Source organism: Lontra canadensis, unplaced genomic scaffold (assembly GCF_010015895.1).
Source record: "Lontra canadensis isolate GAN:19392208 unplaced genomic scaffold, GSC_riverotter_1.0 scaffold30, whole genome shotgun sequence".
Lineage (NCBI taxonomy): Eukaryota > Metazoa > Chordata > Mammalia > Carnivora > Mustelidae > Lontra > Lontra canadensis.
In genome coordinates, this window is record NW_022631024.1 from 18,767,011 (window position 1) to 18,836,759 (window position 69,749).

The following is a 69,749-nucleotide window of genomic DNA, read 5'->3' on the forward strand; positions in this document are numbered from 1 at the left end:
ATCCGGTCTCCGAGTCCCCCCAACCGTCTGGCCTCCTGTGCCCCACCTGTTCCACAGGGCGGACTGGCCTACGCGCGGGCTTGTTGCCAGCCCCGAGTGCGTGTGTTCATGTGGAAAACCGAGGCACAGGCGACTGGGCTGGAGGGGGATGGTGGCCAGCCGTCAGCGCCGGGCCAGAAATAAGCGTGCCCTCATTCGGCACACAAGTTTCCAGGGACGTTCTGATAAAAATAAACACGTGTGGAATGGGTTTATATAATGTTTAAAATTGTGGTGGGATGCAGATCACACCAAGTCTACCATTCTGGCGGTTTTTAAGCGAGCTTCCGTGGCATTGGGCTCATTCGCCCGGTTGTGTGAGCCCCTGTCGGGCTCCAGGACTCCCCATCCTCCCAGACTGAACCCCATCCCCGATCCACTCGGCCCTCGCCTCCCCCGGCCCCCAGCTGGCCGCCCCCGCCCTCCTGCGCCGTGGCTCCCACTCCACCGGCTAACTCCTGTCAACGGGACCCTACGGAGCTGGCGCTCTGGGGACCAGCTTACTTCGCCGAGCACGTGTCCTCCGGGCTTGTCCATGTTTTATCAGGATTTCCTTCCTTTTAGAGGTGCCGTCATATTCTGTTGTACGGACCTATCAAGTGTGTGTATCCCTCGTCCCTGGGTGGGCGTGTGGACTCCTCAAGGTCTCGTTGAAAGAACCGGGCAGGGGAGGGTGGGCCTTTGGTGCCTTCTCACCCTTCCTGGCCAAGCTCTTCCCCACCTGCCCTGTCCACGCCCTGGACTTCTCTCGTGCTGTCTGGCCCCATCGTCGCACACCTCTGGACACTCACCTGATGTCAAGCCCTTGGTTCTGGGCCCCTCTGGATGGGAGGCAGGGGCTTCCGGGGTGCTGTCGTGGATGCGCTAAGCCCTGCCCGGTCTTCCCAGGACCCGGCTGCAGCAGAGACCGGGAGAAGCAAGGAGCAGAGAGGTACCCTGGATGGGTGCCTTACACATGCTGCTGGGGGCCCCCATGTGGGTGTGGGAGATCCCGCCTCCAAGGATCTCTCATGGGTGGGGCATCTCTCCTTGACATGGGGAAGCCTGCCAGCTGGCCGCCTACCATTGTCCCTTCTCCTGAGGTCACCTGACCACTTCAAGTGGTCCTCGTGGGAAGGGTCTCTTTCAAGATGACCCAAGCCCTGATCCCCTCCTGGGGAAACCCACTCGAGTCTTTGCCCCCAAACAGGGCCCTGCAACCCTGCTGCACGCAACGTGACTCCTTAATCCCCGTCACAGGGTTTCCAGCCACAGCCCCCAGCCTCGGGCAGCTCAGGCATGGGTGTCTAGGCCTGGGGTCCCCTGGCTTGACTCACGGTGACAGGAGGCGTACCCACGTCCTTGCCCATTCTGGGGGGTCCAGGACACAACACATGGCAACGTTTTCTTTAGGGAAATGCCAGTCCTGCTCTCCCAACCCATGGCAGACTCCCAATGTCCTCTTACAGGGTCGGAGGTGCAGGAGGGCAGGTTGGAACCCGTCTGGAGGGCGTGGGGACCACTTGGGAGACTGTCATACTGGGTCCCAGATAAACACTCATCTGACAGTTCTCAGCTCCAGGCGCACATCGGAAGAGATGACATCCCGCCAGGAAAGGGGTCATGGCACTAGCCTGCCTCACAGGGGGCCTCACCTAAGAGTGGACAGGATGCCCGGGGGCCACGGCAGAGACTGTGTTCGGGACAAGGCAAGGGCCAGACAGCAGTCACCATGCAGGGAGAGCAAACGGGGGAGTATGTCAGGAGAGCCAAGCCTCCGAGAGGCTACACACGGCTCCACGGTCAGCAGATCAAACGGGGACGCCGGCCACTTGGACATGTGCCTTGGCTCTGCCTTTGGCGCCATTTACCTGCATGGGACTGGTTGTTGTGGAGTAGCAGGTATTGGGAAGCGGGGGACAGTGGGGGACAGCCTGTGTGCTCGGCCGTGGCGAGGCTGGAGCTGAACTTGGCAGGCTCCCCAGCCAGCCCCGGGGCGGGGAAGCAGGCGGACACGCTGTGCTGTGCTCAGGAGCGGGGTGACGAATGGAGCTGCAGGAAGGAAGTTAGGGGTCTTCAGGGAGCCCAGCAGATTTTTTTTGCAGGGAAAGAGCCATAAATCGGGGCTGTATTTAGAGCTATTAGTGCCTCACTCGTGCCCCAGTCAGCATGCGTGTGCGTGCTGGGGCTGTGGGGGGTGGGGGGAGGAAGGAAGGGCTGCTGCTGTGAACCGTAACATTCTGTGCGGCAGTCGGGCTGCCCGCCCTCCCGCCCTATGCAGAACTGAAGGCCAACATCAGCATCACTGTCCAAGGGTGACGGTGGCCAGGACAAGGGGGGCAGGGATCCCAGACCCAGATATGTGCACAGAGCCACACAGAAAAGCCCTGGGGACCCCTGCCCCGCCCTGCGGGGTCCTCCGCAGACCCACAGAGCCCGCAACCAGGTGCTGACATCCAGGAAAGCGAGGACAGGGCGCTGGCAGCCTGCAGCCCCAGGGCCGGGGGTCCTCCTGGCTCACTGGGGCCTGATAAGTGGAGGCCCTGGCCTGGCCAAGCTGCTTCAGTCAATTACTTGCGCCACCACGTCTTTGTTCTCTTCCCGTTCAGAGGTGGCCTCAGCGTCCGGCCGCCTGGAATCTGGGTCGGTCCTCCCGACCTGCTTGGCCCCCAGAAGGCAGAGGAGGCCAGGTTGTGGGACCTGAGGGATGCGGTCCTCAGAAGCCTTGGGCTCCCCGCTGCTCTCGTGGCCGGAGCCCCTGCTCTGTGGCGGAGACCCCACGGCCAGGCCCCGAGTCTCACGGCGAGAGGGGCCCCACAGGTAGCCACCCCACGGCTCACCCAGGGGAGGCCTGGCAAGGCAGGAGTGAGGGCTGATGCTCGAGGAGCAGAACTGGGCGCTGCATCCGCTCATCCTCCCTGTGGGAAGAGAAGCAGCCCAAGGGTAGAACATAAACATAAAGGGACTCTCGGACGGGGCAGTTGGCCTGGCCAGTTGGCCTGTGGCCTGAGGAAAAGACTGCGGGACTGGTGCGAGGTATCAGTCTCGCGGGCCGGGCAGTACCTAGGTACCTGGTTGAACACCTCGCCGGGTGTGTCTGTGAGGGTCTCCGGATGGGACGGACGTTTGAGTCCACGGACTGAGTGAAGCAGTTGACCCTCTCCAGTGAAGGTGGGCCTCGTTCAATCAGTTGAGGGCCTGACCAGAACAACAGTTCGGGTGAGGGAAAACCGGCTTTCTGTTTGAGCTGGGACGTGGGTCCCCTCCAGCGCTCAGACTGCAGCTGACACCACTGGCTTGTGGGACTTCTCGGCCTCCCTAGCCAGATGGGCCCATCCTTATCTATCAATCTCTCAATCATCTGTCTGTCTGTGTCTGTCATTGATCTAGCAGCTTGTCCTATGGTTCTGTTTCTCAGGAGAAGCCTGCCTAGTACGGCCCAGAGCAAGGAAGTCTTGGGGACAGCTGTGTGGGGAGAGAGGGCCGTGGCTCCAGGTGTCCCAAGTTAAAACCAACAAAGGGGCCTCAGATCCGGGAAGACGACGTGACTCAGAAGGGGGCTGTCACCCAGCACCAGCAGGGAGACCGCAAGGACCAGTGGCCGCCGTGGTGGAGAGGGAGCCCCCCACGGGCCCAGGAAAGAGTCAGCTGCGGCTGCTGCCACCCAGCGTCCAACCAGCGGGCAACCAAGGCGGGGGAGGAGCCCTGGAGAGGCCCCTGCTCCCTGGGAGGCTGGCCAGCCCCTGGCTTGGGTTGACTGTCAGGAGAGCTGCGGGGTTGCTCCAGGCCCCAGGCTTTGTGCTGAAGCCCTAGGGCCCGGCTCTCAGGGGGTGGGACCCGCAGCCAAGGAATCTGCTGGTTCTACCCTGCCGCAAGATGCTTCCCCAGAAGGAACTCCTCCCCAGAGGGAACTCCTGACCGAGGGGGACCGTCTTGGGCCTCCCACCAGGACTAAGTGGAATTATCAAAAGTCTAAATCTCAGTACCTTGGCGCACCCTCTGTGTGTCCCGCCGCGTGAAAGCATTTTCTATTCATTGTTTTCTCTGTCCCCCACTCTTCCTGCCCAAGCTTGAGGCCCCAGGGGCCCCAGAGAGGGGAACACGGACGGTGAGGGTGGCGAGAGCCCTTGGAAGCACCAGATGACAGCGCTTCACCTGGGAAGCAGGAGGCCGCCCCTCCCCCAGGAGCGGGGGCGGGGGGAGCCCCGGGGAGCCAGCAGGATCCCCCACTCCAGGCTCCAGGGAGCCGCTCCCGGCCTGAGTCGGGGGAAGGGGCTCCCAATTAGTGTTGAGACTGGGGGGTTTCGTCAGACAAGACTGAACAATTTTTTTAAAAAGTACTTTGGACGGGGTTTAGATTCATAGAAAAGTTGCAAAGATGGTTCAGAGACTTCCTGCCCTAAGGGTCGCAGCGCGCTGGGTCACAGCCAGGACACGCACCCTGAGTCTTACTGGCGGCCTTTCCTAGGGCGCGGGGCCGCTTAGCTGCTGAGACTCAGGCCATAGTAACGGGGCGTAGCGCTGCCCAGGAGGGTCGGCCTCCGGGAGAGAAGGCGGGACTCTGACCTCACGGGGGCGGGGCTCCGACCTGGAGGGAGGGGGGGCTCTGACCTCATGGGGGCGGGGCTCTGACCTGGGTGGGCGGGGCTACGCCGAGGTGTCCTGTGCACCGCACAGTGGGGAGCCGCCCAGACCACAGCCGTCTGGGGATTCACTGGCACAGTCTGTCCTTCCCCACCGTCCCCAGAATGTGCCTCTTGGTGGCCAGCGCCTGGCACACAGTAGGTGCTCCGTGCGTTTTTGTTAAACGATGAAGGTAGGCAGGGTGGGTGTGGGAGACATTGGGAGGGCTGGCAGCCCTGGGGAGGTGGAGCGACAGAAGGCCCCCCCCCAACCACGGGACACCTGCGCCAGCTGCCCTGAGGGAGGCAGAGGGCGGGGCTGGGGGGGTTCATTCTGTTACCAGAACAAACAAAACCTCTTCCCTCCCAGGCCCCAGCAACACACCCCCAGCTCTGCTTGCCCCGCACTTCAGGGTTGACGGGGTCCTTTTCCTGAGAATGGCTTTGCACACCCCCATTTTAGGGGCCCTGAGACTCCGCTCCCCTGGGGCACACAGCCCACAGCACCTAGAGATGCACTTAGTTCCAAGTGTCCTTGACCTTGACCTTCCCCTCCCCCACTGTCTACCTTCCACACCCTAGAAACTTCTGATCTAGGCGCCTCCCGCATCTTTCCCCGAGCTGGGGGACTGACGTGCCGCCAGCCGGGCCTGGCTGCGGGTGGATTTCGCTGACCCACCCAACGCCCACGCCTGCCTGACCCAGAGCCCCCTCGACCCGCAGCGGTCCTGCTCTGATGGACGTATGCGCGTCCGTGTGCGGAGAATGGGGGGAGCCAGGCAGCGGGCGATCTGCTGTCCTGGTGTGGGCCACAGAGAGCTCAGGGCAGGCGCCACGCCGGCAGGAGGGAGCGTGTGCTCGGCCCGAGACGCTCCCGGCCTCAGTGGTGACTCGCGTGGTTGAGTCGGGCCCTCGGACTCGGCCCCCGAACTTCCCTGCTGGGGGCAATGTCCGACTTTGGCACTGCCCAATGCGTATTTCAGTAACGACCCGGGTTACGAGCCTTCAGAGTCTTACAATTGCATTATTAGAAAGAACTCTCAGAGGCGTCTAGAATGCATCAAAGTACTCAATATTCCGCATCTGATCATAATTAAAAGTAAAATATAAGGCCCAGAAGGGGGCTGCTTGTGACAGATTTGCTGTATGGGGCTAATGGGAGCATTATTAACACGAGGAAATTGCTGGAGACAGGCTTGGCAGGACGCCCGGTTTCAGTGCGTGTGGAGGGTGAGGGGCCCGGTGGCCATGAGTGCTTCTGACCCCCCAGGCCAGGCCGAGCAGCGGCTCTGACCCCCGAGCTCTGCCTGGTCCCTATTCTGGGGACCCAGAGCCTCTATGCTGACTGGGAATGGAAGTCACCATGATGATGTGCTGGGCAGCTCCGTGGAGGGTACCCGGATGAAGATGGGGAGGCAAGTGGTGGCAGGTGCTGGGCCATGCTGCCCGGGACCCTGGAGTGGAGCCCTGCACCCCCCTGCTGCAGCAGGGGCTGGCAGTCAACAACGGCCCTTGGGGGACCCTCTGCAGCCTGGCCCTTGGCTGAAGAGAGCAGTCCGTCCCCCTTCCCTGGCTTCTTCTGAGGGTGGCCAGCATCCGGACTGGTGGAGGTGGTGTGGACTGATGCAGGTGGGGTGTGGATGGTCTGGGCCCTGAGCCTGGGCCTGGGGCAGTTTTGATCACCTGCAGGATGGGCGGCGGCCTGGGGTCAAGACAGTGTCAGAGCTGAGTTCTCTGGGGATCCCGCCTCCTCCCTCCACCCAGGGGCTCCTCCTGGGGCCACCAACCTTGAACCTCCTGCACACCCATCTCTGACTCAGGGACAGAGTCCCGACAGCGGACCTGTGGTGGGGAGACGGAGCCATGCTGGGCTGCAGTGGGGTTGGCATCTGGTTGGTGTCTCGGGGGTGGCTGGAGGGAACAGGGGTCAGTAGACACTCGCCTTACCTGATCTCAGCCGACAACAGGACAGGGGGGCATGGTGGCTCATTTCCATACGTCCCTTCTCAGGCACCCTGCACTCAGAAGAGAGAGCTTGCCCCTCTCTTCATAAGCCCAGCGCAGCTGCCTGTTTTCCGCTTCCCCATCCCAGCTCCTACGTGCAGAGCAGACAGCGCAGATGCCGGGACAGGTGGCCTTGTTACCCTCTGCGCCCCACACCCTGTGGACAAGGGCCTGGCACGCACACAGATTCTAAAGCCAGAGTCCCGGTGCAGGTCCCACCGCAGCCACGTGCCAGGTGTGTGCTCCTGGCCCAGTTGTGTTGCTCCTGCCTCAGTTTCCCAGTCTGGGGTGTGTTTTACAGTATGAGATGGTGAGGATCAGGAGGGCCATATAGGGAAGGGGGCAGGCACACGGTAAGTGCAAGGTCCTGGTGTCAGCTGCCATGAACTCACACGCAAGTCCTGCTCCTCATGAGGTGGCCCGGGCTCCAGGCAGCTGTCACCGGCCTCCCAGCGCCTGGGGGTCTTGTTAACACTCAGATTCTGATTCGTTGGGTGTATGGGTTTCCCGTGGCTGCCATCAGCTCAGCACAACAGGGATCTGAGATTTATTCTCCCTGTTCTGAGGCCACGGGTCCAGACTCAAGGACTGCGCTCTGCTGGAGGCTCAGGGGGACAAGGCTCCTTCCTTGTCCCCTGCAGCTGCTGGGCTCCAGGCATCCCTCCGCTTAGGGCCACATCCGTCCGGCCTCTGCCTGTGGCTTCTCCTCTCTGGTGTCACATCTCCCTCTGCCTCTGCCCTTAAGACACTGGTGGCGGCTGTCAGGAGTGACAGTCACAGGGGGATGGGACTGTGGCGTGGGGGATGGGGGCACTGGGAAAGAAATGCAAAGATACAGTGGAACCGCATCCTCCGAAAATTGCGGAAGATGACGGATGACTGTGGCTTTCCTGCTGGCTTGTGTCTTCGCGGAGGCTCCTGGAGGTGGATGAGCAGGAAGAGGTTTAATTATGTGCCAGGAGCTGAGGAGTGATTAGCACACGGGCCCCGTGATGCACCGTGTTACGCGCAATAACCACAGATTGCATGTGAATTACTGTCGGGCCCGGCTCGTGATTTTTTTTTTTTTGGAAGAATAATTTTATTTACTCAACATGGGCTGAAAGAATTATTGAAATGAGAGAAATGGGGATGTAGGGGTCCGACTGCTGCCAGGGAAGGGGTTCTGCGGTCAGATGAGGAGAGGGCGCGTTCTCCTTGCTCACCGCCCCCCTCCCCCGGCAGAGATGCAGTGGTCCCAGCGTGGACGCCTGCCTGGCTCGCTGGCGATGCTGCCCAACAGGGTGGGTTTCATCAGGAGCTGCCCCGTTCAGGTCCCCCCCACCCCGGTACTGCCCCCTCTGGCCACGAGCGGGTACCTGTCTGGAGGCCGGCACCTGCAGGATGCCGGGAGACCAGGGTGGGAAAGCCGTGCTCCTGCTCACGGGGCATCTGGAGTTGCTAGCCGGAGAGACACGAAGGAATATTCCACACGGCAGTGGAAGGTGTGGAGAGGTAGAGACCGAGCCGGGTCTTGGGAGAGGACGGGGTGGGGGACGCTCAGGGCCTGGGTCTGGAGGACACAGGGCGTCCGCAGCCCCGGCCTCCCCCGTGGGAGGCACAAGAGGGTCTGTGTCTGCTACTTGGGATGGGGCTGTGGTGGGGACCGTCTACAGGCTGAGGGTTTCCCAGCAACGGGGAGGAGCCCAGAGCCAGACCCCCCCACCCTCCAGGCTCGGTTACACCTGCTGCCAGAGTCAAACAGAGCACCACCGTCACCCTGAGGCAGGACATCCCCAGGAGAGCCTAAGTGAGTGTCCAGGCCACGGCACTGGGGCAGGATGGCAGGGGAGGGGCAACCCTGTGCCCAGAGGAGTCCAGATGTGCACGCGTCCCTCCCTGGGTTGTGGTGTGAGCCAGAGCTGGAAGCACCTGCCAGAGCCCATCTGGCCTCCCAGACCCTGCTCCCCCAGCCCTGCCCCCCCAGCCCTGCCCCCCCAGCCCTGCTCCCCCAGCCCTGCCCCCCCAGCCCTGCTCCCCCAGCCCTGCTCCCCCAGCCCTGCTGTCTGGAGCAGCTCCGGCAGGGTGGCTGGGAGGCCTCAGCAGGTAGACGTTCACCCCTCTTTGCTCTCTTCATTCTTCTTCCCTGCTACCCCTCCCTTTCCTCCTCCCCTCCCCCCTCTACCGCCCCAACTTTCTTCCCCTCTCCTTCTTTCCTTTCCCCTCCCTCCCCCTCGATGCCACCATTTCTCTCTCTCTCTCTCCCTCACTCCCTCCCTGTTCCCCCTCCACCTCCTCCCTCTTTCCTCTCCCCTGTCCCTTCCTCTCTCTTCCACTTCTTCTTTCCTTTTCCCTTCCTCCCCCTTCCTTCCTCCCTCCTCCTCCCCCTCCTTCCCTACCTCCCTTTCTCCCTCTCTCCCTCCCTTTCTCTCTCCCTCCTCCTCCCTCCTCCCAGGATCCAGTGTACTAGAGACTGACAGGACTAAGCATCTCTCTTACATGCCCCACTGGGGCTCCCCATCATAGCCCCGGTCTCACTTTCGCCTACCCATCCTGGCCCCGGGGACCACCACTGCCCTCTGCCCTGGCAGGCCCTGGGCCCTGGAGCCCTGAGGTAGGTGTGTGCCCAGTGTGTCTCAGGTGGGCGTGCTCCGAGCCACAGCACCAACCCAGACCAGCTGGGTAGGCAACCCGGAGTGCGGCTGCCGTACCCCCAGACTCGCCTGGTGGCACTGGGCTGGGGCCCCGGGGAAGGGGAGAGGCCACCCCTCTTCGGTTGTGGTCCTGGTGCCTCCCGCCGTGGCAGTGGCAGGAGGGGGACCCCACAGCTGGGACGCCCCTCCAGTCTCACCTACACTCACCCAGAGTGTCAGAGGGAGTGCACCTTGGGGTGTCTCCTGCCCAAGCCGAGAAAAACAAATTGTGCAATTTCTGTGATTTTACACGGGAGTTAGATGCTCTGATGCACAATCAGGTAAGAGATAAGAAAGAATGGTAGAACTCATGCTAATACTTTACATTTAGGATTTTTCTTGAAATGACCGTAAGTAGTGAATCAAACACATCAAGTGGAAGAAAGGAGAAAACTCTGAACTTCAGGCCCATTACAGTCCACTCTCCCACTTTGTTCAGCCAGAACCCTGCATTTCCACTTTGCTCTGGGCCCCCCAATGTAGCTCTGACCCACCTCCCTGCCCACCTGAGGGCTCACTTTTCCCAGGGCCCACCCATGTCTCCATCCCTGTCCTCCATCCCTCCTGCCCCTCTGCCCTCTTCCGCCTCATAGGCTCCTGCTCCTTAACCTTCCATGACTCCCACTCTCCAACCTCGCTGTGTGGCCTCAAGGACATCTTCCAGGGACGCCACGCTCCTCTCCCGCACCCTCTGTCTTGACCCCAGGAAACCACAATTTACAAAGGAGAAGGTCCCCTTTGTCTTGTCCTCCCAGTCTCCCAGATGGGGTGGTATTTGGCCGAGAAGAGAAGGGAGTCCAGTTCCTGCCTGGAGGTTCTGATTCCTGGCCTGCGTCCCCTTTCTCTGCACACATTACGAAGGTGCCCCTGGGGTAGCGGGGCTTGGTGGTCTCTATGTGTCTTCACCGTCTGACAGGGGGAGCCACCCCCTTGGACATGTGGTCTGCTCTGAGTGTTGCCCTCCCAGGACCACTCTGGGACCTCTCGGAGCCCCCATGAGAGGCCACACATGGGGCCCCTGGCTGCCCTTTGCAGACCTCCACTGCCGGCAGGGAAAGAAAGACTCATAATTAGTGCCCCCCACGTGTGTGGAGATGCCGATGGCGGCCCAGGACATGCTCCGGTGTCTGAAAGTTCCCCCAGATCTTGTCTGGTTGCTAATTTGCACCATCTGTGGGGAAAGCAAATGTGAACTCTGTTTGCCCAGACAGGCGGATGGCAAACCCCTAATGCGTGGTGTTTCTGTGTTCTCGCTGCTTGCCAATGACTCCCCAAAAGCACTTCCAAAGGGCACGTGGGCCCGGGAGGGCCCTCTCCGGAGGGGCTTTGGTCCTTGGGATGAGGGTGCCTTTGCCTTGGGGAGGGGCTTCCAAGGGAACAGAACTTGAAGCAGGGACTCAGCTGGGGTTGCGCAGGATCCTGAGTTTGGGCACACGTGCCTCGGGGGCAGTGACCCGGGGGCACCCACGCAGCTGTGGGGGGAGACGGAGGCGGCTGGTGCAGGTTGCTCCCCCCGCCCTGGGGCAGCTGGTTTGGGAGATGAGTAGCTCACTGCAGCCTCCACAGCTCAGCTGGACTGGAGATGCCCCGTCTCCACGCAGGGCACTTCTCGCTCTCCATGTAAAAGGATGCTTTTGGCAAACCTCAGGATGTTGTTAAAATTTCATGGGCTCCCCTTAAGCGGAGGACCATTGGCTGTAACCTCGATCGAGCCCAATCTGTGCCTGGCCCAGGTGTGTCTCCCGCTGGCGTGCCCGTCTCCTCGATGTCACAGAAACGAGACATCATCCTGGAGCTGGCAGGACAGGTTGGCCGGGCCCTGACTTGCTGGCTGGGACGCTGTCAGAATGAATTCATTTCCAAATAAAGCATTGTTAACACCACTATTAAATGCCGGATGACTCTTTTTTTCTTCTCCAAACTGTTTCAGGGCCAGGCTTGGCCGGCAGTGATGAATATTTCATTGTAAAGCGAGCCCTCGCGGCTCCTGTGGCGCTGTGCACGTCATGGGGCGTGGGGAGGCCAAGCCAGCAAGTCCCATGGACACATGGGGCCCCCCAGCCCGCAGATGGCACATCCGGGCTCCAGAGGCCAAAAGGCCCCTCCCTCCCAGCGAGTCCCCAGCAGGGGAAGGGCCGCGGAGGGCTCGCTGTCCTTGGTGCTGAACTGTACTCGTGTGGCGGCCCCTTTCCATCCGACGGAGGGCGGGGCCGGCCTCCCCGCTCCGCTCCGGAGCTGGACTCCCAGAGCCGGGAGGAGCGTCCCGGCAAGCCCCAAGCCCCCGTGAATGCCCCAAGGCTGTGGTTGCGTTGATTCATAAATAAGTGTGTAGGCTCATTATGAAGGTGCTTGGCGCAGAGCAGACGTTCATTAAACACTTAAAAAATGCGCCCATGGCCGGTGAGTGAGTGCAGAGATATGAATTAGTTAATTAAAAGGCACAGACGAGCCACTGGATGTCTGTTAGTCCTCTGTAGGTAGTAGCCACCAAGAAATGAGGGTTACGGGCTGGGATGCACGCCAGCCGATCAGGCCTGGGGCCCTCGCTCCTGCCAGGACGCCCCTGCTCCAGCTGGTGGGCGAGCTCCTGGACGCACTCTGCTGGGGACCAGTGTCCCCTCTGGGGGGCTGTTTGCAGACCTGACCTCCTCTGGATGGCTCATTTGGGCGAGGAGCTCCTTCCTGGCATGTGGTAGGCCCCCCTCACCCCCCACTGTACCGTGGACAGCTTTTCTGAAATATTTCCCTGGTAATGAGAATCTGAGAAACCTCATTAACCCTGACAGCCGTAATTAGGGTTCACAGACATTGTGTCTGGGGCTGGCTCAAGCCAGTATTTGCTTTCTCCTCAGATACAAAAGGGCTGACGGACGGAGCGAGTCTATGAGTCAGTGCCCACGAGGAGGAAGGGCGTGCCGTCAGCACTCCGGTGAACGAGCGGACGCCGGCCTGGGCGCTGACTCAGGGAGGTGAGTGACGTCCTTGGAAAACTGCGTGGTGGCTCTGCAGCCCCCAGCCCTCCCACGGCCCTCATGGGAGGCCACGTGACTGAAGACATCCCAGGCCATGCTGGGTGGCACCGGTCCTGTGCAGACGGCCGGTCACCCACCTGCGGCTGGAACTGCCACCCCCTGGCTTCTTGCCTTTGGCTTCTCTCTTAGAATTTAATTGAATAGATTTCTTGCTAAGCACTCTTGGGTTCGCAGCAACATGAAGACACATTTGCAGAAGATCGTATTAGACGGTAGTACCGTGACACGCACCCACCACGCCACCATCGCACAGATGGGGTCCCTGTCCTGAATGCTCTCCGTGCTCCATCCACCACCCTTGGCAACCCCTGAGCCTCTCACCGTCTCCAAAACTTTGGCTTTTCTAGAAACCCGTAGAGCCCCGAACACACAGCGCTCGGCCTTCCCGTGCTGGGGCCCCCCCGACACGGATGTGAGGTTCTTCCATTTGTGGCCTGACCCCTCGCTTCCTTTTAGCGCTTATCACCATTCCTCTGTCAGGACGGACCACACTTGATTCATGCATGTTCCTTCTGAGGGACATCTGGGCTACTCCCGAATTTGGGCAATTCTAAGCAAGACTGCCATAAACATCCACGGATGGGGTTTTAGTGGATGTAGATTTTCCACAATTTGGGGTGAAGGCTGAGGGGTGCGGTTACTGGATGATATGGAAAGAACGGGTCCAGTTTCGTAAGAAATGGCTAACCTGTGTTGCCGAGCACCGGCCCTGTTCCACGGTCGCCCGGCACTGACTGCGCGCCCGATGCGGCCCGTGTTCTGGACGCCGGCCGGTCCCAGAGGCACATGCGGGGTCTCGCTGTCATTTTGATCGGCATTTCCCTGTGGTCAGGGCACATGGAGCATCTTTCCGCCACCCATACGTCGTCTTCAGTGAGCTGTCCAGATATTTTGCCCATTTTTAAAATTGGGCTTTTTGTTTTTCCTCATTGTTGAGCTTTAGGAGCCCTTTATCAGATGCTTTGCGGATATTTTCTCCCCAGTCTGTGCCGTGGTTTCTCACTGCGCTAACATTGTCTTTTGAAGAGCAGAAGGTTTTCATTTTAACGAGGTCCCGCTTATGGGCCGTTTCATCCAGGGACGGCACCCCATCCCTGTGGCCGAGACGTCACCGACACGCCCAGGCTCTCCTGGGCTTTTTCTCTCTGATCTGGAGGCTTCAGATCTTACGTTCATTTTGCACTCCATTTTGAGTTAACTTTTATGAAAAAATTAACTTTTATGAAAGAGGCGTGGGCCAGGGGCCTTCCCTGGGGGGCACACCTGCACCCTGGTACCTGGTCTCTGCCCCTCAAGATGAGAGAAAGCCTGGTCAGTGACCCCCAGCTCAGTGCTTGCGCCCACAAAGAGGTTAGGGGTGGGGAACACGCGGAAGTCAGTGCCTTCACGCAGCGATTTCTCCGGTCTTGTTCCCTTCAGAGCAGGTGCCTGTGGGCTGTGCAGACCCTTATGCTGATGGTGCTGGCTGGTGGACTGCCCGCCAGAGGGGCTCAAGGGTGTGGGGTGCACACACAGTCGGCGAAGCCTGTCTGGAGGGTCAGGAAGGCTTCCTGGAGGAGGGGCTGTCCAAGGGAGATTTGTGGGCCAGATGAGAATTAAGTCTAAGTATCAGTGAGAGGAGAGGGAGATGTGGGGATGTTTCTGTGCCTGCCTGGGAGAGGGTCCTGCAGGAGCACGTGGGAAGTCGTGCATGATATGCGAATGTTGTGTCCAATGCCAACGGCCACCAGGGGCTCGCTGGGCTTGAACAAGTCGGGCTGATTGCTGGGGACAGCTCTGGAGAATGCACTCTCTGGGACGCGGGGTGTCTCCACACAGGATGTTAGATTCGGCCGACTGCGGGTCTCAGCCTTGTGTTGGGTGATTTGCGGGGTTTCAAAGGAAGTGGGGTTTGTCCTGGATTGGGTGCTATCAGGAAGCAGGTGGGGATTTTCAGTCACAAGGCAGAAGGGGAAGGAAAGGCCAGAGGGCCCGCAGGGTCCCTGGGGCCTGGGACGCCAAGCTAAGGAGCCTGTGGGCAGGGGGAGTGCCGAAGGGCTCAGGGTCACTAGAGCTGAACACGGGCAGGAGGCATCAGAAGCCCCGTTGCTCTGGGGTACAGACGCAGGTGTTTGTGTTCTGGGGGCCGGAAAGAGGAGAATGAGGTCCCAAGGACTGTTTACAAGCAGCTGCCCGGGCCCCTGCTCTCCCGGACCGCTTGCACACTGTGCTCTGGGTACCTGAACGGGGTCGGGTGCTGGGGACCCTGGGGAGCCGGATGGGGCCCCAGCCCCCCTGAGCCCCAGGCTGAGGCTCTGCATGGATCCTTCAGACTTAAGTTCCAACATCCTTTTGTTTTTATTTTAATGCATTTTTCAAGGTTGAAAACACAGTCTAATGTAGCCCACTGTTAATCGGTCCAGCAGTACCTAGTGTGGTCATTAGCCCCCGGGACCTCCTGCTCTGGAAGCAAGTGGGCAGAGGCGGGCAGGTCAGGCAGCTGGGGCCCCGGGGGGCCTCCTCACCATCCCAGCCATCAGTTGCTGTAGGTTCCCCAATTCTAACTGCCCCTCCCCCCACCCTCATGTTCCTGGGACCCAGGACCGGATGGTCCCAGACTCACGTCCCTCCCTCTCCCTTTCCTTTCTTGTAAAAGCCAACAGTGACTGGGGCAGAATGGAACCACACTGGGCACTCTGGGTGACATTCTTGCTGTTCCCATGAGGGCAGGTGATGTCTTCCCCATCTTACAGATGAGAACATTGAGGCTCGGGGTAAAGGCTTGGTGCTTGAGGCTGTCCTTCCACTCTGTGCTGCGTCTTGGCATAGCTGGAGTTTTGACCGAGTCTGACATAGGACCAGTAGGGCGCCTCATTCACCCCAGAACCCCCAGTGCCCCATTTTGTCCACTTGGGGGGTCTTGAGGGGAGTTGTCTCGCCGCCTCCAAAGTTCTGCTGGGGATGCTCAGGGCTGTGGGGTGGGGCCGGGTGGAAAGCACCCTGACCCCGCGTGTCGTCGGGGAGCAGTTCCAATCAGCAGGCAGAGCCCACAGCAGTCCCTTAGCGACTAGAAGGTCTTTATCACGTCCCTTTTTTAAATTACATTCGGGTAAGGGCTGTTGCAGCAACAGCCAGGGAGGGCTTCTCTGCCCCCAGGGACGCGCAGCCAGGCGGGGGAGAGAGAGATCGGCTATGGCTGAAACCCACATGGTGCTCCACCATCTCTCTGCGTGGCCTACGGGTGCAGCTGGGCACTTCGAGGCCACTTGAGCCACGAACCTCGGGGCAGTGGCTGTGGGCCTCCTGGCTGGGCTGTGGCCTTACCTTTCCATCTAGGCCCTGTTTGCAAACCGAGGCCCCGACGTGAGCTGCAGGAAGCCACCGAGGGGACATGCTTGCTGGAGCAAGCCACGGTGTCTGTGCAGCCCCGGGGAGCCCCTTTCAGAACCCAGCACGTGTCTGGTGCTTCCGTACATGGACACTCGTCTTGCCAAGGACTCTGGACACCTGGCCTCCTTGTTCAGGGTCACTCAAGGTCGCCCAGCTAGTGACTGCTGGGGATCAGCATCTGGTCCACGTTTGTGTGGCCCCTGGGCCCATGTTCTACCCTCGACCCCACCGTGCCAGGGCTAGGGCCTGGGGAGTCCTGTTTGTTCCCCGGCTTTGAGACCCCAGACAAGGAAGCCCCTTCCCGAGTACTGTGGCTGTCTATCCCTCATGGGATCCTGGCCAGGATCCAATCTTGGGGGCTTCAGGGAGCAAACAGTGCCCTGCAGCTGCCGGGGTGCTCTCAGACTTGACCTTGGGTCCCCCAAAGACCTCAGGAGCTGGTGTACGGACCCAAAGACTGGCCCCCATGGGATCCCCAGGGACACACCGAGGAGAGGCCTTCAAACTCCACTCACTGGCATTCGTGCAACCAGGGAAGCCCGCACCTCTGGTCACAAGGTCACATGCAAGGTCAGTGCCAGGTCTGGCCCTACCCGTCATGCTGTGGGGTCCCAGCAGGGCTGCTCTGGGGACCCTACAGCCTCGCACACCGTGACAGCCGGAGCGAGCTGCCCCGTGCAGTGGGTTAGCTCGCTGCTGACTGCCCCCCCGCCGGTGGCTGTTGGAGTCGGCTGAGCAAGCTGTGGGCCCAGAGAGCCCCCCTGAGTCGGAAATTCCGACAGCATTTCTGTGGTGTCGTAGCTGATCGGCGGTGGGTGCCTCTGACGGTTGCCGGGGAGGAGAAGGTAATTTGGGGCAGAGAAACAGCAATCGATCGAGGCCAGAAGTTACCGCTGCCACCTGTCTCCGGGTGCCTGGCTCCAATCCCCAGCCCCCACGCCCGACCTCCTGTGCTCAGGACGGGGTCCTGGCGGCGAGGTCGCCCGTCACATGCCTCGACAGCTCCACTTCCCAGACAAGGAAGCCAAGGCCTGGCGGGCTCTGCTCTCCCCGCAGCCACCTCTCTGGGGCCTCCAGCACAGGGGGCGGGGCCTCCAGCACAGGGGGCGGGGCCTCCAGCACAGGGGGCGGGGCCTCCAGCACAGGGGGCGGGGCCTCCAGCACAGGGGGCGGGCTGACCCAAAGCGCCTGGGCAGGTCATAGCAGTGGACATTTGAACTTGAGAGGCTGGTGTCCGTCTGTCCGCGTGCACGGACGTCACGCTGAGCGAAGCAAGCAGGCAGCGGGCACCCCCCATCTGCCCTCCACCCCCGCCCGTAAAACTCTCCGTATCTGCAAACCGCAGGCGGGCGTGGGGGCGGGGGAGATGGGGGGTGGCGCCCAAGTCTCTGGAGGTTCTTTCTGGGTGGGGGGGGGGGTGGGCGGTTTGGGGAGACTCCCCATCCACTCGACAGAAGTTTGGGTCTTCCACGATGAGTTGTAACGTCTTCATCAAGAAAAAATGTGGCGTTCTTGGACGGTAAGGGGCTGTCTCAGGGTCTGTAGCCATCCTGGCTGTGAGGGGGAGGGGCTAGGAGCACTGGGCCTGGGGCAGCGAGTCCCTGCTCCTGGTGTTCGAGGAAGAGTGTCCGGGGTCCCTCTGCTGTCTCTGCATCAGCTCACTGAAATAAGCAGGACCCACTGCTCACAGGGGAGCCTTGGGGGGGGGGGGTGGTCCAAGCCAGGCACGCTGGCGGGAGGGCCTCACTTGGACCCTGGCTGTCTCTGGGCAGGTTGAGGGTCCTTCCAGGCCCTGTAGCAGATGCTGTGGTGTCCACCCAGATTCCCTGCCTGAGCCCCAGCACCCACGCCCAGCAGCTGGCAACACCTGCTCACGGCGGCTATCCTCCAGCCTTGGCCACAGGCACACTCCTGGTCCATGGTCGCTGCCCCCTTGGGTCGGGGGGATGGCAGCCCGTGCCAGTGATGAGCTGAAGCAGGGGTGCAGAGGCCTGTCCGCCTTGCCTCAATTTAGGCCAAGTCTGAGGGGCCTAGACTGCCTGTCCCCATGTGTTATTCTGGGGCCTGGCAGCTGCCGGCCAGCTTGGCCCTCTGCCCACGCTACCTCCTGTAGCTCCTTGCTGGCGAGCCTCTAAGACCTGCTCTTCGAGGAGTCTGCTTCTTGGGAAACCAAGCAGGGACAGGCCCTCCACTGATGGGCAGGCTCCACCTGTCCTCTCATCCCCAGAGGGTACGGGCCAGTTTGGGGCCCCCAGCCAGCCTCCAGGCCCCTACCTGTCACACAGGAGCCTCTGGACGCCCCGGCTGCCCTGGGCTATGTCTCTGGGACCCCGCCTCCCTGCTCCATCAGATTTTTCAGTTGGAGTCTCTATCCCTGCCTCCCCAGGGAGGTTGGTAGGGGTCTGGAAGCTGGGGGCCACACGGTGGGAGTCCCACACTCGGACACCCAAGACCCTTTGCCATGGGCCGGGGATGCAGGCTGGCAGGAGTGTGGGGCTCGGCTCTGTGCATGACCACTTTCCCTGGTCTGTAAAAGAGGGGTGCTGGACTGGTGTGGGGGCAAAGGCAACAGTCTGTTAGAGCGATCAGTAAGCACCCAGTTAATGTCATCGGTGCCGCTCGGCTGGCTGCCATCCCCATCCCTCCATAATGGCCCTTGCTACCGGCAGGATGGAACCTCCCGGCTTCCTGCCCCTGCCCGACCCCGGGCTGCTGACTGGGCGGCGGGTCCTGATCTGCCTCCTGTGGTCGCCTTGGCAGGGCCACGGAGGGGAGGCTGGCCCGGGGCTGGGGCTGGCAAGGACTGCGGCCCACCTCAGGCTGGGCTCCGGGTGTTGAACAGGCGCCGTGCCCGCTCCCCGTGCTTCACGCTCCTTGGGAGGAAGCAGATGGGGCTGTCAGCTCTACTTATGCCCAGTCTTCCCAAAACCAGCCAAGCGTGCCCCGGAACAGGGGAGCGGCTCCTTGGAGCAGCTGGTGGGACTCCAGGCTGGCATCTCCTGGGGCCCTGTGATGCTGATTAGCAGGAAATAATGCGCAGGCAGAGGGCGCGGGCCCAGAGAGGACCTGCTGGCCCGGGGCCCAGAGCTGTCATCCAGGCCCGCATGCCCAGGAGGCCGGGGGTGCACAGCCGGCTTCCCTTGCCCACAGCTGGCCCCTTCCATCAGCGTTCTCCGCGGGCCCGCTGGGGCTCAACCCTGGACCTGCGATTCCAAGAGGGATCGATCACTTACATTTTGTCCGTGATGGAGGCCCCGAGAGGCAGGCCTCCCCCAGGTCCCCTGCGCCAAGTGTCTTCTGCTTGGCTGTCACCCAGAGCTCACTCTGTCGGCTCAAGGCAAAGCCACGCTTCTCTGCGCTCGAGCTCCTGCCTGTCTTCCCCTCCCGCCCCCTGTGAAGCCCAACTCGCTCTGGTTTGTTGTGCCAGTGACACAGGTCATGATAAAAAAGCAGAGAATCCTGAGAATTGAAAACGAGGAGGAGAGAGTCCTCCCCAAGCCCTCATCCGGAGGGGGCCCCCTTCTGTGGTTTGGAGACACATCTTCCATGTGGGTAAGACACGTGGATTTATAGCCCCCCCGACCCCGGGTGTTCCTGACCCGTTAATTTCACGTAGCAGGAATTTCCCAGGAACGCACACCCGCTCCCTAAGTGGGTCTCTGCCGCGCACAGGGCTCCCGCCAGCGCGTGCCTCAACGTGTTCGAGCCTCACTCCTTCAAGGCTGGAAGTGGTTTTGAGAGCATTAACATCTGTGGGTACGACCTTAGTGATTTCCTGTGAAACGTTGCTACAGGAGTGGAATTGCTAGGTCAGAGGTGTGTGCACGTGTGGGTGCACGTATTTCTGGAGTAAGGTGTCGTACCGTGTGGCCACTGTTGTGCAGCACGTTTTACTGAGACGGGATTCACGTGCACACACAGCCCAGGGATGGTTACTGTGCTCGTGGCGTTGTGTGGCCGCCGCCACAACCGATGTGAGGACACTCTCTCGCCCCCAAAAGGAGACGCCCGACCCCCTGGCACTGACTCGAACCCCCGGTGCCTGCAGCCCCTGCCCACCGCCACCGTGCCGCCCGTCTCCGTGGTTCTGCCTGCTCCCGACATTCCCCTAAGTGGGACCCGTGCGTCGGGCTTCCCCCACCTGGCGCGCTGTTCTCGAGCTCATCTGTGCCGTGGCGGGGACCAGAACTCCGTCCCCTGCCACTGCCTGCAGGAACCCTGGAAGACGGACGGCATGCACATTTTTCAGGCTTCATGGGGCTCCCCAAAGGCCGCGTCTGCTCCAGCGCCCAGCAGCAGATGGGGTGTCCGCGTCTCAGGGTTGCCACTGGGCCTCGGTCCTGATTGGGGTTTCTGGTGGGAGGGGATCTCAGCGGGAGGTCGGATCCAGGCAGGGTCACAGCTAGGGTCACGTGGAGCCCCAGGAAGCGATCATGATCTCCGTGCTGTCCGCAGTCTTTAAAAAATCTTCAAGCCAGAGAAATTTTAATTTGCCGGAATTTACAAAAATGCGGTGGGATAGAGCAGGCTTTCTGTTGGTTAGTGTTGGAAAAAATTAACGTCAGTCTCCTAACACCTAACGCAATAGAAGGTGGGATACTTTGTAAGAAGTGGTTGCTATGGCGACGTGGGAGGAGGCTGTTGGTGTTTGTAGGAGGGACTCCGAGACCGCCCCTGCTTGGAGGCCAACCAGTGCCCGGCAGGTTTAGGGGAGCTGGGACTGCTCCTCGGAGGCCCTGTAGTGACCGCTACACTCCACTGGGACCGATGCCCACCCCCATCCCCCTGGAAACTGGCCTGCACCTGAGTTGAGCATTGCCCTTGGCCGGACCCCTGGGTCTGTCTGGACCTGCTCCGCCGTCCGGTCTCCTCTCTGCATGGACGTTTGCAGCTCCTGGGTGTGACAGTGCACGAGGCTCTGCTGAGGAACACAGAGCTCGGTGGTCAGCTCTGCACCGGTCTTCTGTGTGACCCTCCCTCCCCCTATCCCCCTGGCGCCCTCAGGCCACCCAGCTCATGGGCAGGGATCGAGGCCCAAGGAATGGTGTTTCTACCCCAGAACTCTGACCTCACCTGGAGCTGTCCTACCTGCACTCATCCTTGCCCCAGAAAGACAGGATCCTGGCCGCTGAGCGTGGGGCTCAGTGGAGACGGCACATCAGCACCTGTCACCATCCCATCCTGGAGTTGGCTGGAGGAGGGCATGTGGGCTGCCGGCTGAATAAAAGGGAGAGAGGAGCCAGGTGGCTGAGGGCTACTCTTGGGGTGTGGGAGGTTCCAGGCTCTGTTTGCCTCCAGCCTGCTCCCAAGTCCCTGCGTGACCTCCTCCAGGGGTCCAGCTGGACTGTCGCAGAGAAGGCAGCCCTGAGCCCCGCCTCCCAGGAGTGGGGAGCCCTGAAGGATGGGGGCTGCGCTCCCCTGCACTTATAGGGATCTCTATCTTCTCTTGAAGTGGACCAGGGAAAGGGCCACCGTGGAAGCAAACACCCCGCCCCGGAGAGGGCCGCGGCCCCAGGGAGCAGGGGGCTCTGACCCTGTCGCAGGGAAAGGAGCTGCGCTGGACACTCGGCTGTGTGAACAAAGGTAGAAACAAACTTCCACTTCCCAGTCGGGGCCTGGGTGCGATTAATATTTCATACCCCGAGAAGGCGGTGGCATTTTGCTGGATGGCTTCAATTAGCTTCTGAGCCTCGTTCTCGTGCTAATTATCAGCTTGCTTATCATAATGGTTTATTAATCCGTTTCGCAGTGTGAAGTCACTCGGCCACGTGCGTCCCTCCTGCTGCTGCCTGGCGCGGACAGAAATGGCTTGGGCCCGTGGGTGCTCGTGAGGGGGTCCCTTTCGTGGAGGGCTGGGCCAGGGAGCAGCTGGGGAGTGGACTGGGACTGGAACCTCGCGGCTCTGGTGTGTCTCAGCCCAGAGGACCCCTCTGGACCAAACATGGGGAGGGGAGGCCCCGGCGTGGCTCGGCTCTCTCTTCTCTGCCTCTGTCCTTTGATGTCCCTTGACCCAAGGGAAGGCTTAGGAAGAAATCTCTACGTGGAAAATTTGAGACGGGGTTAAGTAGCAGGGGAGACGGGAGATAGCGGAGTCATTTGGGTGGGCAATATTTTTTGTTCCAGAAAGGATTTTTACGCAGGGTTTGGCGTATTCTGCAGCCTGTGACCTGCCCTCCTGGGCAAGGTGGGCCGCCTGACCCCAGGGCAGCCGCTGCTTCACACGCAGAGTCTCGCCTGAGTCTCTCGAGCCCCTCATCCCTTCTTTGTCGCTGCCTCGGGATGGTGCCAGTCTGTTGTTTTATAGAATGTCCCGCACACTTGGTTTGCCAAGGACTTCCTCACGACGAGATCCACACTGGGCATTCCTGCAGGAGGACAGGGAAGCGTCTTTCTCAGCGCACCATCCCTGGGGGACGCGATGGCCACAGGGCCACGTGCTGTTGACCTTGACCCCTTCGCTGAGCTGCTCTGTACAGGGCTTCTCTCCTGCAAATTTTTCCCTTGAAAAGCTATTTGAAAATATCCTCTCTTGGAAAACACTCCTATTTTTCTGGTTGTAATTAGTAAATGGCTTGAGGGAGATGCTCAGGGCTATGCAAATGCACTGTTATTTGTAGTTGTGATTTGGGGCGCCCAGGGGTGAGTCTTGCCGGTAGCTGGTCTTACGAGTCACTCGGATGGTGTTCTGCTCCCGCGCCCCCTCCCCATTCATCATTACACTCTTCTCTGGGAAGGAGCCGTCCCCCACCACCGTTGAACTATGCAGATGGTCCCTAAGGCCAGCACGGACCGTGGACATTTATTTTGTTGGGTTGGAATGTACCACTCTTGGTATCTGTGTTCTCGCGGGATCCTTCCGGCGCTGGCCGGGGCGGCTCCTTGGGGCTGGGTCCTGCGTCCCTGGACTTGGGCCTTGATTTCCTGACCTCACAGGCTCCGGCTCGGGTCCAACCCCAGAACCTGCCTCTTTTCCGAGGAGGACCAGGGGATTCTGGGAAAGGAGGCCCAATGTTTGCATCTTCTGCAGGGCCGCTCCCAACGCTACCCTCTTCCACCCGGGGCTGTGACCAAGTCACCAGCCAAGGCCCCTGCTCTCTGTCGGCCCTGGGGGGGGGGTGTTTTGCTGGGTTGGGGGGCGTCCCTCATTCGCGTTGGCAGAAGGGTGGAGAGAAGGAAGCAGTTCAGGCAGGTAGAGACAGAGAAGGGATCTAGAGACTCAGGGATGGCTGGCAGGGACGGTGGAGGGTAGTGGGGGCTGGTGGAGGGTAGTGGGGATCAGTGGAGGGTAGTGGGGATGTGGGATAGTGGTGTCAGTAGGGGATACAGGGGGGTGGTGGGGGATAATGTGGGATAGTGGGGCGTGGTGGAGAGGGGCTAGCGGACGCGGGACACTGAGGCAGAGACATCTGACCCACGGCTGAGCCCGTCTGAGAGGGCACCAGACTGACCCTGGTTGTGGGGGTAGTGAGTGGCCTTGACTGAAGGGCAGGAGGGGACTCTGACGGAGCCCCAGGAGGCGTGTTCCCCCGTGCTGCCTGTGGACACTGTCTGTCCCACGCCCTGTGGTACAGCCACGTCTGTGCTCGGCACGGACCCTCCCCGCTGGTTTCTCCAGCTCCTCAGCAGCCAGCCGTCCACAGTGCTGGCCCCACCGTGACCCAGCTCCCCTTTGGGCCCCAGCAACGGAGGACTCTTCGTATCTGGCCTGGGGAATGACCTTGATCCTGATCGCAGACTAATAGGACCCCTCCACTCGTCACGGCTCCCTGATCCGGACGGAGCCCCTGCTTCTGGCCCGGAGCCGGTCCCCGACCCCTGCCTCTCACTGCAGCCTGAGTGCTTGCCCCGGCTGTTGCTTTTCTCAGTGACCAGCAAACCCCTGTCACGCGCGAAGCCCTTTCCTCGTGCACCTGTGTGCTCACACGCATGTCTGCACACTGCTTCCCCGGGGAGCCCTGAGCCATTGCTCTGAGCCTGTCCTGATGCCGGCCTGACGCCGGCTCCTGCCCTCACCTCTCAGCGATGTCACGGGACCCTCCCCCCACATCACCTTCCACCGCTAGACGGGCCGGGGCCCCCTGGACCCCGGGAGCCCATCTCTGCCCCCAGTTCCCTTCCTCACTGCTGCCCACTTGCTACTGATCTCCAGCGCCAGGCTGCGAATCTTGGCAGAGGCCACCCATTAAAGCCACCGGTGTTCCTGACGGCACCTCGACAGCCTCCCTCCTCGGCAGTGGAGACCGGGACAGGGAAGCCTGGCTGTGCAGAGGACAGGGGCTGCAGGCAGGGGAGGGAAGGGCCTGCGGTCCGCACTGGCCTCCGGCTGGGATGCAGAGCACCTGGATTTGGCACCTGCTCTCAGATACCGGGACTTGGGACCTGACAGTCTACAGGGAGTTTTCGGGGAGAAGGAGTAGAGAGAGGTTTGGGGTAGCGAGCCACGCGGAAGGCCGGGAGGCCGTGCTGGGTCCCTCCCCTCCTAAGCTTGGTTTGTCCACCTGTTAGTGGAGCTGTGTACCCAGGCTGCTGTTGTGGGCAGGGTGAATGCTGTGGGTGAGCGTGGGCAGAAGCCCAAGGTCAGACAGCTGTTAACAGGGGTGAGCCCCATGGCTGTGAGGGGCTCCATGTGGGCCGGGCTGGGCCAGGCATGGCGGCGCCTCCCTCTCCCCTGTTCCCAAGCATGCAGACCCGTCCGGTCGCCTCTCGTCCAGACCACAGTGAGACCCTCCCCGCCTTCTTCCAAACTGCCCCTAGCTCCCGACCCCCACAGCCCCAGGGAGCTTTCAGGTATTGGGTCTCTGAGTGTGGTCTCTGCCCAGCAGCTCTGGCTGGGAGAGCATTAGAGATGCCCGCTCTCAGATCCCACCCCAGACCTGCTGAATCAGGAGCCCAGGGATGGGGCCAGCACTCTGGGGGTCGCGCCGCACACTCTGGGGTGGGGGTTCCCTCTCTGGCACAGGTCAGGTCAGTGAAGCCCCCACTGGAGCTGCCGTGGGTTCCCACCACAGCAGGAACACAGCGGGGGGATTTAGGGGCACTTTCTGGAGGTTGTGAACCCGCTCGGTCCTTGTGAGTCGCCTGGGTGCTATACTAACAGACGTATATTCCCCTGTTGTCCGGGGGAGAGACCCAGGGTGGGGGAGGAGGGCGGCAGCTCCTTCCAGAAGGTGACCCATCCGGCTCCTCCTGCCCTCCTGGGGATGGAGGCCTGGACGGGAAGGAGCAGCTCCCCGTGTTCACTCCATCTGCTGAAGGCTGGACGCCCTCCCCACTGCCCCAGCGCCGACCTTCACCCGCGTGGCACAGGGCGATGGGTTTAGGGCCGCACTCCATCTCCCCACGCAGCCTGCAGAGACAGCCCCATGCTGCCTCCTCAGTGTCGCAGGCATTTAAATTGCCGTTTTATTTAAATTTATGTCCGAGGATACAGGCGGAGAAAGGGCCATTTCAAAGTCAGTCTCTGCTTTATGGCTTTACGGGGGATCACATCGGGCAGCTGTTGGAAATATCTCGCTGCTCCCAGCACAGCAGAGGATCATGTGGCTCACACAGGCTCTGGCTCTTCCCGGGAAGAGATCCTACCTCCCAGCCAGAGCTCTTGCTTCCTACCCTCGCTGCAGCCTGAGCCCTGTTCCTTCATCAGGCTGAGCCCTGACCCCAGGCTGAGTCCCGATCCTAGCCCCAGACTGAACCCCGACCCCAGCCCCAGACTGAACCCCGACCCCAGCCCAAGAGTGAGCCCTGATCCCAACCCCAGGCTCAGCCCCGACCCCAGCCCCAGACTGAACCCCAACCACAGCCCCAGACTGAACCCTGATCCCAACCCCAGGCTCAGCTCCGACCCCAGCCCCAGACTGAACCCTGACCCCAGCCCCAGATATGGCCCCGACCTAGACCATACTAACTCTTCTTTGAGGTCATGTAGCTGCGCAGGAGGGCGGTAGGGTCCCCTGGAGCTCACACAGTTCCCTACCTCTTTGGGCGGACCTGCCATGCAGAGGCACAGCTCCAGTGTGTCGTGGTTCTGGGCAGCTGATTCCCACAGCTGGAGGAACATCTGCCCACGTACCGTGAGCTGATGAGGCTGCGAGCGGTTGGCTGCTCCCGACACCCCTTCCTCGCGCACGGAGCAGCTGCTGGAGCCCACGGGGCTTGGCACCTCTGCGGAGGACGTGGCCGCGGGGACTCAGGCCAGTGTGATGCTCCAGCCACGGAGGGGCAGGGAGGCCGACCTGAGGGAGGGGCAGCGAGGTGCAGGGTCCCACCTGGGGATGTCATCCCAGCCCTGAAATGGTGCCGCAGTCATCCTGGGACTTCGGAGGCATGGCCCAGGAGGTCCAGAGGGCCGGGGCTGCTGCTGGGAGCAGAGAGTCCTTGGAATCCGGGAGCCAGACTGGAGTGGGCCGTGCAGTGAGGGGCGGTGAGAAATGAGACACTGGGTGCCGCCAATTTTTCTGTTCTTTCCCCAGCATTCTACTGTTTTATTTACACAACCAACGCACGGCATATTCTGGAATTTCAGCTTTAATCCTCCCAAACCTACCGTGGGTACAAGAAGCCAAACGGTAGTGAAATGCTGACAAGCCCCGGGCATGATGCGGGTGGCGGGTCCGCCTCGGTGTGGCCGAGGCCAGGGGCCGTCTGAGCCTGTGGCTGCCCCTGACAACGGCTGTGCACAGCCTGTGCTCCCAGGATGTGGGCCCCGCCTTGGGGCGCATAATCAGAGGCAGAAAACAGGACCCACAGAAGAGATCCCGCAGCGTCTCCATAGCACTGCCGACCATGCTGGGGGGGGGGCATGGGCAGTGGCCGAGGGGCCCGCGGTGCCGGCTCTGGGCACGGTGAGCCCTGCTCGGGATTGGGGCTGGGCCGTGGCTGCAGTTGAGGGGGTGGGGGTGGGGGGGCACTCTGGTCCTCACAGTCTCCAGCCCCCTCACCGTGCAGGGGGCAGGCCTCTGTTGGAGCTGGTCAGATTCGTGTGCTTGTGCACACACGAGAGCACACACACATGCACAACACACACGCATCCATGTGCACACACATCCATGTGCACACACACGGCCATGCACACACACACTCATGTACGCACACACACAGGTATACACGTAACACATATCCATGTACATGCGGGGACAGGTGCACACGTGCACTCAAAGTGCCCACCTACACCTGAGGGCACACACATGCGTACACGAGATGCACTCACGGGGCACACGCATCCATGTGCAGGCCCTGAGTTCCACATCTTGCAAGGGGACAGAGGAGCCAGGCCAAGCCCTGCTTTCCCAGGACCAGGGCTGAGACACTGGTTCAGAGCAGAAGGCCTGGCCCCCCATCCATCTTTTCCTAACCAAGCAAGTGACGCGCTTGCCCGTCTGCTGCGGCCCCGACAGGACACGAGATACAGAAAGAAGGGGAGCGGCTTGCAGTGTTCGCTGCCTGTGGGCCCCCCTCCTCCGCCAGCCCCACGCAAGGGCCAGACCGCGCAGGAAGGTGGGATCGGGGCGGCGCTCCGCAGGTGCTGGCCCGCCGGTCTGGCAGTGTTGGCAGTGTTTGTCTCTCACATCTGACAGCGGGGACAACCGCCCCGCCCCCATCACGTCTCTCCTGACGGGCCCACTGCTGTCACCTCCCATCTCTAAGGCCCCCGCTAACTGCTGGGCAGGGCGAATTTGGGAAGGGGGCAATGGTCTCTGAAGGGCACCCTTACATTTGTACAAGGAACGAGGGTCCTAGAGGGCGGTGGGCGTCCCACCCGTGCGAGGGGGCATGCCAGTGCAGGGGGCCCACCATGCCCCACCACCGACCCCCACTCTGGGCCCATCCTGGTGGTGAGGAAGGTCCTGGAAAGGCGAGCCTAGGGTTTCTGCTGGTGTGGAGGCCCCAGGCTGTCCACAGCGCTTGCTGCCACCAGCCGAGGGCTGCTGGCTTGTTCAGGGGACGCCATGGTGTTTGCTGCTCGAGCTCCTTGTGCGACACTGACCCAGACGCTTCTCGCCTGAGACTGGGTCCTTCTCCATCCCCCCGTGGGGTGGCCAGGGCACCATGACTTGGCGGGGATGGAGAGTGGGGACAGGGCCTCTGGGTGGCCCTTAACCACCGAAGCCTGGCTCCCAGGCCTGTGATCAGGGATTTGTCAAAAAGCAAGTTTTTAAATTAGAGAGGGAAGTCCCGAGCTGGTCCTCGCAAGCACTCAGGCCACCCCGGGAGCAGACCTCTTTGGGCCCCCAGTGACCTTGAACCTTGTACTGTTGTGTTGTTTGTGAGGTTCACGTGCCAGAGAGAAGCGCGCGTTGGGCTATCTGCTGTCCTGCTTCCTGGCCTTTCTCAGGGCTCTCCTGCAGGGCTGAGTGGGCGAGGGGCTCTCGGCCACCTCCCCTGCCCGCCTGCAGGCTGCTCCATGCACACTAGGTGGCGCTGCCTCACGCCCGTGTCCCGCCATCCCGGCACCTGCACCGGCACGGGGAAGGCTGGGGGAGGACGGTCTGTGATGGGGACAGAGCCCCTCCCCCAGGGCAGCGGGCGGGGCGTGCGGCCCTTATTGCTGGATTCTGGGAGCCCAGAGCGCAGATTTTGTTCAATCTCGCCAGGAGAAGCACAGCTCTGGCCAGGAAACGCCCCTCCTTGTCTGTGGGGCCAGGATGCGTGTGTGTGCGTGTGAGTGTGAGTGTGCGTGTGAGTAAGAGGGCTGCAGGCGTGGGGGGCAGGGTGCTCCGAGCCAGGCCAGGTCCTGTGGTGTGGGCTGGACTCACGGAGACTGCCTCACCCTGAAATCTCTTCGAGCCTCGGTTTACTCATCTGTAGGGTGGAGATGCCCTGGACCGGCCAGCCTGCTCCCCACCGAGGCCACGGGTGGGCCACGGCTGGGAGGGAAGGGGCCTCTCCGTGAACTGCAGCGTGACGTACCCTGTAAAGTGAGGCGAAGGGATGCCTTCTCCACGATGGTCATAGTGTCCCTGGCAGGGGTCTCGTGCCGGCCCCGGGCTGCCTGAGGGCCTGTGACGTCCCTCTGTCCTAGGGTGCCAGACCGTCACCCCACAGGGGAGGAGATGGAGGCTGGGGCGAGCCCAAGCTTGCCGCCAGGGCCCTCGTGCAGCTGGTGGGATGGGAGGAAGCCCATAGGATACCACTGGGGGTGCAGAGAGCCATCAGCAACTTGAGGGCCAGAGAGCACATGACCCAGACTAGCACTGGACATTGGGGGACTCCTTCCTCAGGAACCTCTGGGCCCCGTGACATCTAGGGACCCGTTCAGCCACACCACCTCCTGGAAAGGTCAGACCCCTGAGGAAGGGGGACCTCTGGAGGTCAGCTTTTCCTGGCCCAACGTGGGGATCCCCCAGTAGATCCTCCCTCGTGACTGCTAGGGCCTGGGCTTGGCAAGCACCCCGGTTCTCTGCCCCTGTGGTTCCCCGATGCCTGTCTGCCCCTGAGCTGCTTCCAGGGGAGAACCCAAAGCCCAGCCCGGAGACGGGTGACTCTGGAGGGAGGTGGGTCTGGGTGGGAGCTCCATCCTGGAGAGGCCTGACACCAGGCTTGTCTGTCTCAGGGAGGGGCCCCAGGGAGGTGCAGGTGCACAGATTTCTTGACAAGATGAGCCTTATCTCCCGACTGCCCAGCGGCTGGGGTGTCTGCAAACCTGTCCGTGAGTGGCTGTGGCCCAGGCTCTCTGGGCAGTGGCATCCCCACACTGGTCCCAGAGCCAAAACCAGGCAACTGTCCCTGAGTAGGGGCAGGTGGACAGACCCTCCAGCACAGCGGGGTGTGCCTGGGGCCCACGAGGGTTGCAACGTGGCCTGGTGGGGTGCCTCTGGGGGGCTGGGGAGCCTTTGCCAGCTGGGAGCCCTGAAGCAGGGGGACATGCCGCCTTCTGTAATTTGCACAAAGGCACTACGAGGGCTGCCGGGGGCCCTGTCCAGAGGGCGTGACACAGGGGCCCAGGGTGTCCTCAGTTCCCTGGAGCATGGGGAGTCCAGAGTCGCGGGCTGTCCTCAGCTCCCTCAGGCACAGGGCCGTCCCCTGGCATGGGACCAAGGGTGCTCGGGGGAGGCTGCGGGGCTGCAGAGGAAGGTACTAGTAACAGGAACACCAGGATGACCCTGTCACTACCAAGCCCGGCCAGGGCGGTGTCCTTGAGTGGGAGCCACGATGCAGCTCCCCCCAGGGCTGGAGGCGGATCCGGGATTTTCCCGTTTTACAGAAGATAAACAGAGGCGCCCGTCTGAGGCCCTGGCTGCTCGGAGCTTGAGGGGACCAGCCCAGGAGCGAGAAGAGCAACCTCGGGGCCTGCCCTGCAGGCGGCTCGCACCCCGGCCGGCCCTGCCTGTCACACGCTGGCGCCGAAGCCCTTGGTGTCCTGGGCGGTGGGCGCGCAGGGAGCCGTGTGCGTGGACAGGTCTGGACCGACGAGGGGCTCCTTGCCCACAGCCAGGCGTCCCCGTGGGGCGGTGCACCCTTCCCGCCCCTCCCTGCATCTCGTCCTTTCTCAGCTGGGCCCCACGGACCTGGACCCGCACGTGTCCGTCCCAGGCTCCCTCGCCCCCCCATGCCTGCCAGCCGCCGGCAGCGTCTCCAGAGCCTGCCGGCCCAGATCAGGTCTTACAAAGGCCTGTCTCTGCCAGCGGCGTCCGGTACAAACGGGCCTCCATTAGTGACTGCAGAGCGACAGCGTCTCCCCGCTGAGCACAGACGGTGCGCGTCCCCGTGGAGCCAGCGTCCCCGGGGAACGGGCTCCTGCTCTGACAAACAGGGCATGGACGCCGGCTTGTCATGGTTGGCAGGGTGCCCACTGCCCCAGGTTGGCCCTCCCCCTCTCCGTGGGGCGGCCGCCGCCAGGTCCCGCACCTGCCCCCAGGGGCCGAGCTGCTCTCCGCTCCACCGGGTGGTGAGGGCCTTCAGAGTGGCGGCTGCACGGCAACCAGTCTGGACAGGCACCGGCTCCTGCAAAAGCACACGTTGCCCCCTGGGGATGGTCATGCTGTAGGACACCCCATGCCTGGCACTGTGTGGGTGCCATCGAGCCCTGGGCCCCGCGGCTGCTTCCTGGGACACCCCGCGTGGTGGAGAGAGAGGCAGAGGCCTGGCTGATTCCAGGGAGGGTGGGGGACCCGGCAAAGCTGGTGCCCGGAGCGGGGTGGCTGCCGGCAGAGCTTACGGGGTGCTGGCCCCCGCTGTGGTTTCCAGGTTCTGCAGGGACTGTGGAGGGTCCCCCGCTCTGGAGCCGATTGGGGCGCGCCAGCCACACACACTGGGAAACCATTAAATGGGATTTCTCAAAAATTCATCCTTAGATGGCATCCCTTTGGGAAGTTAGATGGGTTTGTTCACTAGTTAAACCAAAATAAATTGCACGGGAGGTTGGTGCTTATGAATTTTTAAAACAACGCGTCTGTATTTATCTGGCATTTATTTTATTTTAATTTTTGTCTTCCTGCCTTCCTGTTTGGGGCAGCGCAGCTGTGGGCCGGGCTGTGCCTGCAACCTTCGGCTTCGGCTAAATATTTCATTTGCCCGTTGCGAACAGGAAATGTAATCAGAAGCCCGATTCCTAGCCACACCAGGGAAGGCGGGGCTGGCCGCCACGCTCTCTTCCGTGTTTGGATTACACGGCCACTGGGAGCAGACTTTTCATTTTTATTTTTGACAGCAACAAAGGCAAAGATTTCTGCAGATATGAACCCTCCAGGGGACGCCTGGGAGGCTCAGTCAGTTAAGCATCTGCCTTCGGCTTGGATCATGATCCCGGGGTCCTGGGATCGAGTCCCGCATCGGGCTCCCTGCTCAGCGGGGAGTCTGCTTCCCTCTCCCCTTGCTGTTTCCCTGGCTCATGCGCTCACACATACTCCCTCTCAAATAAATCCTCAACAAAGCGTAACCCAGCTTGCGCGATGGCGGGAATGTCCAGATCCAACGGTTGGGTTTGCTTCGGGCCACGAGCCTGGCAGGCACGAAGGTGGAGGTCAGGAGCAGAAGGGGCTGGGCGGTGGGAGGGAACTCGGTGGAGATAACGAAAGGAAACAGAGGTGGCAGCCTGCGTGGGCCGGTCATCTGTACTTCCAGCAGCCCCAGGAGGAATAGCCCTTCTGAGTCCTTCCCGTTTCTCCGGGGCTGCGGGGCTGCTGGTCTTAAAGGGAGTCTGCCCTCGGGAGGACCCTGGTCCCTTGTGAGTGAGGCTGTCCAGGCCGCCTCTGGACAGGAGACGTCCCGGGCCTGCGTCCACCTCGTGAGCTCCCACTGTGGGGCCCGCACCTTGCGCAGCCGTGTGACATTGCCGTGGGAGGGTGCCCGTCGGGTGTGCTGAGGTGTCACGCGGAGCAGGTGGCATTGGGACGGCCGAGGCTCGGCCAGCTTTGTTCTGAGGGTCCCGGCCACCTCCGCTTTAAGCCAGCCTGTCTGGGCACCACTGCGGTGAGTGGGCTGGACCACTCCCAGCCTTTATTCCTTGCTGCCCGGGGTCCTCTCTTCAGCTTCTAGAAACTCCGGGGCTGCCGGGGCTGCGAGGTGGAGCCGGCTGGGTCCAGCTGCTGCTGATTCTGCTCCATCCTCCCTGGGACGGCGTGAATGTCCTCACCCCCGAGGTGATGAAGGCCCCTGGGAAATGGCCCCAACTCCCGGCCCCATGCAAGTAAGTGTTCACGCCATACCTGGGCCCTGGGGACTCGGGCCTCTCAGACATTCCCAGGAAGTCTCTCCACCTGGGTGGCATCTTCTGGGCTTGTGGAGAGCAGCTCGAGCCAGCCACCCCCGTCACGGGATCAGGAGAAAATGCGGGCCAGGACGAGGGCACGGGCGGTGCTCTGGGAGCCCGCTGCTCTGGCATCTCCGGCCCAGGCTTGGCACAGAGACCTCTGGGCTATGTCTACGCACCTTATAAACTTAGCGTGTATTTCACCAAAAATAAGCCACACACGATTCCACAGCCCGCCCTTCCTCCTCCAGTCCACGGAGAGCATCTGTCCCCGTCCGGTGTCCAGGTTGGACACACTTCATTCACGGAGTGAGAGTCTGTTGCAAGTTCGTACCATAGGGTACCAGCCGCACCCATATCCTTCTGGGGCCAAAAGTGAGCTTTTACGTTCCTCAGCAGCACCGGAGTGGACAAGCGATGTGTCTGGATATTGGTCTGCTTGTCAGTCCCTGGGGCAGCCTGAGGGTTGGAGCGCGTAGCTGGAGTGGCTGAGGTCCTGGTGAGGGGCTCCTCAACCAGTGTTTGCTGCAGGAGCTGGGACTCCGCTGATCTCCGGGCTTCCATGTACGGCTGTGCAAGTTGCCCACAGCTGCTCTCCAGCGACAGCTGTCTGTGGAGACACAGTGTCATTGGTGTGGCCCAGAGTTGTGTGTAGCGGTGGCCCAACTGGGAAGGCAGGGCAGGGCCCCTGGAGACTCCCATGGCTTCTGCTGATGTGGACTGTGAGCCCAGGGAGGCAAGGTCCTGGGTGCAGGTGCAGGCAAGGTGCAGACCCCAAGTCTGAATGGTTGTGTCCCTGCCTGGGTAGCATGTACATGCATCTGGAAGCTGTTGGCCTTACCTGTATGGAAGGTTCTGGAGGAGGAGTGAGGGCTCTATGGCTTCCACATGGGCCTTCTGCTCTCTGGGCTTTTGCTGCTGCCTCTATCCTGGACATTCCCCATTCTTGCCTCTTGGCCAGCTCCGGCTCGTCCTCAGACCCAGACCATGGCCCTCCCAGGTGGGCCTGGGATGCCCTCGGAGCTCTGACAGCTGAGCTGTAGGAACTCAGGCTCCCACTGGGCCATCAGTTCCTCAAGGTCCTGGGCCTCCTCCCTGCCAGCCCTGGCCCCCCAGACACAGGGTCCCAGGAACCTGGAAGACCTGTTTCCGTCCGGGTTCCGGTCATGATGCCAATGACCTTGTATGTATTTCGGTCTGGCTACCTGAAGCCTCCTGGAGGTCTCCTTTAACAGATAGACTGGTAGTTGGCAAGTCAGACCCCCAGGCTCAGAGATGTCTTCTGCTTCTATGGCAACGACCTTGTGCCTCAAGCCCGGTAGGTGTCTGCTCCAGGCCCTTGGGCCCGTGAACATGACCTGCAGCCGTCTTATCAGTGCCGTTGGTCCGTCTGGTGAACTGGACTCCCTGGTGACTGTGGAAGAGCTCTTTCTTCCAAGAGAGAAGAAGCGTGGTGCTTGCCCAGAGATTTACGTATTTCACAGAAATGATTGATCTTTGGCTGCTTTACAGCTGGATCATTGTTAATGATGCCCTGTCAGGGCAGACCTGCTGGACCAGAACCCTTGACCAGGAATATTTACAGGCTAGTCACTGGTGCTGTTACCCTCACCTCACCAGGCCTTCCCTACTATTATTTGTAGCTAGGATATGGATCCTGATTGAGCACTTGTCCATCCGTCCATCCACCCATCCATCTGCTCATCCAGTCATCCATCCATCCATCCATCCATCCGTCTGTCCATCCATCCATCTACCCATCAACCCATCTACCTATCCATCTACCCACTATCCATCTGTCTAGTCATCCAACCATCTTTCTATCTACCCATCCAATCATCTATCTACCCACCCATCCATCCACGCATCCATCTGCCCATCCATCCGTCCATCCGTCCGTCCATTCATCCATCTATCCATCAACCCATCTACCAATCCATCCACCCACTATCCATCTGTCCATCCATTCATCACGCATTCATCCAGTCATCCATCCATCTATCCATCCACCGATCCAATCATCCCTCCATCTACCGATCATCCATCTGTCCATCTACTATCCACTCATCCACCCATCTACCTATCCATTCATCCACCATCCGTCTGTCCATCCATCCATCCACCCATCCAGTCATACATCTATCCAATCACCCACGCATCTACCTATCCATCTGTCCATCCATCTATCTATCCACGCATCCACCCATCTACTTATCCATCTACCCACTATCCATCTGTCCTTCCACCTACATATCCAATCATCCATCCATCCACCCATCATCCACCTGTCCTTCCACCCTCTACCTATCCATCCACCCACCCCCCATCTGTCTATCCATTCATCTAAGCCTCTTTTGAGCAGTAAGTCAAATTACTTCCTCTCTGGCCTTCATTATGTCATTTATGAGAAAGGAATAAGGATGCCTGGCTCACATAATTATCATGAAGGTAGATGAAATCATGTGAAGGCTGTAAATGACTCGGAACAGTGCTTGGCCGTGGTAGCACATAGGGTACTTGGGTTATTATTTCTGGAGGCATCCCAGCACACCACAGCCACTGTGGTAGAGAAGAGCCTGGCACTGTGGTGGGTTTGTCTTGGCTTTGGCTCCTGGCCAGGGACCTTGGTAAGTTCTTGATCCTCTCTGAGTTCTGGCTTCTGTACCTAGAAAGGCCTCTTGAAGACTTGGTGAGACAATTAGTGGAGGTGTCGGAGGTGTTTATTCCTGGTCAGACACCTATGGGTCGTTCTTCGTCGTCCTCGCCACCATTGTCAACACCTCAACAGGAGTTTATTGAGCGCTGTTACGGATTGAATTCTGCCCCCCCAACGTCCCGGTGTTGCCCTCCTAACTCCAAGAAGCTTGGAGTGTGACTCTATTTGTAGGTAGGGTCCTTAGAGAAGGGATTAAGTTAAAATGAGGTCATTAGGGTGAGTCCTTATACGTTGGGACTGGGGTCCTTATAAGAAGAGGAGAGTAGGCACAGATGTAATCGAGGGAAGTCCGTGTGGGGACCCAGGGAGAAAGCACCACCCAGCACCCAGTAGAGAAGCCTGGGGACTCAGAAGGAAAGCCCGTCGGCTGACACCTTGATGGTGGACCTCCAGCACCCATGAGTAAGAGGTACCTTTCTGTCGTGGCAGCCCCAGCCTGCGGTGCTCCGGCACAGAGATCCCAGGAAACTCACACAAGCACCTACTGTGTGCACCCCCTATGCAGGGAGATGGCTGCGGCTGTGGGTCAGACCCACTCTTTCGTCCACACTGTGGGAGTTTCTGGCACCCTGGCTTTGCTAAGGACACCCACATTCTGGAGAAGATCTTCTGTACCCCTGGGAGTGAACATCTTTTCACGGAAGAAGGAGGACCATGTGTGTGTAGTCTAAGCGCCCCTTTCCCTTAGCGCACCTCGTTCTGGGCTCCAGAGACAGTCCCGCTGGCTTGGCCCAGACATAAGTCTTAACAAGCTGGACATGGCGACTCAGAGGGATGGGGTGTGATGGGGTCACTCATGAAATGTGCTCAGGGAGAAAGTGTGTTCGCGCCAGCCTCTGCTGTTTCCTTGCTGGTGGTCTGGGGCCAGGTGTCCCTCCCTCACTGCCCCCAGCCTGAGGTCATTGTCTGACCACAGGGACCGAGGTGTGACCTCGAACCGCCTCACTGCCCCACTGTGTTGGACGTCACAGACGTGGCAAGATGGCCTGGAGCAGGCCTGGTTCCGGGGCTGGAGCGCCACACACGCTTGGCCCCCTCTTAGGTCCCCTCCCCACTCTCCCTGTCCCTGGGGGCTGGGGCTTTAGAGAAGAGCCTGTTCCTTCCCTTCAGGGGTGCTGGCGGTAATGAAATTGAATCCCTACCTGTAGGCAAAGCCCTGCTCTGGGCCAAACTGTGCCATGTCCTCGTCACTCCCAGGGCTCGTTGGGGGACTGGGGTTAGCCCTGGAAAAGCAGCCGGACCACCTGCTCCTGGGACAGCCCAGCCTCCTGCCCTCTGGCAGACGGAACGTCCACATCCTGAGTGCTGCAGGGGCCGGAGCTGCGCTGCAGGCTGGTGCCCCCAGGCCAGACTGAGGAAGCTACCTCGGAATTCTGGAAGCTTCCACCTGCCCAGAGTCACACTCAGCTCAGTGTGGGAGCACAGCTCCAACCCTTCCGTGTGGTGGGGGCCTTGGAGGAGAAGAAGGTGCTATCTTTGCTCCAAACAACACTTCATCTGGTGGGAGCAGCCAGACGGACCGGAGTGCTGATGATCACAGTGACAACCCTCATGGGACCCCCGCCGCGCCCACTCGCCCACATGTTCTGCCTGTGTATTAACCTGTTTTCATCCTCAGTACGAGCCTGAACTAGGGACGATCGCTTCCCCATTTTGCAGATGAGGAAACGAGGCCGCACCACCTGCCGCTGGGGTCACCCACACCGCTCGCGGCATGGAGGGGGGCAGTGAGGGCCTGGCCTCTGAGCGGCCTCGCTGTCTCTCCCCTGCCACAGCCGCCTCCAAGGCCATGGCTGTGGCCACAGAGGGATCCAGACCGAGCCTCTGGGTCTCAGCCTGGGAGGTGCTGCCCCGACAGCCACTGGCCGCGGCAGACTCTGGCGGGAACCCAGCTCGGGGAGTGAGCCATGAGATGTCTGGGGGGGCTTGTGCTCGGCACAGCCCCCCCTTCTCCCCATCCCGATGAATCTGTGGGCGTCGGTCCAGGGTCCGGGGAGCCTCTGCTGGGACGAGGTATCGTGTCGTCTGACTCTCCTGGGGAAGCTGACAGAAAATGGACCCCTTGCGCCGGGAGTGGGTGCTGGAAACTGGACAAGGGAGCTTCCATCTGTGATGTGAGAGTCGGGGCTCCCCTGGGACTCCAGGTATTGGGTGAGGGTTTGGGGCCAGCAGTTAGGACCTGCCCCAGAAGGATACACGGAGGCCAAGGGCTGAGCGAACCCGGCCACCCCAGGAGAAGGGCTCTGGGCCCAGCCCTGCGGTGTAGAGAACTCTCTGGAACAGGGCCACGGGGCTCAGCCCACCCCCTCGGGAGGCTCAGACCCTCGCTCGCACACTGTCTTTTAGAAATGGGTCTTGTCCCCCTTTGCCTTAAACACACGCGTGGTCTGATCACGGCACCAGTGGGTGAAGCCAGCACGCCAGCGAGCCGGCCGCCGGAGGGGGTGGTGGGGTTTGAAGAGCCTGCATGCGACCCCCCCCCCCGCCTTCAGTACGGATCGTGAGCTCCAGATTAGGTCAGAGGAACAGTTTATGGGGTTTAAAGACTGGCACGCGTACGCACGCACCTCGAGTGTGCCCGTCACGCCCACGTACACAGATATTTGCGTACCGTCCCCCTCGCTCGGGGGAGGATGACAGAGACTCACCAGCAGTACACGGGAAACCTGAAACGTGTGGGCAGGCCGCAGGCAGCTGGTGGGGCCTGCTGGTGGAGACGGGGGTGGCTGGCATCGGGGCAGGGGCAGTGGAGCTAAGGTGCTGGTTGATGGTGTAGACGTGGCCGGGGTGTAGACACGGCCGGGGGAGAGCGCCCAGTGGACTGGGCCCACAGTCTACGTATCCATCGCCAGCTGCTCTGGGTGCTTTCTTGAACAACAAACAAACCAGACATGGGGGTCTTCCAGGGAGTCAGGTGGGAAGCGATGCCCCAGAGAGGCTCAGAGGAATCGGTGTCTCGGGGGCTTTTAGGGGCTCTGAGTGCACAGAGCCGAGACCCGTCCCCTGCTGAAGGCCTCTGGTGTTCGCAAAGCCCTCCTGTCTGCACTTTCCTCGGTTCCAGAAACCTTACGGTTTTGCAAATGACTGGATGCTCTTGCCTGCGTTTGAGTCCTGGCCCAGCACGGAGAGGCTGTGTGGTCTTGGGAAAGTTCCTTGACCTCTCTGTGCCTCAGTGTTCTTGTCTGCAAAATGAGGGCAGTCAGGATGCTTAGCTACCTCTCTGTGTGTTGGGAGGGAGACGACACACAGCCAGCCCTCTGGGGTGTCCGCCCCCAGGCCTGGTCACTCTGCCAGAATTAGCTCTTTCCTACCTGGGTCCTCAGACTGCCGCCCGGAGCAGTCGCTGTGTAGCCCCCTAACCCTGAGGGTGTCCTCTGTGTGGCCCCGAGCCTCAGCTCTGCAGCCAGAGCCTGTGCCCAGTGGGAGAGATCAGCTGGCACCCAGGGACCTGTCTGAGCTGGTAGCTGGGGTGTGTGTGTGTCTGTGTTTGTGTGTGTGCAGATATCTCTGTGTGTGTGTGTCTCTGTGTGTGTGTGCATGAGCACACCGTGTCCTGGCCATTCCCATTCCAGCCAGGCCTGGGGAGGGCCACCATCCCAAGGGACTGAGTGGGGTCTGCGCTCTGGCGTTATGCTGGACCTTGCTGCCGGAGCAGAGCTGGCTGCTAGTCCCTACGTGGAGAAACAGGGTCTCCCTTGTAGCTGGTGAGAATTCCAGTCTCCGCCAGGCAGATACGAGGACACGCTGATGACAGCGGGCCTTTCGCTGGTGTGTCTCTCCCACAGCCACCCCCTCTGACTCAGACCCCTTCTCCTTCTAAGGCCAGAAAGCAATGGAAGGACAGGTGGGCATTGGTCCCCGGGGAGGGGACAGGGCACCCTGTGGCAGGACAGGGACTTTGTCTCAGGGAAAGACAGCACAGGCTCTGATGACCCAGAGAGGCCACCCTGTCCCTCTCCCCAGCTTCCCGAGCTCCCCTCCTGCCGCCACCAGCTCCCGGAGGAAGGGCGCCACGCGGGGGCCTCCCGGGATCCAGGGGGGAGCAGCCCCGTGGAGCGGTAGATGTTTTCTCAGTAGTGATCACACCAGGCCTGCACACTTGACACAAAGCATTAAAGTAGTCAGAATACAATCTTTTTATGGGGAGCAGATTGAAAATCCATCAACATGTGCCCATCTATCACCAGTGCTGACAGAAACCACCGGAAAGAGAAAAACAAACATAAATAAGCTTTGTCCAACTGGGGGAAGCTGGAAGCCACCGAGAGGTCCCGGGGGGTTCCCGACGCCGGCACTGATGCCCGGCGTGCTGACGGCCTCTGGCCCCACGGCCTGCAGGAGGTGGCCCGGGTCAGGGCCAGGGGCTGTCGGCTGGCCCTGCCACTCCTGCCCGCCTGCAACTGGGGGCCCGGGGCCTCGAGTCCTCCAGAGCAGAGCAGGGATGAACAGACCTGCTGGGGGCACCCCCAAGGCGGGGGCCGGGAGCCAGTTACAGATGGGGGCATCTAAGCTGCCTCCCAGCATCTGTCCCCCCAGCTCCATGTCTTGGAAGGAAGCTCCTCCCCAGAAGGCCTGCCTCCCATCTTCTTTTATTAAGATTCCAGAACGTTCCCACCTTCTTACAGAGACAGAAACAGTGACCCCTTCCACAGTGGGGGCACAGGCAGGGGTGTTGGGGCCCACGGCATCAAGGACCAAAGTCCTTGGGCCCTTTCCCCACCCTCCACCTGCACCCTCCCACCCCCCTGTCTGGAACACGCGGCCCTTGCTCTCCCCCCGTCCCTCCTGTCCTCTGCTCTCCCTGCCCCTCCCCTTGTCTCTGTGCACCGCAGGCCCGCAAGGCCCGTCCACCCTCTGGACCTCGGACGCCATGTGCAGAAGAGACTGCTGGGATCCCTGCTCCACACCTCCCTGGGGACTGCCCGCCGTCCTGTCCCCTCCCTTGACAGCGCGACCCCCGACGGCCACGCAGAGCAGGCACGCATATGGCACTAGTGGGTGAAGGTGTGGAAATCCAGCCAGAGGAGTGTCTGATGAGTGGGGTTTCTTGGAGGAGGTGGACTGGGTGTGGGGCTGTGGCCAAGCCCCCGGCTTCAAGTTGGCGCCCGCCCTCGGGCTAGGACTGTCGTGTTTGTGGTTAGGGTTATGGCTTCTGCAGGGGTCCTTAGGGTGTAGCTAACGGGACGCTGCAGAGTGCCACCTCGGGTGTCTGAGCAGAGACTCGAGAGGCGGAAGCCGTCACCGGCATCACAACGCGAAGATTCTCCCAGCATCCGTGGCGTGGCTGTCACCGGTCTCGTGGCTGCTGACACCCACGTGGGGTCGGGGGCCGTGACTGCAGCCCTGGGACTGGCCTGGCGGTGGGCGTCAGAGCCGGTCGAAGCCAGGAGTCGGGACCCCGTCTGCCCGACGCTGGGAGAGGTGGAGGGGACTCGTTTCTAACAAATCCGGTGTCGATTTACACGTTCATTCACACCTCAGTGAGTTTCGTTTCTGCGTTTCCTCGTTCACGAGATTGTGTTTAACATCTAGTAACAGTAACAAATACGGATGAACTACACGTCCTTCGCTTCTGTAACGCTTTCGAGGTAGAATTCACGTTCTATACGATTTGTCCCCCGGAAGCACACAGTCCTGAGGTGTTCAGTGTGATCACGGAGTCCTGGACCACCACCGCAACCACTGTCAGGACACGGTCACTGTGGCCCGTTGGGCCACAAGTTGGGCGGCTTGTCCTTCTCTCAGAGTCGTGCAAGCTCCTTACAACACGTGGGTCCTCGATCAGACATAGGCCCGATCGATGACCTTTTAAAATTGCTTGGAGGCAAGAGAGTGTGTGGAGCCCGGGCTCTGCCCCAACTAAGCCTCGTGCCCTTGGGGAACGGTTCCTCATTTCTAGGGGACACTGTGGAAGGCTCACGTCTGTCCAACCCCAAGAAGGCCCGTCCATCCCCACGGCCTCAGCTTGTAGCCTCTCCTGCCTCTGCGCCCCCCGTGCCTCTCACCCCCAGCACCTCCAGCCCTGAGACAAAGCCGCCTGCCCCGAGGGCTCCCAGGGCTCCCCCTTCTGGGATGGTGCCACCCGGGTGGTGGCCCAGGCTTCTCTGAGCTGTGGCCACGCACTCCGGGCCACCCCGACTCCCTGGCCCCAGAGCCCTGCCCCCCTCAGCCCCACCCCACCCTGAGACGAGGGAGCAGCAGCCCTGAGCCCCAGCCTGAAGTCACGCGGCCCCCATGGAGCTGGATTCAAATTCAGGTGGGACCCCTGCCCAGGGCTTAGCCTCGGGGCCGTGGCAGCCCACTGCCTGTCGCCTGGGGCAGGCCCCAGAGAGCGTTTAGCTCTGTCGGCAAGAAAACGACGGGCCAGGCGTGGGTTTTTCCTCCCAGCCGGAGCGGCCGGCGTCTGTCACAGCTGAGCAAATTTGTATTAGCAGCTCGGCTGGCGGGACCTCACGCCGCAAGCCGCCTTCCACGGCGCCTGTCCTCGCATGGCTCTCGGCTGATTAATAAATTAAATTAAGCCCATCAATCTGCCCCGCGGCGGCCAGCCTCCTTCCTCCCCTCACCAGTAGATGCGCTGCCTGCCTCGCCGCCGCGGGGCACCGGAGGGCAGGCTGGGGGTGGGCACTGCGGGCGGGGGTGCTCTGAGTGACGCCCCCGCGTGTGCACCCTGCAGCGGCCGCGCGAGGAGACGACCGGCGGCCCGTGGGAGAGCTTGGGGCTCGTCGACGGGGTGCGGCCTGGGGCATGGGGGCTGCTGGGTGGTCGTGGGGAGGCTCCCCGTTCCCACGGTGTGATGTTGCCTGTGGCTTTGGGATCCCCCATGGCTCACCCCTGCTGCGATGCCAACCGTCCCGGATCCTGTCTTTATCTGAAGGTTTTGATATTTATTTGTGGATTTGTTTGGCTTTAATTTTGAGTTAAATGTATTATGTTAAGATAGAATGGATGGTTGCGATTGTCTTCCGCCGTCCTTTCAGTTCTGGGCCCGAGGCCCGTGTCCGGCTTCCCTCCCCCTGCTCTGGTGCTGGCTCGGCCGGGGAGGCAGACGTGCGGCAGGCAGGTGGACCGTCATGGGTTCGGCACGGCCTCTAGGCAGCCGGTGATGCCACGGAGCGAGGCCCAGCCCAGCCAGAGGGCCCTGGCTCAGGCCATCCCTGCCCTGCGGTCACCCCTCCACTGTGTGGGGAGTTTCCAGGAGCAAGGCAGTGTTTGCTCCTTCCTTCATGCCCTCCCCCGTCTTCTCTGCACCCGTCACCCCCTCCCCACCTGCCCACTAAGAGCTTTTCGGTCAGACACGGAGCAGGTGCTTGGAGGCCTGAGCATTAGGAAGAAGCCGCAAGGACCCCCCCTCACCTCTGCTGCTACCACTGCTGTCAGCGGCGTGGTGACACCGGACACGCTTCCCACGCCTTCATCTCTGGCCCCTGCCACACATGACTGATGCTGGAGAGACAGGAAGCCTTGGGCCGGAGTGGCCCCACCAAACAGTGGTGTCTGACCCATGCTGACAGCCTCCCCACTGAGCCCCGTGCTCCCCAGTGCCTGACAGCGAGCTTTGCCTTGCGGGTTCTGGTCGGGATGTTATCTCCGTGCACCTGCCCACCTGTGCTGGAGAATGAGACTTGTGCCCCTCCTTCCGGGGTGCACACTCCCGTGCAGGTGAAGGCCATCTGGGTGTCCCCACTGCCAGACCTTGCCCCTTAGTGCCGGCCACAATCTGCTGAGCAAGCTTATGCCATCAGCTGTGCCCGGGTTTCCAAACCTCTGGCCAGAGGCAGCTCCCTCCCCTGTGATCAGGAGGTTGTCACTGTCAGAGCCCAGAGAGGGCTGGGAGGGGGGCGGTCCGGTCCGCTGTCCCCACCCTGATGCTGCTGCGGGGGTTCCCGACTTGGGAGGGCCCAGAAGGAAGTGGGAGGCTGCATTCCCATCTCGGGGGGCATGGCATAGGGAGGAGGAACTCTTTGGGAGCGGCACAGCTGGGCCAAGTCCTTGTCCTCCCCCAAGGGCCCTGGGAGGATGGCCATGTGCCATCAGCTGGGAAGAAGAAGGTTTGTGTGTGGCAGGGCTCCAGGCTCCAGGTCTTTGGGGGCAGGAAACAAGTCTGGCTCTGCCAAACGTCCCCAGGGCTGGCAGCCCGGCCCCGTGTGGCAGCAGGTGGCCCAGCCTAGGGCTGGGTGGGAGCCACAAGGCAGGCAGGTACCTGCCTTCTCCTGGAAGGTCATGGGAGAAGAGAGACTCCTGCCTGGTTGGAGGGAAGCAGGGGGAGTGGGGCTGAGGGAGGGCCGAGCCTGGGGATGTGGCTGTGCCCTGGAGGGAGGTATGCTGCATGGGGCTGGGGGTGTGTAGGCTCTTGTCTGTCTCCATCTTCGGAGGTCTGCCCTGTTGCCATGTGGCGGCCCAGGTGTTTCTTGTTTTCTTTTTAAATATTTTATTTATTTGACAGGCAGAGATCCCAACTAGGCAGAGAGGCAGGCAGAGAGAGAGGAGGAAGCAGGCTCCCCGCAGAGCAGAAAGCTTGATGCGGGGCTCGATCCCAGGACCCTGGGATCATGACCTGAGCCGAAGGCAGAGGCTTTAACCCACTGAGCCACCCAGGCGCCCCCCCCCCCCAGGTGTTTCTCACGCGGGCGGGCAGCCGGCATGTGGGGCTGGTGAAGGCCTGGAGCGTTGGCACCAGCACATCAGTAGGGAAGTGGGGATCCCTGGACAGGTCACCCCAAAGTAGGGAAGGCCACGCAAAATCCCAGCCCTAACTCCCAGCGCCCCACCCCTCGCCCTGGGCCGCCTCCTCCCCTGCAGGTGACATGGGATGGGACGGCCTCGCAGCTGGCCCAAGGGGATGCCAGCCCGTGCCCAGCATGTCCTCCCCGGGGAGGCTGGGTGGGTGAGGGGCCGCCCGCCAGACCCACCTGCTCCCACCTCTCCCGGTTTTCTCCTCTCTGGGTCTGTCTCTCGGACGAATGGGCACTTTTTGATTTGGTCCCAGATGTTTTGTGTGAAAACTCATCAAGTCTCCGGATACAGTTTCTGGGCCTTGTGTTCTCTTGGGGGAAGACGGCAAACTACTGACCCAGCGTCTTCAGTGCTCGTCTATCCACGGTGGTCAGGGGTAGGAGGTGACTTAATCCACGAATTTGCCAATGGCACCTAAGCTTTCGCTACTGGCGGAAAGCTCCGGATTCCTGGTCGGACACCCTCACCCTCCTAACGCGGCAGACGGAGCCGCGCATGCGGTTCCGGCTCATCCCTCACATTCTCTGTTTCGTGTCTTTACTTCCCATCAGTATTCCAAAAGTGTGTCCGTTTTGTTGCTCGCTTTCCCCCACGCAGGGGCTTCGGGGTTTCCCACCCTCCCCGGCGCGTGCGTTTCTGCTTCACTCGCGTTCGATTCGAGCCGCTTGTTTCAGTCCGTCCTTCCGATGGTGCCTCAGACGGACGCGTCTCCAGCTTCTCTCTCTTTTCCAGAACCGTCACGGCGCCTTCGCACCTGCTGGTACCTGCGTGGGGGCCGCGGTCCCCACGCTGACGCGTGCGGTGCTGTGACCTGGCCGCACCAGACGTGTCCGGGCTCCGCCGACACCTTCCGTGAGCCCCGTGAGAGTCAGAGCTTCCGGAAGGTTTTGCTCGACGCCCCGCTGCTTCTCTCGGGCCCGACCGTGGGCCGGACGGCTCTGTGATCAGAGGACGAGATCTCGGCATTCCGAGAGCTTGTGCGTGTGAGGGACGTGTTTATCCCACGCCGCCTGTTCGTGGAAGCTTTTCCTTCCGCGCTGGAGTGGGGGGGCGTGTGCTCGGGAATTCTGGGGTGCTCGCTTCTGCTGCCCACCAGGCCATGCCCGTGTCCCTGTCATTAGAACCCCTGCATCCTAGGGACTGGCCGCGGTGCTAGGTCTGCCAGTCGCAGGAGGCCTGTCGACGCCTGTTTCCACGTCGCAGGTGGTGGCACACTAACGCTGGCTGAGGGCGGTCACGGCCTCTGCACCCCAGGCCTTTCTGCCCCCAGTGGCACCGGCTGCTGAGAGCGCGGCCGTGTCCAAGCTGTTTGGTGGAAGGCCGCCTAGCATCCCCTGTCTCCGGGCTCCTGCCTTCCCCGTCTGAGTCTCTCCGTGTCCTGCATCCCACGTCGTCTTCTCTGCACAGCCTGCAGCCACCGTCCTGCTGCGGTCGTGGGGACCGCAGCACCCACCAATGTGCTGGGCTCGCTTCCCATGAACCACGCATCCTGCCTTTCCTCTTACTCACTTCCCCAACTTCCCGTGTCTGTCGGGAACTCCCCCACTCTGATTTCCTGTCCGTGGGTCTGGTTTCCGGTCCGTGGGTCTGGGCGCTGCCGTGTTTCCTGGCTGTCTGGCCGGCTCATGCTCTGCAGCCGTGAAGACCCAAGGATGAGTCATCAGACCCCCGCGGCCCACGTGCGGTCCTGCTCCCATCTGTGCCGTGGCTCCCGTGTGGCCCCCGACGCACCCTTGCTGTGGACAGGCTCCTTCAGGTCTGCTCGGGTCTGGCCCCTGGCGCCTCACGCGTCCCCTGGGGACCATAGACTTTCAGGAGGGGAGGGGACGGTGGGAAGCGAGAGGTCGTGTCTGTCCTCTAGAGACATCAAGACCAGGATGAAAGCCTTCCAAAAACCTGTCCTGAACCCAGGGCTCTCTGAAGAGACAATTGAGGAGGAAACCCTTTTGTCCCCCAGGCCACTTTTCTGGAAGCTTCTCTGGGAAGGCAAGCTCATGCCTGCCACAACCTTACAGGTCCAGCCCAGTCACCCTCGGGAAAGCGTGTGTTAGAGCAGCCTGCCTTTGGGTAGCTGTGTGGCTGCAGGCCCAGTCGTCCAGGTCCTTTCCTGGCCGGCCGGGGTCCCACTCCCTTCCCTGGAGGAGACCCTGCCTGCTCGCCCCCCGCCCCGAGCTTCCTGGTGCCCCAGGCTCCATTGGGCACCCCAGCCGCGCAGGAGGTCCTGTTGCTTTTCCCCACTCAGAGATGAGGCAACCCAGGCTTGGGGGGCTTGAGCCCAAGGCCAGACCCAGGTGCATGTCAGGGTGAAGGCCAACCTGGGCACTGCCCAACGGGGCTAGGGACAGGGGCTGGAGGTCCCCGTCCTCCGGCCCCATCCTCCCTGCCTGTGCCCTGGGCTCCTTGTGCCCTGGCTTTGGGTAGCCATGCGGGGAGATGTGACACATGTGCCCTCTTCTGGGGTCTGGGGTCAGGGCACCCCTCTTCTTCCCCCGTCTGGCATTGGAGCGATTGCCACCTGGGTCTCTGGGAGCTGCGGCCCCCACTCCGTAGACTGGCTTCAGTTTCCCTGTTTGACCACACGTCTGCTACCTGCGGGGCCAGCAGACGGTGCTGGGGAGGAGGCAGGGGTGACCCGCGGAGACGCAGGAAGATGCGGGCCCCCGAGCGGCTCGTGCGGGTCACAGCAACAAGGATGCTTGTCGATTGGCAGGACAGGGCTGTCTGGTGGGTGAGGGGGACACGTGCACACAGCTGGGCGCACTCCGTGCAGGGAGACTGCTCTGGCAGAGCTGGTGACACTGAGGTGCAAAGGGTTCTGGACCCATCATCGCTCATGCCATGTGCTCTGGCACAATGGGGATGTTCTGGAAAGTTCTCCCAGTGCAGCACTGCTGGAAACCGAAACGCAGGGCAGGACCGCGTGTCCTAGAAGGAGGCTGATGTGGAAGCCGAGGTCTGCTGGCAGAGGCGGGGAGCAGCAGCAGGGAAGGCGAGGGGGCAGCAGCCACGGGTGTCCACGTGGCCCGGTGGCTGAGCCAGCAGAGATGCAGAGGCGCACTCGGGGTGAGGCCTTTCGTGCAAACGCAGAGGCACCCAAGGCCGCGAGATACAGTGTTTATGGACACGCACGTGTGTGGGGAAAGCATGGGGCCCTCGGGAGGAGAGACCCCACTTCCAGCAGAGCTGGTCCTGCGGGGAGCCGGCGGATGGGGAAGGGGCAGGTGCTGCCGCTGACACTCCGTTTCTTTCCAAAGAAAGATGGTTTGGAACAGATGGCAAAATGTTAACATCTGTGAAATCTGGGGGGTGGGTGCATGGGCGTTCTTCATGGTAATTCTCGAGCACTTGGAATCGTGATCAAAAGGGTTATAGAGGCTTTGCAGGGAGAGCAGAGGGATGGAGGCCTTAGGCGGTGGCGTCTTGGGTCAGTAACCGCGGCGTGGCGAGCTGAGTCTGGGACGGTGTGCACACCACGTGGATAGCACCGGTAGGACCCCGGCACCCGACCTTGGCTCTGCCCTCTGTCCCGGACACCCCGGGCAAGGCCCTCGACCCATGCGCTGGTGCTGGTGACATGGGATCACAAGACGGCGTCCGGTTCCCGGAAACACACACGTATTCAGGTATAGAGAGGCCTCCGCCAAGCCCTCGCTTGGGTGCGCTCTGGAAAGCAGAGTGAGACTCTGACCCGCTTGGGGCCAACGTGCCTGGGGCTTCTTCTACCCAATACACAATCCCAAATGAGTAAGATAAAAAGTTACCAAAGAGAGAACAGCTAATGACAGAAATGGGAGCGTCTCGGGGCGGGGGGGGTCATCGGGCAGGCCTGAGTGCTGGGATGGCAGTGGGTCTGTCTTTCTGGTGGCCGTCCGGTGGCCACAGGAGCACAGGGGCTATGAGAAGGGGCCGAGATCCCCTCACACCCCGCCTCAATGGAGGCCACACCGCCCGCTGTGTCCTGGGGCCCCCGGGATGGGGTCTGTTGGGTGGACAGCCCGGGGCAGAAAGGGCTGGGGTGGCCGAGGGGCATGGAAAGCAGCTCCCCTTCTCGGCCAAGACCCAGGTTCTAAGTTGTTTCAAAGCAATTCCCAGATGTGTTGGTTTTCAGAGCTTCATGAAAGTCCTGTGAGGTGCCTGGGAATGACTTTGGGAGGGGGACACCCTGAGCCGAGCAGCCCAGGGCTCCATAGTCGCCCACCACCCTCCCGCCTCCTCCGGCTCCCGCCCCCATGGCACGGCCCAGCTGGCTGTGGAGAGATGTCTCTCCTTCCCCAAAGGGATGAGACCTCACTTTTTGAGAGTTTTGAAAAACAGGAAACCCTGCATATAAAGCCAGTGTTTGCAAAAGAATCACGGTTCCCTGCCTTGAGAGCTCAGGCTCCATGGAGAGCGGCACTCCTGGGTTAGGGCCAAACCGGCAGGTGCGCACGGTGGGCCGCAGGGGAGATGGGGCTTCAGCCCGAGGCCCGGCCCGGGCCCCCAAAGGCACGGCTGTCAGAGGGGGGGCCCACTGCCTTGCAGGGCTGCGCGTCCTGCTGCCGTTGGGACACTCTAGCGTCTGCGGCCTTGGTGTGAGGCTTGTGGTGACAGACCTGCCCGCCAGGCACAAGAGCAACGCGGAGGTAATTAAATGCCAAGTCTGAGAAACGTGTCCGTGGCTCCGTGGCTCTGCGTGTTCCTGCGCTCCCGGAGGCCGATGGAAGGGTCAAGAGGCTTGTCAGGCTCTCACAGGAAGCAGGTGTGACAGGGAGGGGAGGGACAGCCTGACCGACACTCCGGTAATCACCAGAAATGAGACCATCAGTGTGCGTCTCTGCACCTCTGTGGAGGGGCTCTGCTGCTGACCTGCCGGTCGCGGCGGACGGGGACACTGCCTGGGGTCCCCCAGGCCGGGGCAGCCCCTCTGCAGGGGCCAGGAATTCTGGAGTCTCCTTCCAGCCCGTGAACCAACCGCACTGGACGGTTGTGTCCCGTCGTGCAGCCAGTTCCTCATGTCGCTCGGCAAACACAGCCCACTACGTTCCCGCCGGGTCCCCTCGCCCTCCTCCCTCCTGGGGTGGGGAGAGAGCAGACCCCTTCCCCACTTTACCCGAGAGAGAGCTGCTGCTCCGATTTCTGCACTCACGGGGTGTGGAGCTCCCCGCCACTCACGAGGTATCCCAGAGCAGACAGGGCTCCCAGGGGGACAGGAGCGGGTGGGGCTGCCTCTGTCCTCGCACTGGGAGACCTCTGACCCTTCACAAGTTCCCCAGAGTGCCCCTGCGTCCTGCCTGACTTGTGGGTTGTGGGACCTTGGATCCCACACCTGGGCTGGGGCGGGCAGGCCTGCCTTCCTGTGGCAGGTCCTGGGCTCAGGGATGGGGTCAGAGGCCCCGGGAGTGGGGAGTGGGAGGCAGATGGTGGTGAGGAGGGATAGACCAGCCCCCTGGCCACTTTCTGCGTCTCACTGACTCAGACTGGAGAAGCCACCGGACTGCCCAGTGAAGGAAAGTACATTCCTTTCTGGCCTTCCGAAAGGAGGCAGATTCTCTCCAACCCGACCTGCCCTCACACTGGCCTGTGAGAGATCCCCTACAGGCCACGGCTGGGACCAGCCCCGGGGAGGGGCCCAGGTCAGGGGTCGGCCCACAGGGCAAGGAAGGCAGATTGCAGGCCTGGAGGCCTATCCCTGGTGCCCTCCAGGGTCCGGACCCACCTTGCACCTGTCATAGGTCCTGCCGTCAGGATGGAGGCCTGGGGTCGCCGGGGACCAAGGGAGCCCACGTGGGGCTCCTGCCCAAGGAGCTCCGGGCTTCTGAGTGTGGCTTCTGCCTCTGGTCTGTGGCACCTATGGCTTGATCTACACCTGCCAGCAGGTGACGGGGAGGAGCCGAGCTGACCTGGGCTTTGGAGCCGTGGGTGCCCCCAGAGCCGCAGGCGGGCTGAGGACCCGGACCTGAGCGTCTATGCCGTCCCTCCGTGGTTGTAACAGATTTCGGCTCATCGACGCTGAGGCTGGGGAGCGAGCGGGACCAGGTCCGTCACAAGCCTCTGATGCAGCACTGCACGTGGGGCCACCCCAGCCTCCCGAGGGAAAGCAGCCCATCTGCGGTGAGCTGTCTGCACCGGATCTCCAGCTCCGAACCGTTTAATTCCAGGTTCAGTGCGACGACAAGGTTTCCATGGGCCCATCCTTCCAAACGAGTCATTTCAGAGCCCTCGGAGAGCACAGTGCCTTTGTCCTCGTCTCGGGGAGGCCAGCAGTACCGGCAGGGGTGGTGTGCCTGCCTTCCACATCTGAGGGTGGTCACTGTGTGGGCTCACCGGCCGGGAGCCCCCAGGTGCCTGGGGTCCTGGGTGGAGGAGCTGGAGGAGGGACCCTCAGAGATGGGAGGCTCCGAATGCCCAGTGTACAGCCGGGAAAGCCAAGTCCACACTGAGCATTAGGGTGGGACCCAGCCACGTGCTAACTGGACGGCGGGTGCCGCCACAGCCACGGGGCAGGCATGGGGAAAACAGAGATGGCCCTGCCCGAGATCTCGTCCTGGGTGCCGAGGACGTGTCCAGCACATGGGAAGCAGCCTGGCAGAGCTGGTGGGGCCGGAGCCCGGGGTTGAGAGGGGCCCGCCGGTGTCTGGTCATCCCCGCCACTGGCCCCGCACTTGGAAGCCCCTCGTCAGCTCCTGTCAGCATCTGCTCCTGCAGCTCTGGGTGGGCTGCGCAGACCGTCTGTCCCACCACGGAGCCCGGCGCGGCCTCTCCGCATGACTGTTGTGAGTGGGGCAGACTGACAGGCAGACGGGGGATGCCTGGAACCTTTCTGGCCCCGCCGGGTCCCAGCCGTCCGTCAGCAGTGACGTGGATGCACATTGCTCATTCTCCTGCTGGGGCACTAGGGGGTCTCCCTGGTGTTTGGCTGGACACTCGGGTACGGATGCTCCCTCGTCCTGGCAAATCCCCGGAGAAGAATTCCTGGACCACGTGGGACTCTGTGTCGGACTCGAGCAGAGACCGCCACCACCCGTTTCCCAAAGGCCTCGGACCCGCACACTCACTCGTCTGCCCGAGTCCCGGGTGCCCCCCGAGTGTCTTTGGTGTCTCAGGCTCTCACCGCAGTTCTTCCGGGGGGCCCGCCCCATCACCCCACAACGTGGTCATCACTCAGCAGTGGGAGCCGAGGACGCGCAGGCAGGCTGTGTGTGTGCGTGCGTGTAAGCATACATGCGTGTGCCTGGTGGATGACCCATCTGTCTGCCTGCTCCTGGCCCAGGGGCCCTGTAAGCTGTCCCCTCACAGAGTACCTGGCCCTGCTCTGGGTGTGTGAGGCCTTGTGTCCAACAGGGAGAGCCCTGGGGCTGGGGCATGAGCGGCTAGGGGGTTGAAGGTGAGGGCCTCCGTGTGGTGGGACAGGGACCCGGGTCTCATCATCTTGGAGATGTCGGCAGCGCCCAGGAGGGTGGGGTCCCTCCACTTTAGAAAACTGGACGGGAGTTCGAGGATGGGAGTCCATGCTCTGACCCCTGGACTGGGCCACCATCCCTGGGGGCCTTGATTTCCTCTTCCTTAAAATGGGACAACCCTGCTCTTTCCTGCTCATATCGCAGGGTTGGTTGGAGACACGAACGGACTTGTTCTCAGGCGCAGGCTGTGCTGTGGACGGGATGCTGGACTCCACAGCCAGCGAGTCGTGGTCTGGGAGCCACGCAGGAAGGCCACAGAAACCGAGAAAGTCTTAGAGCTGCTTGGCCAGGTAGTTCTGTCTGTTGAATCTAAGAACATGGGGGCTTATAATTTGTGGGTTCTCTAATGGTTGTTTTGGCTTCATTTTACGGGCATTGGTCTGGGCGGATGGGAAAAGGTACTGCTCGTCTTTGCCGCAGAGCCTTTGGGAAGCACAGATTTAAACCATAAAGAATAAGCATTTCTTTTTAAAAAGGCAGTTTGGAAGCAAGTGCCGCCCAATGCCGCGTGGGCGCTGGCGGCCGTGGGTGCACCTTCCCGACGGCCGCCTGCCGAGTGTGCGTCAAGGGCTCTGGAGATGGCCGTCCTTTGACGCAGTAATCAGCTGAGATGAGGTCCCAGACGTGGCCACAGGGACGCCTGGCAGGCACCTTCCGCAGCTGTGCAAACCCGAAGCCGGCCTGCCCTCCCCCCACGAAGGAGCCGGGATGTCGTCGCGGCTCGTAGGCCCGGCGGCCGGCAGGGAGCCATCCAAAGTGATATTGGCATAAGATCGCGGAGGCGTGTGAATGAGATCTTCCTGCCTCTGTGTGCTCATCTGACGAGTGTTTACTGATAACCGACAGGGGGCCTGGCAGGTGCATCGGACACGGACGCGTTCACTGGTGCGAGCAGCCTTCCGAGCCCGGCGGCCCCAGGGCACCTCGGCGCACAGAGAGAGGCCCGTGTGCACCAGCACGGTCCGGCCCTCACGCTGGGGGCAGGGTGGTGGGCGTCCTGTGTTCCTTCGGCTTCCCAGTATGTCCCACGATGTCCTGTGTTGAATATCTATGGCTTGAGAAATTAGGTTTGGAAATAAATGCAATTTAGAAAGCCTCCATTTGCATATAAACAAAGGTGTGCGGGAAGAAGTGCGTTGTAAGTCATCGGATTCTGTCTGGAAAACTCGGGCAGGGCCTCGGTCCAGGCCTCTCCCTGCTGACCCTGGAAGGGGCTCGCACGCCCGGCTGCCCCGGCGCTGTTCCCCAAGGCCCCAGGATGCTATTTCTGTGCGTCAGGCTGCACCCCTGACCCTCTAGGGGAGCAGAGCCCACATCCGGCTCTCCAGGCCCTCACCCGAGCCCCAGCCCGGCCCCGCAGCCCTTCAGCCCTTTGGCCAAGGCCAGTGTAGCCAAGAGACCGGCCCCGTGTCCTTCTGGGTCTTGGCTATGGCCTTCCCCTGGCCTCTGCTCTGATCCCAGCCCCTGATCACTGGACCCCACCTGGGTAAGCAAGGATAGAGGCAGCCGGCTCTTGTTGGGACGGGCGTCACCCAAAACTCTGTCCTGCTGAGGACGCCCTGAGGATGGTCCCTGCCCAGTCCGAGTCACCCTGCTTTGGCCGGACTGCCCACCACTCAGGTCCTCCCCAAAGGGGACTTGTGTTGCTGGCTTTTCCACCTGCTCCTTCTTCGCATAACTGAACCACTCTGCAGAATTCAGCTTGGATGCCACCTCCTCCAGGAAGCTCTCCGGGCATCCTTCCCTCGCAGCAGGGACAGGTGCTCTTCTGTACTTGCAGGGCCTGCACCTCCCCAGTTTTGGGGCTCACTGCCTCTGCACTAGCAGGAGCTTCTCTGTCCCCCCACCGATGGCAGTTCCATGAGGCCCCGACTGTCTCAGCCTCACTCTCAGCACGTGCGATGGGCACAAGGGTGTAAAGTCACCAAGGAGATTCGTGGGAAGGGTGGGCATCTGCGCGAGCGAGCGCCTTCCCACGCCAGCACCATGCTCTGCCCGAGTCCTCGGGGCGGGGGTGCTGGTTTCGGGGGAAGGGCTTGTGGCTCTTCTGGTCACTCTGCCTGTCCCAAGGCCAAATGTCTGATGTCCTCTTTTAGCAACAAAACCATCAAAAGCGGCTCAACAGACTGGACACTCAAAGGCCATCGACCGATCCTAAGTGGCTCACACGCTGGTGTTAAAGCATTCCTTTGGTGCCCCTCGACTTTGTGCACGCTCGGGGCAGTGAAGGGGGCGTTGTGTCTGGGGGCTCCGCGGGGTCTCCCACATCCATCTCCTTGCCTCTGAAACTCAAGTGGATCTGCCAGATGCTGTTTCCATGGCAACCCCCTCTCTTCCAACAGCGAGGCTGTAAAAGCAAGTTTTCAGCTTAATCTTCCTGGAAGTCTGCCGGCACCAGGGTGCTGTTTGGGAGGAAATGGGGGCCGTTCGGTTCAGCTGAGGGGCCCTGCCTGAGCCTGCCCGCTGCCGCCGTGCTTCCGAGGCCTAAGGAGGAATTACCGCTGCGTTGTTATCTTGCCTCGTGCAGCAAGAGGCCGTCTATGATGGCGGGGGAGGCGTCCTCTCACCTCCGTTTTTCGGATGGGCAAAGGGAACTTGCCCGGGGGCACAGGGCTTGTAAGGGGCCAAGTTAGGCTTAGACGCAGTAAGTGGCATCTGAGGCCTTGACTTCCGTGGAGACTGTCCACGCCTCCCATCATGGCCCATACACCTGGCACACTGGCCCCGCTGGAGGGCTCCCTACGGTCTCCCCGAGGCCCAGAGCCAGACAGAAGCCAGGCCTGCACCCCAGGGATACACCGGGGCTACCTGTTGGCACAAGGGCCCTGGCTGGGCTCCACAGGAGCTCTGGCGGGACGTGTACCCTCGCAGCCGGCCGGCGCGTGTGTCTGTGCAGACCCTGCTGGCCCCGTGGCCAGAGACTTCCCCTTCCCCTGGCTGACCGGGGTGGGGCCGGGTGTCTCCCAGGTGCTGGGGTGATCATTCACCCATGATGCTTCCGGATCCGTGCTGTCCATGTGGCCTCAGGAACCGGGCGTCTCCTTCCATCTCAAGGGAGCAAAAAAACGCACTTAGAAGTTCTGCTCCTCGAGGCGCGAGTAACGCTTCGAGGGTTCAGGAGCCACACGTGGCTGCCATAGTGGATGGTGGAAACATTCATTGCGCTTGTGGCAGGAAGTCTTGCCGAACAGCACTGATCCGGGCAGTGGAGTTTGGAGTCTTCAGTGTGACCCAAACAGACCCACGCAGATCACCCGCTGTCAACCTCGGGTCCTTTCTCTCCTTGTTTGCCTGTAGAACTTTCTGTGTGTCCGAAACACGGCGCTCTGTCCCTGCACGTGTCTCCGGGGAAAGGAGGCCAGCACAGGTGGCCTCTCCTCACAGTTGGATCCCTGTCTTTCTCCGGTGAGGACACTGCCCGGACCCCGGGGTCCTTCAGCCAGCGGTCACTCTGCTCCCTGTGGCCTCAGGTGTTGGCAGGTGATGGCCTGGCTGCTCCAGGGACGTCAGACCGACCACTGTGTCCTGTGCACAGAGACCCCCGAGACGTCGTCCGGTATCCCAATACGCTTGCCCGAGAGGGAGGTCAGTGTTTGTCTCCGAGGTGGTAGTTCGCTTTGTAAGCCATTGAGTTGGTCGCTGGGGTGAAAGGTGCTGGTGGCAATTTCTTGGCTCTCTCCCCAGTGAAGTCACCAGAGCTGCCGGGAGACAGAGCCCCCTGAGAGTTTAGCCCACATGTGGCCCTGCAGTGCTCTCTCCATGGTTCAGACAAGGGACAGAAAGTAGCACTTGCCACTGGCGGCTGCAAAAATCCAGGGCCTGGTGGGCGGGGGAGGGGTGCCCAGGGCTGACCCCGAGGCAGGCCCAGGGACTCTGCTCTGGGCTGCTAACCCAGCAGGACTTTGGGGCCCCCACCCTGGCCCCCAGGACAGCTCTGGCTCAGAGGAAGCAGCTGGGGACGAGTGCACTGGCCCTGTCCCCTTTCTGTCTCTACCATCGGGAGCTCCCGGGCACACATCATGGGGCCTCGTCCCTGCTCACAAGCTGTCCGTGCCTTGCTTCCCCATCTCTCTGAGCTTGAGCCCCCTCATCTGTCAAATGGGCTCGATGGTGGCCCTGACCTTGAGCCCCACCATCAGGGTCATATGAGATGGTCCCTGGGTGCTCCCTCTGCTCCTCCATTTAGGGCACACGTGCAGAATTTGGAGGCTGAGGCACTTTCCGGGCTGGGTGTGTTCGAAGCAGGCTGGACGGTGGTCTCTTAAAGACCTACCTGCTGGCCGCTTGAGGCCCCATCTTCAAAAGAGCTCCAGCCTTTTGGCTCATTTCCAGTGCATTTTGTGTTGTTTCCGTGTGTTCTTTGTCAGGCAATCAGCGTGTTATGCAAGAACGAGGTTGGTCGTAATGATGTTTGCCGGCCTCGGGATGCAGGTCAGCCGCTGCTGTTCATGCTGCGGTGAGCCCACTGCCCCAGAGAGCTGCTTTTCTGGAAGCTGCTTTCCAAAGCTGGTGCATAAATTTGATTTTACAGGAAGAAAGAAAAGGAGGGAAGCGGTGAGGGGAGGGAGCCAGAGAGGGAGGGCGGAAAGGCAGGGCTGGTGAGGACCCACAGCTACTGACAGATGTCTTCAGCCAGAGGACGCGGGCAGTGAGGGGCAGACGCGGGCAGCGCGGGGCTGATGGCAAGCTCACAAAGCCCAGGGATTTGAAGCCAGGGGAGCCCAGGCCTTTGGTTCACCTTTGTTCAGGGGCCGGTGCCCCCATCGGCCAGTGTGCCGGCTTGCAGGAGTGAGGCCTGCCCAGCTGCCCCACTGGCTCATCTCTGTTGGGCTGCTGTGCCACAGAGAGGGCTTCTTGGCTCCTCCCACCCCTCCTCGACTCTCCCCTTCCTCCCTGTGTCCTGCCCCCACCCCCGCCTCCCCACCCCTGGCTGGGCTGGCCCGCTGGGTCCCTTTTCCCCCAGAAAACCCGCCGGCTGGACACGCAGGGCGGGTGTGCACATCTATGAAGAAACTGGGCAGGGAGGTTCAACCCACTGCTGAGACATGGGCAGGAATTCTTTGTCTGCGGATAAAAACAATTTCCGTCTTGAAATGTGCTTTGCCCTGGGCCGTGGCCGCGAAGCTCAGTGGGAGTCAAGCGTGGCAGGGATGTGGGAGACCATCTTTAAGCCGCCAGCATGATGGGCAAACCTCGTCCGGAGTGACCAGAGTGCTGAGTGCCCTTTGTCTGGATGGAGACGCGTCCTGTCCCTCTGACTGAGCGGCCCACGTGGAGGCCACCCCGGGCGGCCACCGGCCTGCTGCTTAGCCCACGCTGTTTGCTCAACGGCGAGACGGAGCGGAGAAGCTCCCACAGGCACCGGACACGCCAGGAGCAGCCGCCCCTTCGCCACGTTGACGGGAGAGGCTGCCCCGCTGACGTTTGGGGTCAGGCAGTGGGCTGGGCCCGGAGGGTCAGGCAGATTGGTTTGGGTGTCCGAGGGGGTCGTGTCTGGTTGCCAGAGCCTTGTCTTCCTGCCCTGGGCAGGGCAGACCGCACGCAGGCTGAGCCCTCCGCATCAGGTGGAAATGCTCATCCCTGGGCCGTCCCGTGAGGACGCCCCACGCCGAGCGGCTCCTGGCGTTTCTCTGGCCCGTTTCCCCTGCTGTGATTTCAGAGGAAGTGTGCTCTCTGCCGGCGGGGCGGGGGACAGAGGAGGGTCAGAGCCTCAGAGACGCTGAAGCTGTTGCTTTGGGGATAGACGGGGGCCATGAGCCAAGGAGGCAGAGGCTTCCAGAACAGGGAAAGGCACCGTGGGAGCAGGCCCCCAGGAGACCCACTGCAGACTCCCAGAGCCACACAGGGTTCAGGTGTGTGGTTTTGAGCACTCAGCCTGTGGTTGTGTGTTGTGGCTGCGGGAAGAAAGGCAGGACGTGAGGTGTGGGGCGGTCACGGATGTCTCCGAGCACGGGTGACCTGGGACGAGGGGGCAAGGACAGCAAGGTGGCAGGATTGGAGCAGGGGGGCGGTGGGGCCCCGGCGCAGTCCCAGGAGAGAGGCAGGCGTCACGAGCATCGTCCAGAACTGGCTGCAGAGAAGGTGTTGGGCTTGTTTACGGGATTTTATGGCTGAGCTGGAAGGTTGACCTTGGGCTGCAAGGGGGAGGGGCCCCAGCTCTGTCCTGAGCCCCAGGCAGACCCTGAAGGTGCCTTAGGAGTGAGATGGGGTGGAAGGGAGAGTCAGGGCTCTACCCGCCCACGTTGGCTGTGGAACCTGTTGGATCTTGGGGGGCTGTGTGTCCTGGAGGAGGCTGGGTACGAGCACGGGGGAGCTCGGAGGGCCGGGCTGGGGTGGAGGTTGTCCAGGTCCAACTGGGCGGAGCCTCTCAGCGAGGGTGGAGGCCGAGCCCTGGGCCCCTCCTCCACCTCCACCAGGAGGGCAGGGAGGGAGGCTGGCCGGTGAGGGAACTGAGAGGGGCCTCTAGAAGATCAGGGAGAATGGGGACACCTCCTGGGACCCATAGTGCTGTGACCCTGACTCCAGCAGGGTCCCAGGCATCCCCTGCCAGAGCGTGGGGCTGGGAGCTGGAGTGTACTTGGCCAGGGAAGCGAGCATTTGTTGACTTTCCAGAAAGCTCTGGAAGCTTCGTTCCCGCAGCAGGCGCTCTGAGGTAGACTGAAGGAAGAGCAGGCCCCAGTACCCCCTCCCCGGGCCTGGCTCTCCAGAAGCACAGACTTCGGTCTATGCCCTCCCCCATCCAGTTAAAGAGCATGAGCCCTGGGGGTGCCCTCCCTGTCCCCCAGAGGGCATGCAGGGTCCCTGCCAGTCCAGGTTGGCTCCTCTGACCTAGTCTGGGGATCCGTTATTTTCCTGGCTGTCTCCTTCACCGGTTGCAAGGTCAGCACTGGGCCCTGGGCCGTCAGAGGAAGACAAAGTAAATCGGGGATAGAGGTACGTTGGGTTGGTCTCTACTGTGAACCGGGCACCGATGGGCGTTTCCCCAGGACTGTGTCCCTTCGTCCTCAGGACACTTGGAGGACAAACCCTTGTATGGTCCCCACTTAGACTTTAGAGGAAGGACGTCAGTGGCCAAGATCAGACCTGGGCTGTGCTGTCCATGCCCTGAATGCCACCCGTGAAGGCAAGTGTGTGAGGGAGGCTGACAGGAGGTTCCAGCTCTGGACAGAGGAAGGACAAGGGATGTTCTGCATTAGTATTTGCTGCAATCAGGGCCCCCTGCCAGCAGCTGGGGGCCCGGGGCTTGGGAGGGTCACTGCCTGGTCCTTTGGGTGCCCCCCACGGAGGGGAGACTGCGTCTCCATAGACAGGGCTCTCTTCTAAGGGAGGCCCACACGCTGTCATGGGTGTTTATGTGGCCCGGCCCCTTTTGGTCGTGCTGGGGCGGATCCCTCCCTTGCCGACTGCCCGGGAGCTGGCCCCAGCTCCCTGCCACGTCCCTGCATGTGAGCTCGGCTCTGGGCGGTCTGAGTGCCGAGGCGAATCCAACACAGGCTTCTGCTGGACAGCGGCCCCGTCGCCCGTCCCCAGCATGCCTGTCCCACCCCTGCCGGGCTGGCGGGCTGGCTGTCTTTCCTCTGTGGCCCAAGGCCCATGGTTCCCGGCCGTGGTTCCGGGTCCCGGTCCCAGGTCCAGCACTGCGCTTGGACCAAGTAGACAAGTAGGCATTCATTCGTTCACCCGCGAATCTGAGGGCCCACTACGTGCCACGCACGTCTATGAAAAGAGCAATGGAATGAACCAACACTGGGCATACAGAGTCTGGCTCGGTTCTCCTCTCCCGCACCTCCCCTGCCCTGGCCTCTCTGGACAAGTCTGGGTCTCAGTTTCCACCTCTGTAAAATCAACTCCACCACACTCAGTGCCCACCACGTTGTCTCTAAAAAGACCAGACCCGGCCTTGCTCCCTGGCGCCCAGCGTCACTAAAGCCCCTAGCACTGGTACTTAGGGCCGTGGTGAGGAGCGACCTGGGGGTTTGGCCAATTCCCTGCCAGATGCTCCCGTCGTCAGACAGACCTTCAGATGTCCTTGTCCTTGCCCCGCAGCCCTGCCGGCCCCACACTCCCGCAGAGCAATCTGCTCCCCATCATCTCTTTAAATATTTACACGGGCGTGATGCAACGCCGGGCTCTGATGGCCTGGCCTGACACTCGGGCCCTGGCAGTAGGCTTTCAGAGCTTAATTTTAATATTTTGTTGGAAGAAAATTGACCCGGAGAGAAAGCTGAAGCTTTCAAGGCATTATGGTGCTGAGGAGTTTGGATAGACCCAGCAGGAATTTCACTTAAGAGGAAAAGATGCTTTTGCTCTTCCGAACCTTCCCCTGGGCCCGTCTACCCGCACCTCCACGGAGGAGGAGGCAGGGGCGGGGGGCCGGTGATGTCATGACAAATGAGGGCTGTCTCAGGCGAACGGACCCCTGGACTGGAGGAGGGGGGAGCAAGAGAGGCCTCTGCACCTGGCTCTTCGGAGGGGCCGCCGAGAGCCTGGGCTGGCGGGGGGCGGGGGGCTGTTCTGGGTGACTGTGCTGCTGGACCTGGGGAGCTGGAGCTGGAGCTTCCTGGAGGAGAGGGCCTCGCTCGGAGGACGATCCCTCGCCCACCCGTCTTCTGCAAAAGGAGACAGGAGTGGATGTCCAGCAGTCCGGGGTCAGCTGCCTGGACCACCCCCGATCCTCCGCTTACAGGACAAATGACGTCACCCCCAGCAGCTCAGTTTCCTTATCTGGCAACTGGGGGATCAACCCCGTCCTGCTGGTCCCACTGCGGGGCGAGCGGGCCCTGGGGCATTCAGAGGTTAAAGCTGGGCAGACTTGGTGGTACTCCTGGGTTGGCTGTCTCTCACAGCCCATGCATGACCCTCAGCTCAGGGGTTTCACGGGTAGAACGGTGACAGTGGTCACCTTATAACGTCGCCAAGATCCAATGAGATACATCATGTGAAATGATGAGGCCCCAGCATGCAGATAGGGCTCGGAGATCGTGACACCGCTGCCCCGTGGCTGGTGCTCCGTGAAGGGCACTGGGAGGTGGCGGTGGGGGTGCGCGCACCCACTGGAACCAGAGCGAGAGACTGGTGGCCGTCCAGACCCGCAGCCGGCTTCTCCGCCGGCAAGGACGCGCCTGCTGACTGGGGATTCTTTAAGTAGCTCTGGGTCGGGGCTGACCTTTGCTTAGCAAATGATTCTTTAAGACGTCGCAAAGCCATTATGCCGAGTTTTCCAAGGTAATAGCGAAAACAGCTTACAGAGCAAACGTCCCGAGAAGCACTTACGAGTGTCCGATTGAACCAGAGATGCCTTAAGTGCTGGCTTCCAGAAATTCTTATCTGTTCATTAGGAAGGTTCTGGAGCTGCACGGAGCCCTTTGCAGCCCACAGAGGAGAGTTAGCCAAGTGACACATGGCTGGGCGGGGTCACAAGCCAGATGCGTCGGCTGGACGACAGGGCAGCATTTCTGTAAATGTCTGGACGCTACGATGTTCCTGCTGGTCCCTTCGTCCTGAGCCAGTGGCCCTGAGGAGCCAGGGCCCCGGGGATGGTGCAGAGGCCATGCATGGCCAGTGACACGGCAGCCCCGAGAGGGCACACCCGGCCCCAGCTGCACACTTGCGAGGTCCCTGCTTCTGCCTGTTGCTAATAAGATGGTCGGTTCGGACTGTAAGCGGATCGTACAGCTAACTAATGTGTCTGTAGTTCAGAATTATTTATTGCCTATGATTGCTCTGCCTCGGTTTTCAATACATAATTCATATTTTGGAGATTTCTTATTTTCGGATTTCAGAGCTGGGAGGCATAGAAGCCTGGAGTCAAGGCCACGTGTGAGTGTCCCCAGCACGGGGAGAATGAGACACTGGCCGGGGACACGCTGTCTGCTGCCCAGACGGGACAGTGGTGCCTGCCAGGGAGCCCAGTCCCCAGGCTTGGGTCTCTTGGTAGAGAGACTCTGAGTCCCGGGATCAGAGCCTGGGAGGGAGTTTGCTCTCCCTCATCCTCCTCAGATTTCTGGGCTGCTCTCCGGGTGGCCCTCGAAGTGGGGTTGTTCTCAGCAGAGGGGAAGAAAGGATCCAATGGAGCGGGAGAAGCTGGGGTGAGATTCAGGAGGCAATGCCGGCTCTCAGAGGGGTGGCCGGGACCAGGAGCGACCTCTGGTTATTAGAGATGGCCCTGCTCTGGACTAGGGCTGCCCGAGGCCAGCTTCAGTGGCAAAGGCTGGGCCATATGGACCCCAGCACGGCTCCTAATCCCTTGATTATAAAACGATCAATGCGTCCAAAACGCCCTGGGGAGTTCACGTAATAAGAAAGGAGGCTTTGAACAAAATTGCTGTACAGAGATCAAGCAAACCCAGTCTGGGAGGTTTTCAGGTAGTGGTGCCATGCGGCTCGCCTCCGACGATGAGAGCGGCCGGGCCCCAGCCCACGACTCGGGTCTGGGCTGCAAACGCCGGCTCCGTCGTTTGCACTCCCTCTGCTGAAGCCTCAGCCTCAGAAGGACAGCGGGAGCTACGATGGCTCAGCAAGGACGTGAGCAGTGAGATTCGGGATGAAAAGGATGCAGTCCCCATGCGGGGAGGGCCGGGCTGGGCAGGCAGCAGAGCGCTCGGAATACGAAAGCACCACCGGAGCTCAGGGCCAGACACAGACGTGACGGGAGGGACCACAGCGCGTGCCACCCAGACACCTTCATCTGAGCTCATTTCTCTCCTATAGACCAGAGGTAGGTGCTGGTAGAGTTGCAGAAACGGGAACGGCTCTTTAAGTAAGGGTGTGTGCCCGTGCGGGTGTGAGCATGTGTGCACTGATGTGTGTGTGCACTGCACGTGTGTGCACACATGGGAGCGTGGGCGCAAGCAGGCGCACATGTCAGCACGTGGACATTATGTGTGTGTGATGAGCGTGTGCTCACTGTTTGCACAACTGTACACGTGTAAGCATGAGCACTGCATGCGTGCATGTGTGGTTTATATGTGGATGTGTGAGCACATGTGCACTGTGTGTGGCACGTATGTGTGCGTGCATAGACGTGTGCACGGATATAGCTAGCTTGTACATGCACCGTGTGAGCATGTGTGCACTGTGTCATGGGTGCATGGTTTGTACGTGTGCATGTGAGGACCTCTGCACTGTATGTATGCACGTGTGTGGCTTGCATGTGTGCACACGTGTGCTGTATATGTGCACGTGTAAGCATGTGTATGAGTTGTACACATGCACACATAGGCACACACGTGCACTGTACACACATGTACACACGAGAGCATGTGTGCACTGCATATGTGCTGGTGGTGGGTGTGGTGGTGAGATAACAGGGTGATCATGCGTCTCAGGGATGCTGTCCTCGGACTCAGTCCCGTGGGAACCCCAAGAGGGTGTCACAATCCCCCAGGCACCCAAACTGTCAGCCGGGGTTGGCCGCTCACCTTCGGTGACTGGCAGACTTTAGCTTCTGCATAGAAATGTAGCCCGGAGGGACCTGCCGGTGTCGTGCTGATCTGTGGACACCTGGTACGAGGCCGGGGACAGCCTCGCGGTGGGAGTCCGTCCTGAGTGTCCAGCCTTCCCCTGGGCTAGAACAGGGCTTCCCAGCCTCTGCACCAGTGATGTCGGGGTGGCGCCTGTTGGGGGTCCCGTTGTGACCTGCAGGAGGGCTGGGTACCCGGGACACACCTGCTAGATGAGAGTGACACCTCTGCTGGGTGTTGTGAGCCCAGCGGCCGCCAGGCTTCCACGTGTGCTCTGCTCTGGACACTTAGCCCGTTCAGTTACCCTGAACCCTGCCACTCAGCCTGGGGTCAGTCTTTAGTCGGACAGGGACGCACAGACACTGAGCGGCACGGCTCCCTGCCGGGGCTCGGCTTTCCCTGCCAGGCCCTGCCTCTGGGATGCAGGACATGAAGAACAAGGTTGCCCCATCCCCATCACTGGATGACAGTACTGTCCCCTCCCAGTCTCAGAGGTCAGTTTTTTTGTCCCAGTCCTACCTGTCCGTGGGGCCAGGTCAGCCAGCTCTGCCCTCTGACCCGGCTCGGGGGCTGGGATCCCCGGCGTGCCTTGGCTTACTCTGAACCCCCCTCAAGGCCTCTGTAGCTTTTGACTTGTGTCCTCTGCCCCATGAGGAGGCTGCCCTTCTCGGATCCGGTGATCAGGACATGGATAGCTGTCCCCATCGTCCGGAGGCTACCCAGGGTTCGCCTGTCCCTGTGGTGGTGCAGTCAGTATGCCCCGGGTCTGCCTGGCTCCCCTTGGCCCCCCGAGCGAGCTCCCTGGCCCCGTGGAGCTCTGTGGGGCAGGAGCCGGGCCCCTGCACAAGCCGTGCAGCCCCAAGTCGGCTTTAAGGGAGGGTCAGGCCGCGCCACCGGGCAAGACGTTCACCCAGAGAAACGCAGGCGCTGCGAGTGGGAGTGGAGCAACGACGTCGGCAGTTAATTCAATAATTAAAAACAAACATTGCTTCATTTGAAGAGGTTAGGTCATTGCTGGCTGCTGAGCCCAGACTGAGGCTCCAGTGAGATACTCATTCTGGGGGCGTGGTGTGGGGACCCCGACAGGGGGACTGGAGGACAGGGAGGGCAAGCGAGGCCTTAGCTCGGACGGCTCTCACTAAGTCCTCTGTCGAAGCTCTGAGTCTGTGTGATCGGGCCACGGAGCATCTGCACCAAGAAGGGGGTCCTTGTGAGTCCCCTGCGTCTCAACACATCTCTCCTGGGGGAAGTTACACCCCACAGCGTCCCTCGGGGGTAGTGGCCCACATGCTCCTAACTCAGGGCAAGGACTCCCCGTCTGGCCATGCCGCTCTGACCGCAGCTGAGAAAACTCCGGAAGGGTAATGGGAGGAGGACGGGAGGGGATGAGGCCACACTCAGAAGGACCATCAGCGGCACTTAAAGCACTCTTGGACTTGGCATGCTATCACCCAAAGTCAGATCCGTTTCTCCCCAATTAGACTGAGCAGTGATGATGCCGCGTCTCCCTGCACGGCCATCTTCGCCGGGGCTCCGGCGGGCGCCGCGCCCACGGTGGCTCATCACCCACTACTGTGGTCCCAGCGGCCCCGGGGGCTGAGCCTGCAGGAGGTATGTGGGCCGCGGGGGTGGTAACTCACGTGCTGCCTCCCCGGCCGGCTCCTCGAGCAGGGCCTCCGGGGCTGGGGACAGTGTGGGGAGACCCGGAGGCCCCAGGCTGGGACCCCTCGCGTGCGTCCTGCTGCTTCTTTCTGGGCCTCTCCGAACAGTTGGACTCTGTTATAAATGCCGTGTTGCAGGCCACAGAGACAGCGCAGGGACCGGGCGTGGGGACCTGTAGCACGTGAGCCAAATGTCAGTCCTTGCGTTTGCCGCTGGCTAAACCCGGCAGGGTGCCGTGGAAGAACCAGTGGACAAGTCGCCCTCCACCGTGAGCCTGGGAACGTGCGTGCGACTTGTGGGACCCTGTCACTGCGCCCACGAGGTGGGCCCCTCGTGGGTCCCACGGCTCTCTGGGCCGGGTGGAGAGGAGAGTGAGCAGCGGGCAGCAGGAGGGGGGCAGCCCAAGGGCTTTGCTGACTCTGCTACTTCCAAGGTCGCGGTCACCTTCCATAGGGAAGCCCTCACTCGGACTATGCCCCACCCTGGCTGGGCAGGGTCTGGGTTTCCAAGGGGCCAGGGACTCCCCCTTCAGACCGGTCCCTTCTGGGTTAGCTGAGCCGTTCTAGTAGCGCGATGAGAGACTTGGGGGATGGACTCATTGTACAGTCGCTCAGGCAACAAATGTTTATTGAATTCCAACTGTATTCGAGGTTCCGGGCTCAGGGTGGGATGGGAATAGGACTGACGAGAGAAGAAGGCGGGGCTTCCTGGGCTATGAGGCAGACGGGGGCAAACCCTGGGAGCTGGGTCACTGCAGGGTCAGTGCACCGGGGGTGCAGGGCCGGGGGAAGGGCAGAGAGAGTTCCAGGGAGGAAAAAGGATTCCAACCTGGAGAAGCTTGCAGGAGGAGGCGGCCCAGATGGTGGGTGGGACCGGGAGGTGCACTCAAGGGGAAAGAAGGAAGATTGGAGCCTTTCCACGTGTGATGGGAACGGGTGGGGTGTGGATGGTCGCAGATCCTGAGCTCAGCCTGACGTCTGCCCTGGCTGGGCGGCCCTGGGGCCCTGGCTCAGGCCAGTGGGAGGCTCTGCCCCGTCTGTGCTTCACGCTGGGGCCTCACCAGGAAACGCCTCTTTTCCAGGCAGGTCCCTCCTGGGGACCACGGGCTCAGGAGGTATATGTCCGTGTGCCCGTGTGTGCGTGGTGTGCATTGGTGTACATGTGTGTACGTGTGTGTGTGTGTGTGTGTGTGTGTACGTCGACTTGGCAACCCCATTACTGCGCACCAGCAGCCTCCTGGACTTGGGCGCCAGAGGGGACAACAGAGGGAAGACATGTGATGTTGGACGAGTGTCCACGAGCCGAGCTGGGTGGTTTTCCTGCCTGTGAGACGCTGATAGGTGAGACTTAGTTGTTTAAGTCAGCAGGTCTGTGCGTGTCTGGAGGCCAGCTGGAGACACCTGCTTTTGGGCCTTGGGGGGTGTTTCCTGCTTCCACTCGCCGTGGCCAGGGAGGTGGCCGGCAGCCCAGAAATGTCTGGGCCGGTCGGGGGTGGGGATGAGCTTCTGGGGCAGCACAGGACAGCAGAGATGGGCTCCCTCCTGGTTCTGGAGGTGAAGGTCCCCGGTCGAGGTGTGGGCAGGGCTGCTCTCCCTCCAGGGCTCCAGGGCAGAGCCTGTCCTGCCTCTCCTGGCTCCTGGTGGCCCAGGGTCCCTTGGCCTCTGCACTCCAGTCATCAAGGGTCGCATTCTCTAATCCGTCAGCTCCATCTTTCCATCAGGGTCTCCTCTGTGTGTCAAGCCCCCTCCCTCTCCCTTAGAAATGTGTATGGGCTCGCATACCCGCACTGCCCCCCGGGGCCGCTGTGCTGTCTGTCCTGCCCCCAGAGAACTGTCTGTCCACTCCTCAGGCACCCTGTGCACTTGGTTTCCCCTCCTGGAGCATGGGCTTTCTACCTCTGTCCAGCCTGCTGCACCTGTGGGGCTGGGGACCCGAGCCATGGCCCCTGTGTCACGGTGCCCATCCCATCGGGTGTTCGGGATTTCCATTGAGGAGCCCCCCGAGGGCGAGGAGAAGGGGTGGTGGGCACTCTGGCAGCCTCACTGGGGACACAGGTGTCACCCCGAGGGAAGCCCAGCCTCTCTCAGGGGAGCAGGACCTGGGGACCTGGAGAGAGTCCCTCTGTCAGTTTCAGCACAGCCTCCGTCTGCTCCCAGCCGGCCAGGGGGCCCGGAATGTGCTGGAACACAGGCATGACTTGCCATGCTCTCCCGGGGGCAGGCACGGCTCCCCCGACTCCTTCCCAGGGACCCCACCAGCAACTCTTCGTCTGGGGCACCCCCATTCTCACCCTCGTTGGCCCACGCAGCAGACCAAGCAGATGAGAGGCCCTGCTCCGGGCTCATCCCCGGGAAAGGTCCGCCGGGGCAGCAGCCCAGGAAAATCAAATCACCGAACGCGGTAATTTAATCCAGGAAAACGAGCTCCTAATGATTTGGGGCTTCGAGAATGACTGATTGGATGCAGTATTTGCTCGGCTGTCTTCGGGGAGGTGCTGGCTTCCACAGGGAGGTTGACGGCGGAGGCGTGGGAGGGCACCTCACCAATCCGCAGCCCCAGGGTGCCGCCGCCGCAGGCTCTGGCACAGTGAGACGCGGGCCCACGAGAGCTGGGGCGGTAGGGGCTGCCAGGAGCCAGGCCGGCCCGTCCGTGCCCATCCTTTCTGGTCCTCCCTTGACCGGACTGTTGATTTCCAGATCCTTCTAGATTCACTTGCGGTTGTGGGAAACCATGAGGAAAGGCCCCGCACCCCTCACCCGTGTCCCCAGTGGTAACATCGCCCACACTTGTAGGATGCCAGTGTGCTGGGACCAGGACCTTCCCTCACCCATGGGGCCCTCCTGGGTCAGGTCCTCCTGCCCCCCAGCTCCCAACACCGCCCGCTCCCTGCCACCGCCTGTTCTCGGTCACTGTGCCCTGCAGATAAGAGAGGGGCCCCAACATGTGACTTGCAGGGTTTGCCTTTTCTCACTCTGGGTGTCTCTCTGGAGGCTCATCCCGCCTGCCCTGTGCACCTGTTGCTGGCGTCGTTGCTGCTTCGTGGTCTTTGCGGCCCGGGGAGACCTCGGTTTGTCTGACGGTTCCTCCGTGGAGGGCGGTTGGGTCCCGTGGGGGATCATGATTGCAGCTGCCGTGAGTGCTGTGCGTAGGGCTGTGCGCAAACCTTCGTCTTCACAGCTCCGACCCAGACGTGTAGGAGCGTGATTGCGGGACCAGGCTGGGGGCGTCCAGACTGTAAAGAGCCTGTTAGGTTGTTGTCCGGAGCAGCCGAACACTTCCCAGGCGCACCGGGAAGGCCTGCGTGAGCTGGCGTCCCCACGGCTTCTCCAGCCACTGCCCAGAACCCCACGTGCTCATTCCCAGCGCCGTCGCTCCCAGCCTCAGTTTCCCCAACTGTGAAGTGGCGGTATTCCATCCTCCAGCCCGGCTGACCCGAAGCTTTCCTCACGAGCCCCGGAGGCAGGGCTGGGAGAGGCTGTACTCAGTGCAAACGCTGTGTCCGCGGTGCTGTCTGTTTGTGGTGTCGTGTGTCCGCGATGTTGTGTGTCTGACACGTCTGCGGTGTTGTGTGTTCGCAGTGTCGTGTGTCCGTAATGTTGTCTGTCCACGGTGTCGTGTGTCCTCAGTGTTGTGTGTCCCCGGTGTTGTGTGTCCGACACATCTGCAGTGCTGTGTGTCCCCGGTGTTGTGTCCACACGACTCCCTGCAGACAGAGTGAGCTTAGCCTGGTCGTGGGGGGAAGGACTGTGACCGGAGCAGTGACAAGAATGTCTCAGAGACGACAGCTAAGGATGGGGGCTGGGGCACGCTGGGCGAGCAGAGTCCCTGCCGGCCCCCGGCCCCAGCCTGCAAGGGACAGAGGGAAGCCCAGCGTGGCCGGTCTGCACGAGAGGAGAAGGAGGCCGGGCTGGGGTGGGAGAGGCGGTGGGGAGGCGGTGGACGGATCTGGCTATGTGTTGGGGGAGGTGTGGCTCCTGCGGCTGGCACTGGGGGTGCAGTGAGTGGGGGACGGTTGTTCCCAGATGGTGGGTTGTGTGGCTGGGTGGATGGTGGAGTCGTTTACCCAGGGCCGGGGTGGAGGGGAAGACCGGGAAGAGCAAGTCCGGGGGCCAGTGGCCAGGAGTCCCGTGTCCGCTTCCATGATCTGGTCATGCCCACACTGAGCACCCCCTCCCCAGCTGAAATCCCAGAACTGCTTTTCCCAGACTCCCTTGCGGCGTGGCTGTGGCTGTGTAACCTGTTGGCCAATCAGCAGCAGCATAAAAGACCGTGCCCTGGAGACTGGAGGAGGCCCAGGAGGTGGGGAGGTCTTCCTTCCGGCCGATGCACGGGTGACGGCGCCTTCCGTGGCTCAGGGCAGGTTCGTGGGGCTTCGGGCATCTGTTCCCAGACTGATCCGTGAGGCCCTGCGGAGACTGGACCGTGGTGTTTCTGCCAGGCCGGCCAGGGCGTGGGGCAGGGGCCGTGGCTGCGTGTTCCCGGTGGCAGCGTCCACGCCTGTCCTCCGGCCTCGCAGGGCTGCGGAGAGTTGCCCACCCCCGAACCCATCCCCTGCACCAACTCCAGCTCACAGGGATTTTCCCACCGCTCAGAGCAGAGCCCATGTAGCTTCCCTCCCAGCTGTGCCCGAGAGTCCCTGGCCAGCTGGCTAGGAGCTGGGCGCTGAAGGGACTGTTGGTTCCTTCGGGGAGACGGGCAGCTCACTCCCACGAGTGGCTCTGCCCCTGAGGCTGGGCAGGTGCACCCCACGGGGGGCTGTGTGTGGGAGCCCATGGCCAGGTTTTGCAGACGCACCGTGGGCCGGGTGCCAGCGAGCCGGCTGGGCGTTTGTGGCTGGGGTGTGGCAGAGAGCCGTCAGGGACAGTCCCTGAAAAGTCCCAGAGCGGGTCCAGTTTGGGTCTATCAGCAAAGTGGACAGGCCGTCGCCCTCTTCCCAACAATCAGCAATCAGGGAGCCCACGGTGACCCTGTGAGCCAGGCAGAGGAAGGAAAGGGAGGTTTCTGAGGGCGTGTGAGGACCGGTGGGAAGTCGGGCCCGGCGGAGAGGCCTGCGAAGTGCCCGCAAAGTGCCTGTGTGCTCAGAGGGGTGGTGGGGCTGTGGGGCTCCCCGGGCCGACCACATCCACATCAAGACCCCAGTGGGCCTGCGGGCCACTGATGGGCCATCAGGCACTCTTCCCTCACCGGCGGCTGGACCGAGTAGAGCCGGCCGGCCCGGCATGGGCTCAGCAGCAGGGACACTGCTCCGACGTTCCGGGCCTTGCCAGGGTTCCCCAGACCTCAAAACAGCCCAGGGCGCAAGTCTTCCGGCACTTTCCATCCAGACCAGC